The sequence below is a fragment of the Crocuta crocuta genome, unplaced genomic scaffold (genome assembly GCF_008692635.1).
Source record: "Crocuta crocuta isolate KB4526 unplaced genomic scaffold, BGI_CrCroc_1.0 scaffold67, whole genome shotgun sequence".
Classification (NCBI taxonomy): Eukaryota; Metazoa; Chordata; class Mammalia; order Carnivora; family Hyaenidae; genus Crocuta; species Crocuta crocuta.
This window is the reverse complement of record NW_027531896.1, coordinates 2,563,714-2,625,023: the sequence shown is the minus strand read 5'-3', so window position 1 is coordinate 2,625,023 and position 61,310 is coordinate 2,563,714. Positions and strand designations below refer to the sequence as shown.

Genomic DNA, 61,310 nt, shown 5'->3' with positions numbered 1-61,310 from the left:
ATTTTAGGGCCCGTCCCTACCCTTGGTTTTCACTGCCCGGGAAGACCAAGAACTACGTCTCCTGGCGCTTCGAAGAGGCTTGTTTCTGCTTCACCTTGTCCACTTTCAGGGATTTGGTTCTGAAATTTGGGCCGGAGACATGCAGAATTTGTTTCTGAGGACGAGGCCGGGCTGGAGGCAGAGTATGCACATTTTTGCGCCGGAAGAGGAGAGCCTATACAAACTGGGCACCCGGACAAAGTACCGACAAGTTTGAACGCACACCAGCCTTCCTGCCTTGGTACTGCTAGAAGGGCCCTGGTTGGAGACGTCGTAGGGATTCTCAACCTTGGCTGTATGTCGGAATTACCTGAAAAGCTTTGGACATAATGATACCTGGAATCCACTCAGGAGCGAGTTTACTAAGAACTTCAGGTGATTCTAATGTGCAGCTAAAAGCGAAGAACCATTGAGCCAGAAGACTGGAGATTACAAGAAGATGATAACATCCTACTTTGGGAACAAGTCTGCACTTTTATCAAAAAGCCTAAAATGCCAGCTTAGGCAAGGCATTGTTAAGACGCAGTACTGCCCCAAACGAACTCATGGTCCAAAGGAAGATCTAGAATGTAAAAGTATTACAATACAATGCAGTATTTTATACGTCACGTCTAAGACACTATGGCAGTACACCGAGGAAGCAATTAACAATGGCTAAGAAAGTTAGAAAAGGCTTCCTATAACTGGTACACTTGAAAAAGAATAATTAAGGAAAAAAAGTGCAATCTATGCAGAGAGAATAGCACCTGTAATAGATCTAGACTAGAGGCTAAAAGTTCGAAGAATTAGTAGCAAGATGAGTGGCCAGTGGGTGTTACGGGCTGATAACCATGATTTGGGGCCAGATTGGGGGTGGTTTTGTACAGTACTAAGGGTTTGGACCTTCAAAGATTAGGACTTGATTAAAGTCATGATGTCTAAGACATATTTTCTTGCTGTTCCTTCCTGTGTGGTGTTTGTTTTGACCTAGCCTTATGCTAAGAGTGGAAATTTTGGGGCGTTATGGCTACCTGCTGCTGTGTAACAAACAACTCCAAACTTAGTAGCTTAAATCATCTGTATCATGCTAATAGATTGTGTGGGTGAAGAATCTGGACAGGGCACTGTGGCAATGGCTTGCTTCTGCTTCATTACTTCATGATTTCTGGACCCTCAGATGAGAGGACTCAAACGGCTTCTCTACTCACTGGAGTCTGCTACCTAAACTGGCACCTGTGGCTGGGCTCCCCTGGGGCTGTGGGCCAGAATTTCTACTTGTAGCCTCTCTTTGTTCTTGGACTACTTCACAGTAGGTGGTTTCAGGGTAATCAGGCAGGGTATATGGCAGCTCAGGGCTCCAAGAGAGTGTCCCAGTGAGCAAAATAGAAACTGCATGGCCTTTTATGACCTACCTTTGAAAATCAATAGTGTCATTTCTATGTACACTATTGGTTGAAGCCATTATAAGCTTGCCCAGAGTCAAGAGGAGGCACCACCTCTCAAAGGGAGGTATATGAAAGAATCTGTGGCCATTAAAAACAAACCTGCTGGGGTGCCTGGGTGGCTCACTTGCTAAGTGTCCAACTCTTGATTTTGGCTCAGGTCACGATCTCATAGTTTGTGGGATTGAGCCCTGCATTGTTTCACGCTGGGGCTCACGGGGCTCACAGAGCCCACACTGACAGCATGGAGACTGCTTGGGATTCACACTCTTCCTCCCTTTATGGGTGTTTCTCTATGAGAAGTAGGGGTGTGGTTGGAATGTAGAATGAAGACATGGTTCAACTCATAATTAGGGACTCTGGCTAGTAGCTCTGTAGTGTCCCTATTTCAACCAACACTTTTGCTCTCCCCTGCAGTTCTGCTTGTTTGTGTTGCCTCCTAAAGTTGCTTCTACCAGCAATCTTTGCTCCTCCTAGGTCACTTCTTGCAGTTCCAACACCCCTCTTCTTGGACACTCTGTGGCTTTATTTTTCTGAGGATCTTTTCTTAGCTGCTGCTACCTAGTACTCTGTGTCCAGATCTACATCTTCCAATATCTATCTATTAATTAAACTATCTACCTCTCACAGAAGAAAGCACCATCTCTTAATATCATGGGGCCTTTTTAGAGGTGTTACCTTAGAGGAATAGCATAGGTCCTTAGTGGTATTTTCAGTTTTATCCCTCAGTCTATGGGGGAAGGAATGGTTGGTTGCCTAGCAAAGAGGTTTGACTACTTAGTGGTAATATTGTTTTCTTCTACCAACTTTCTTTCCTGGAGTGCATGTATATCAACAGAAGCTAGGTGATGGGGTGAAAGAGAAATATTCAGGCACAATTTCACACTGTACCTGAAAAAAACACTGCTACTTCTAATACCCAGCTCTGATGCCCAATTGGAATAGCTTTTTACTTCTATGTTTTTGTTTTTGTAATACCTTTTCTCAAAATGGCCACCATCGGGGCATCTTTAGTCCACCCTCAATGGCTGTAAATACCCAAGCCCTAATTGTGAACATGTTTCTGTTTTTACCTTGGGCTCCCAATCCAGGAAAGTTGGAGGTTGTGTGATGATGGATGTCTGACCACAAGAAGGACCTGTAGAAAATTCTGTGCTTTGGGGCACCTGGCTGGCTCAGTTGGTTAAGCATCCAACTCGTGGTTTCAGCTCAGGTCATGAGATCATGGTTCATGAGTTAGAGCCCCACATTGGGCTCTGTGCTCTCTGTCTCCCTCTCATTGTCCCTCCCCCACTCGAACCCTCCCTCTCTCAAAAATAAACAATTAAAAAAAATAAAATCTTTTTAAAAAAATTCTGTGCTTCAGTTCTGCCTTACAAAAGCCCCTTTCACATTTTTGTTTTTTATAATCAGATCTTAAAATAGGGTAAGCCACTTCCTTCAGGCTAATTTGATTTAGGGATGCTCTTGCTATCTGCTCTCCCTCTGATAAACTACAGTTTATCGATACTGTTCCTAAAATCTGATGTTACCCATTATTTTTTCTCTCCATCTTCCAATGTAATAGAATTTTAGCCAGGCACAGGTTTAAAGAATACATTTCTCACAGCTAGGTGTGGTCAAGCATCCTGGCAAATAGGATGTAGATGAATGTGCTGTGTAGCTCCTTAAGACAGCTTTCCTTATCAGACAGCTGGACCCAAGAGAACAAAGGAATGAATTACTGGTCTCCATGACAACACAGATGGATCTCAAGGGCTTAATGCTGAGTGATAGAAGCCACTCTTAAAAGGTTACATACTTTGTAATCCTGTTTAGGTGACACTCTGGAAAAGGCAAAACTAGAGCAGTGGTCACAATGGGCTGGAATGGGAGAAATGTTTAATTACAAAGAGGCAGTAAAAGGCAATGTTAGGGGTGATACACAAACTTACCAGGTTTCTAGGAAACAGAGCTACCCTAACATTATGTGACATCAAGTGGCACACCAGAGCACTCTGGAAGAGGGGACATCCTTGTTAAACTGTTAACTCTCCTGAGTAACAAATGTGCATTGTAATGTAGGTCTCTGGATCAAGCTCTGTCACAAATTTAAGAGGACTGAAATTTCAGACACTGTAGCAGGCCAATGCCAAAAGGCACATCAGGGACAAGCAGCATCCCTCAAGTTAATCTGAAGCAGTTGCATCTATCTAGTTGTGCATAGCTACCAATGAGATATTTTTTTCTAATTTGTCCATCCCTTCACCTTTTTTGGTTCCAGAGCACAGAAGAGAACAGAAGCTCCTGGGCCAGCCACGGTTCCTCCTCTTCTAGGAGGAAGAGGGCTTGCTTGTTGGGCACTTACTGTGCTATCCTGGCCATGGGTGGTGCCCCAAGGGTTAGCAAAAAGTGACACCGAGATTGAAAAAGCAAGATGGGAAAATGGCGGGTTTTACCCTGATTTAATAGGTTGTCCCTGAAACCCTAGATAGGGTCTATAAACCCACTCTCAGTTCTCACAAGTCCCCTCTATGGCTGAGGTCTGCCTCTTGAGAGCCGTCGTTTTTATTATTTTTTTAAAAATACATTTTCTCGTAAGATTTTTCTTTTGGTGTTTTAAAAAAAATTATTTTGTTGTAAAGACATATAGAAAGCCGGGGAGGGGAAGAGAGAGGTCTGCTCCGCACTGAGAGCCCAGAGCAGGAGGTGGGGCTCCAACTCTCAAACAGGGAGATCTTGACCTAAGCTGAAGTCTGAGGCTTAAGGGACTGAGCTCCCAGGTCTCAGCCTACTGTGGGAACTCGGGGATACCCTCTACTCACGTCAGTAACGCACAGAGAAGCTCCCACGAGACTCCAGTAACCCCAGCCCAAGTTCGCTCCGACCTCCAGGGCGCAGGCGCCGCCCTTCCCGCCCCGCGGACCCGCCCCCGACGCAGGATTGATTGATCCCGGCGCGGCGGCCCGTCTGCGCAGGCTCGGGACTGATCTTGGAGGAGGGGCCGGGGAAGGGGTGGGGTTTGCTCTTTGTGGGTTCGGAGACTTCAGGGGTGCTGACCTGTGCCGAGCACTGTCCCCCGAGCCCGTGACAGATTTGGGGGTGTTCCTCCGCCTGCCCCTCTGCGAGGGGCTGTGGGGGCCTGGAGCTAGGAGACCGAGTTGCAGGGCCAGTCCCGTGTCCCCGTGAGGCTCTTCGAATCCCTGCTCGCTCAGGGCCGCGGAGGCGCGGTATCTCCTGGTGGTGTGGTCGTCCCGGCGGGCGTGGGTCTGCGGTGGAACTGGGTTCCAGAGTCTGGTCCCGAGGAGCAAGGCGGCGGAGCGAAGCCAGTGGCCCAAGGCCCGGCTCGTGAGGGGTCTGAGAGCACGCCTGAACCCCGGGCGGCAGTGCTACACTCCCGGACAGGAGTCTGGGTTTGACTGCCCTGCTCTGGGCCTTGCGGGTCGCCTGGGCGTCACTGCGCGGAGTGGGAATGCCGGATGTCACCTAGCTCGCTCCCTCTTCCCTGAGCCGTAAGGGAGGACCGCAGGGCTGCAGCTGCAGGACAGACATTTGGACCTAGTGAAAGGACGTCGTCGCGTAGCCCCAGCTATGGACTGCACAGCATCAGGTTTGGCTCTTGACGGTGGAGAGGGCCAGAAGCCCTTCTGGGGAGTTAGCAGTGGGCCAAGGAGGAGGACGGCCCTAGGAAGAGGCCGAGCAAGCCACGCAAGGGGCAGAACCTGTAGCCGCCTTCCCTGTGGCATTTCCTAATTCTCCAGGCCCAGGAGTGTGAAGCCTCAGTATCCAGACATCGTGGTAGAGGTGGAGGGAATGGCCGCGGAAGACTTCCCAAAAGCCAGAGGAGAGCGGGGAGGGCTCTTCTGTGTGGGAGGGAGAGGGTAAACCATAAACAACCTGTGAAGGAGTGGCCTTGGCCAGGGATCAGAGGGCAGTGGGGCCGTTTAGAGCCTTGCCACCATTCCTTTATCGCTTAAGTAAGAAGATTCCTCCAGCCTTTCTAGCTCAACTGTGTATAAGATTAACAGTGTACATGGGCGATACTTCCTGTGGTCACCTCTTCACTAGTGTTGGGGACAAGGCAATCCAGGTGACCCGTGAGTTTTTAAGCCATTTCTTTCTCTATTTAGGATCTCCTGTCCTTAACTAAGAGGGCATTTTAACTTTTTATTCTTCAATGCACATGTTCAAGGTCACACTATTGGCCAATGGCAGAACTGGGCCAAATCTCTGGGACTACTACCCCCTCTGTATTCCTTTATGCCTTGTGTTCTGTAGTCTGTAGCACAGGAATCATCTGAAACTCTTTAGAAATGCAGACTGTCAGGCTCTACCCCACATCCACGGAATCAGAGTCAGTTTAACAAGATCCTTCGGAGTCCCTACACATATTAAAGTTTGAAATATGCTGAACTATGCTATACTATGCTGCCTGCCACTTCCATGCTTTTGTTGTTGTTAGCTATGATCACTTCGCTGGCATGGTTGTGGCTAGTTTTTTGTTGTTTTCAGGCTTTAAAAATAGTATGACATAAAACCCTGTTATAGTGGGATTTGAAAAGTATGCTTGCAGAAACCTATGCTTGGGAACTTCTCAGGAAGAACTGACCTTTGCGCTGGGTTCCCAAGGATGAGGGGAAAGGTGTAACTTCTTTCCCTTAAAGTGTATATCCCTCTAGGCCTTGCCCTGGACCTTGTTTTGTATTCTTAACCTTATTCCATAGGCTATAAAGTTCCTTGAAAGTCTTCTCCATGTTTATATTTTTAAAAGGCCTAGTAGAGGACCTATATATTAGATGCCCAGGAAGGAACTCTCTAATGCAGTGGCTGGAATTTGGTGAGACTTAAGTTACCTGAAGCCTGCTGTGGCCTTTGGACAAGAGAGACGGGTGAGGGCTTGTGCAATTCTGTCTCCTATAGGATAGCTGGAGGCTGCCCCTCAGCCCCCTTTGACCCAGCTCTGTCCCTGGAACCAGAGGTGACACAGTGATTCTTCAGGGATCTCCAGTTTGGGGAGTCTGGGAGCTGCAGAGGGTTAGCCTTCCTTATGGCTCCTTTTACCTTCCTAGTTCTCCCTTCTCAGGACCCTGCTCTTTCTCCAGAGAGATACCCAGGAGAAAAGGGAACAGCCAGTTTATTCCTGAAAGCCAGGCCCCAGGTGAGTTGGGGTTCTCTTCATTATTCCTCAAATGATTGAACTGTGATGTATTTGCCTCCTTTTCTCTGGAGCCTCTTTGTTTGCCGAAGGGAACTGACCCCAGTTCCTGCTCTGCAGGTGGCTGAACCCATCAAGGTGGATGCTGGCCTCCCTGTTCCTTTCTAGGGCCCTCTCCTCACTGTTCAGTATGTACTCACACAGATCCTTTGGTTTATTTCTGTCATGAGCACTGCAGTGAGACCAAGTGATGTGAGAGAGCCCTGGTCTTGAAGGGGTGTCACTACCACAGAAGGGGAGGGCTCTGGTGCCCAGGCTGCAGCCCCAGTCACAGTAGGGTTGTGCATGGTCTGAGGACAGATGGAGGTGGCACAGAGAGGCCTTTCCATCAAGGTTTAGTAAAAGGAGAATCAGCCTGTGCTGGCGAGGGTGGGGAGGGCTCGTGGAGAAAAGGGGACAAGGACGTTCTGAAGGTATGGACAGGTGGGGAGGCCGTTCGAGGCTATGTTCAGATGTTATCTTCCTGGAATAGTGAGAAGACAGACTTAACTTACCTCCTGGCTGGAACACTCACCTAACTTCTCTATGCATTGGGTTTGCCAGCTGTGAAATGAGGATGGTAATCCTGTCAATGATACTGGTGAAAATAGTAATAGCCGTTATGTGCTGAGAACCAAATATGTATCAGGAACTGTTCTATACAATTTACTTACACTCACTCATTTCATCTTTCAAACATTCTTATTTTGAAGAATGGCAACGGAGGCACAGAGAGGTAACTGAGAAAAGCAAGAGAGATAAAGTAACTTGTTCATGGTTATCTAGTGTGTAAGGAAGGCATCGTCGTTTCAGATCCAGGTTGCCTGGCTCTAAGATCTTCACCACTCAATAATGCAGCTACCTCCTATCATTGCTGGAGTCTTCTGGCAAATGGTAATTTCTAGTCAGCTTCAGTTGTGACAGGGGTAAACAGAGTAATGGTGACTGACTCTAGAATTGGGTTCAGGTTTGGCTGTAATAGCCGGATGTGGAGAGAGAATCAAGTGGAAGGCTGTGGATGCCAGGCTGCATCGTTTCCTAGCATCTAAGATGGTAGTTTGTGTATTGTAGCTTAATGATGGACATTTGTATTTAATTTTCTAGCTGGTGGGGGAAACCCCCACCAGTAGAGGATTCTCACAGATAACTAGTAGAATAATAAATAGAGTTTAAACCTCTTTGGCCTTAATGTACACCATTTAGAGGTATATCAGAGCTTAATCTAGGTATGTTGTAGCAACAATGGCCTGTAGATCTCAATGGCTCATAGTAACAAAGGTGCAATTCTTTATGTTATATATGACTAGTAGGCCAGGTCTGACTGCTCTACACCCTCTTTGCTCTGAGATTCATGTGGAAAGATCAACTCTGCTCTAGGCTATGTTGTTATCCTAGGGCAGGGAAAAGTGCAGTGTCAGAACCAGGGAATTGGTTCTTCTGGTTTCTGCCTACAACTCATTGGCTGAAGCAAGTCATGTCACCAAGCCTAATGTCAGTGAGGTTGGAAGTATTAATAAGCCTTCCATAGTGAGGGGCGCCAGGGGAAGGGCAGTGAATATTTTGAACAAATAATTAATCTGCCACTGTCTGTTTTCTTACTCACAAATATTCACTTCCTTCCTCCACACACAATCTTGCCCTAAGAGAGATAACCCAAAACCTCTATTTAGTTATCTAGTAGGAGCATCAAGATCAAAGTCCTGGATGGTGTGATGGCCTCAACATCAGGTCTGGATGTTCCTCCTCCAGATCTGGAGACCTTTGAACCTATGTAAAAGGACACATTGCCTGAATCCATATATCCAACATACAATGGAATAATGCAGAGAGGATAACCACAATTAAGAATCAGAAAGGGGAATCCTGGGAGGAGCCCAGCAGTCTCAGGTCTGCAGCAGCTCTGAAATTCCACTGGACAGACTCAGTGAGAAACACTGGCCTTGGGGCTGGGAAGTCTTTTGGTTTCGCCCTGGTTCTGCTTACCTGGGTGGAGCTCGTCAGGCCAGTGTTCTCCTTAGCACTTGACTCTGCCCCCAGGTTCCTTTTGCAGTATCCTCCTTGGTCATATATGAAATGATATTGGAGAATAAACTCGCTTGAGGGCTAAGCGACTTTTTCATCCTACCTGAGTAAGTTGATGGCCCAAGGATTTTTTCAAGTCATGAACATTCAGTATAACTCTTGAAAATGTAATCAGCTTTTTTTGTATTTGTTTTCTGTCACTTCCATGTGTCAGGAATTTTACCCACAGTTCTTTTTTTGTGGAACTTTTGGGGTTTTCTTGAGAAAGCCATTCTTTGAGTCACTAAGCACTTCAGCTGCCCTGAAAGGATTTACTGGGAGCCATCTGAAATTATGCGGAGATTTAAATAAAAGGTTTGACCACCACACTTGAGTTTTGGTCCTTCTATTAGGCTGAGTGTTAATCATTCCTTTGTCATGCAAAAGCCTTATCTATATTGTCTTTGACCAGCCAGGAACAAGAATTAGTTAAATCTCCAGCTCTGTAAGTCTAGAATGTCTGGATACTTTCTTTGGCCTTTCATTTTTATTTTACAAACTGGCCAATTCTTGAGCTCATTTCTTTTTCTCATTTGAAAATATCTTTTCAAAGATATTTTGTCATTCCAGGCTCTTCTCATAACACCACAAATTCATTTTTACATTGTTCATCTTTCTAGTTACTGCAGACAGTTCACCACCAACTTACATGGGTTGCCAAAGCATCAATGTTTCTTTACTTCCTGGCCCTGAGCCACAGTCACATATTTTAGGCTTTTTGTGATGGCAGAACCCTATCTTAAGTACTAGTTTTTTTTTATGAGTCAGTTTAGGCTAGTTAGGCTATAATAAGAACAGCAGAACCTCAAAGACTTCTACCATCAAAGGTTTGTTTTTTGCCTGCATTACATGTTTCACATTCTATTTGTGAAAGCAGATTATTGGACTCCACCTAGGTCAATGGGACAGGAAATTCAATCCTGTAGGGAGAGCTAGTGAATATTTTGAACAACTAATATAATCTATCACAAGGGATTATTAGAGGTGAGTTTTCCATATCTGATTATTTTGGACTGACTTCTATGTTAATGTAAAATTTTTACTTTGACTTATTCTATGGAATCAATATCTAAATGGGATTTGACTTCTAAACATATTTTGGGAAAAGTAACAGGAGTTTATACTGCATTTATCTGCATTTTAGTTCATGGTAAATGGATTATTGTACATAATAATAAGTAATAATAATAATTGTAAGTCATATGGGAGGTGATCTAATTGCTGTTATAGAGGGTGACAGGATGCTTCTGGTTGGGACCCACAGACTGTCCCTTGTGGGGACCTGGGATCCAGGGTCTCACTGTCAATTTTGCTCATTCAGGAATTGAATGAATAGGAATTGAAAAGTGATTAGGCTTTGGGGGAGAGTGGTAATCAAACTCATTAAAGACTTAATGATTCATTATAAGGCTACTTGGTACACTATCGCTGAACTGTGTGCTGGCCTGGGGTGGGCATAAGTTATTATAAATCCCAAATTATTTGATTTGGACTTAGTAAAAATTGTCATTAAAATCTTGAGTCACAAGTTTCAAAAATAGTTAGAAGACTGTTGATACTAGTGCATTTGAGAATGCAAAGCATATAGCCTGTTACTTCTAGTTGATTCTAATTAAGTGGCAACTAAATTGAGAGTAAAATCTATAGAAAATGAAGGAAATGGATTACATTTGTCTCCCTTCCTAAGCAGAATGTCTCTGTAGAGCTGATTCTCTTGGGACCCTGATTATATCTAAGCAGTGTGACAAAAGTATTGACAAAGTAGGCACTTAGTACTTCCAGGTAGTAAGGAAGATACATTTCCTGAAGCAGCTTGACATATTTTTGAGATGACAAAACCCCACACTGGGCATTGGGATAGCTAGGAACTCTTGGAATCCCTTCTGCATCCTAAGGCTCTACTCAGACACCCATCCATTCTTCTCCCTGGGGCTGAGAGTATGCTCCCTAAGGTTACAGGAGTGTCTTCTGTGTTTCAGAATCTGATGACATTCAAGGATGTGGCTGTGGAATTCACCCAGTGGGAATGGGGGCAGCTGGATCCTGCTCAGAAGGACCTGTACAGGGAAGTGATGCTGGAGAACTTCAAGAACTTGGCCTCTCTGGGTGAGCTCAGCTCCTCCAAAGCCTAAAGCCTGCTTGTCAGGCCTGCCATCCTTATTTCATTGTTGTTTAAAAGCTTCGGGTTTCTAGGCCTGTTGGCTGAGTTTTGCCCTGGGGTTCTGGAATCAGACATTTACATTTTCTTTGGGGTCTTCATTCTTCATTCCTAGGAAAAGTCTTACTCCCTATGAAACTGTAATAAGAAATTTCACGATTCTGCTCCTGATATTTTACAATGCCTATTCTTTGTAGGCTCTCCACACCTACAGTATTTCTCCTCCAGAAAGACCTAGGGCTAAAGCCTCGGCCTCCAACATACGCAATCATGATCCTTTTCTTTCTCTACCATCAGGGCTTCCAGTATCTAAACCATATGTGATCTGCCAGTTGGAGGAAGGGGAAGAGCCCTGTGTGGTAGAGGGAGTAATCTCAACAGGTGAGTTAGTGAGACCTAAGCAGCATCACACATAAGGACCAGCCCTAGGTAGGAAATTGCCCTGAAACCTTGGTTAGGGGGCTATCCTCTGAGAGGGGGAGGCTACTTGTCAGAAGCCCTGCACCCACTATAGCATTTTGAAAAAAATTTTTAATGTTTATTTGAGAGAGAGAGAGAGACAGAGTGCAAAAGGGGAGGGGCAGAGAGAGACGGAGACACAGAATCTGAGGCTCCAGGCTCTGAGCTGTCAGCACAGAGCCCGACGTGGGGCTTGAATTCATGAGCTATGAGATCATGACCTGAGCTGAAGTTGGACAGTTAACTGACTGAGCCACCCAGGCGCCCCATCAGTATTTTCAATACTACTGGGCTTTTGTAATGATCTTTGGTGTCAGAAAAAGAGATGTTCATTTTCTTCTCTAGCTTTTAAGCTTCCTTTGGTACCCATCTCTGCCTGCCCCTTCTGAATTCTTAGTGCTACTTGGCATCACTAGACGTCACATGATAAATGTTGGATGGACTCTAAGGGTCAGCAGTTGTAATGGCCAGACTATCTTATATCAGCAGGGTTAAGAGAGTTACTAAGAGATCAGACAGAACATTTGAGTGGCCTAGAAATTAAGGGGTTACAGGCAAGGGCAGATGGATGATGTCAAGAAGATCAAGGTGAAGACACTTCAAGCTTGATTAAACTAAGCTTCAACAGAGGTGGTTCCAGAAACAAAGACTACTCCTTGCCATCTGTTGATGTCACGTCTTTGAGACCATGTATTCCTAGGTGATTTAAGAGTACCTGACAGGCCTCACCTCTTGGAGCAGAATTCTGGACTCAGAGCTCTTCTCCTTGCCTGTATAGCCCAAGCACTCTGGAGGAAGGTGACAGTCTGCCAGTGTCCATCTCTGAGGCAGAATCATAGCCCTCGGTCAGAGTTAAAGCTCAGGAAAGAAGTGCTCAAATCCCAAGAGCACAGGCTGGGGCTCAGAGGAGCCTAGAATAGAGGACAGAGGGGGAAGTTGCTGATCTCTGCTATATTAGTCTTTTCTTCATCTTTTTTTAAAAGTTTGTTTATTTTGAGAGAGAGAGCAAGCGAGCGAGTATGGATGCATGCATGTGTGCAAGTTGGGGAGGGGCAGAGACAGAGAGAGAGAGAGGGGAGAGAGAATCCCAAGAAGGTTCCCTGCTATCATAGCACAGAGCCCGATGTGGGGCTTGATCTCATGAACCATGAGATCACAACCTGAGCCAAAATCAAGAGTTGTTTACTTACCCTACTGAGCCACCCAAGGAGCCCCTTTCTTGTTCTTTTCCAAATGAGAGCAAGGGTCTGACATCTGGATCTAGTCTCAGAATAAATATCTGTCGGTTTACAGTGCTCTACAAATATGGCTGTGTTTCAGAATCTCTCAGGGAGTTTGTTTAAACATCCAGATTTCCAGAGGTCACACAAGACCCACTGAGTCAGAATCTCGCCTCTGGGAGCACTGGCATCACTAGTCATTTACCTCTTCAGACACTTTATTATTATTTTACTAGTTTCCTATTGTTGCGGAAACAAATTACCACAAACTTAGAGACTTTAAACAACACAAGTTTATTAATTACTAGTTCACAGGTCAGAAGTCTGGCATGGGTTTTACACAAGATGTCAGCAGAGGTGTTCCTTTCTGGAGTGGCTAGGGTAGAATCTGTTTCCGTTATTTGAGTTGTTGGCATAACCAGCTTCTTGCAGTTGTGAAACTGAAGTCCTTGTTTTCTTGCTGGCTGTAAACTGAGGAATGTTTACAGCTTCTAGAGGCTGCTACATTCCTTGGCTCTTGGTCCCCTTTCTCCACCTTCAAAGCCAGAAATGGTGGGCTGAGTCCCTCTCACCACATCTCTCTGACCCAGCCAGGAGATGTTCTCTCATTTCAAGGATGTAGGTGATTAGATTGGGCCCATCTGAATAATTCAGGATAATCTCCCCATCTAAAGGTCTGGGCCCTTAATCACATCTGCAAAGTGCCTTTTGCTATGTAAGGCATTTTTTTTTTTTTTTTTACTTGTGCTGTGTAAGGCGCATATTTACAAGTTCTTGGGATTAGGGCATGGATGTCTTCAAGGGAGAATTATTCTGCCTATCACAATTATGTACAGTAATATAATACTGAGGTACTAAGGGGACCTTGCGAGGGCATCTTCCTACCCTCTTCTCATCTTTACAATCTTTGGACTACCTTGTATACTGGAATCCAAACACTATTTTTTCAGATTTTTCCTAATCTCCATTTACCTGCTTATCACTTATCCTTGATAACTACAAAACCTCAGACATACACCATTCTTGAAAGAAACTGTACACATCTCAGGTATTGTTGTTGTTGGTATTTTGAGGTGAAAGAATTCACCTGAGGCAGAACAAAGGAGATAGAAATTTATTGAATACACTGCAAGGAAACAATGGGCAGAACAGCAAAGGACAGGCTGTCGGCCTCAGATATTATTTTAAAGCTTCATTATCTTATATCCATTATAGGGCTTTACTTCCTCTTGGCCCATGGAACAGTTAATAAAAGAATGTCTTTTTTTTTCCCCATCCAGACTGGGAGAAAAGGCCTAAAGCCAAGGAATCAGTACAATATCAGGAAATTTCCAAAGAGGAATTATTCCAGATAGCATCAGTAGAAAAACATATCAGAGATGAACTCTGCTTCTGCAAAGTGAAAGGAACCTGTGGTTGTGATAACCAGTTAGAGATACCTCCAAAAAACCAGGAGAGACATCTGAAAGAAATATCAATCACTCACAAATCTACTACCACCCTTAGGATAGATCACGAATGGAGTGAATTTGGGAGAAGTTTAGACTTAAGATCTGTCCTTCTTGACCAACACAATGTTCCCATAGGAGAAGCATCCTATAAATCTGACACAGAATTCAGACAGACTTCAGGAAGAAATAACTCCCAGAGAAGCCATCCAGGGAAGAAACCTTGTAAATGTAATGAATGTGGGAAGTCTTTCCATTTCCAGTCAGAACTTAGGCGCCATCAGAGATGTCACACTGGAGAAAAGCCCTATGAATGCAGTGAATGTGGGAGAGCCTTTGGTCATATTTCATCCCTTATTAAACATCAGAGGACTCATACTGGAGAAAAGCCCTATGAATGCAGCGAGTGTGGGAGAGCCTTCAGCCAGAGTTCATCTCTTGTTCTACATTATAGATTTCATACTGGAGAGAAACCCTACAAATGTAATGAATGTGGAAGAGCCTTTGGTCACACTTCATCCCTTATTAAACATCAGAGAACTCATACTGGAGAAAAGCCCTATGAATGCAGGGAATGTGGGAGAACCTTCAGCCAGAGTTCATCTCTCATTGTGCATTATAGATTTCATACTGGAGAGAAACCCTACAAATGTAATAAATGTGGGAGAGCCTTCAGCCAGAGTTCATCTCTCACTCAACATTATAGATTTCATACTGGAGAGAAACCCTACAAATGTAATGAATGTGGGAGAGCCTTTGCTCATACTGCATCCCTTATTAAACATCAGAAAAGTCATGCTGGAAAAAAAGCTGTATGAATTCAGGGAACACAGGAAGGCTTTGAGCTGGAGTTCACACATGGCTCACATTACACACATCGGAGAGAGCTCCTATAAGTTTAACGTATGTGCGAAGACTTGGTTGGAAGACATCTTATTTAACATCAGACATGCTAAAGAGAAGCTCCATCAATGTCAAGAGAGAAGGCGGGCTTTGAGTCACACCTTGCCCCTTATCAAACAGCAGAGAATCCATACTAGTGAGAAACCAAGTACGTGTAATGGATTCGGAAAGGTTTATGTCAGAGGATACTCATTATTCAATATCAGACAGTTTCTACTGGCAAGAAACCTTATCAATGCAATGAATATGGCACAGCTTTCTGTCACATATTGTTCAACCAATCAATCAACCAGTAAGTAAATGATTATCAGATAACTCATACTGGAGAGCAACTACAAGTGTGGTAAAAGCCATCTGTAATACTTCTTCCTTTACTAAGCACCAAGAACACATATAAAAGGGAAGCCCCATGAAAGCAGTAAATGTGGAAAGGCCTATCAGAGCTCATTTCTTAAAGAGAATCAGAGATTTCATTCTTGAGAAAAACACTATGGAAATGGTGAATGTGGGAGTGCCTTTAGCCAAACCTCTTTCCTTTATAAACATCAGTGAACTCACCCTACTAGTTAGAAACCCTGGGAATATAATGGACTTGGAAAAACCTTTGACAGATTTTCCACTCATTTTGTACATCAGAGAATGTGGTGAAACTAGGAAAACCCACTAGTTCAGGCCTCAACATACATTAAAGCTTCACTCCATAGAGAAACCTGGGAAGTTAATGGACGTGGGGAAAGTTCCTTTCAGGCTTGAGATTCATAAACAAGCGCTGAAAGGAATCTGAGAAGTCACCTAGTCTAGTGATTTTCTACCTGGTAGGGGCTCTTTATAACTGCAGTGTGCTTTGCCTCCCCATTCCCTTGCTGATGCGGGAGGAGGTGTGACTGTGTGGGCGAGGAGAATGGAGGCTGAGCAAGGTGGAGAGCCACCAGTGATTTAGCCCCACCATATTTTAGAGCTAAGGAAACTGAGCTTCTGGAAGTGCCATGCCCTGGGCTGGGCCTCTTTCCTTCTGGGTCACAGCTGTGGTTTTTGAGATTGAGAGACGGAAGGTCTTCCTGTACAACGACCCCCCCCCCCCACCATGCACTCACTACATGTTACCTTTCTCCAAGAGGCAGTGGAGTGGCATTTTTAAAGTTTGAGCAAAAAGCAATTTTTGTTAGATCATTATGCTACTAGATTTGGAATTTTCAAAATTAAATAAAAAATTTTTAAACATTAAAATCATTAAAATATGGGTATTGTATAAAAAAAAAATCAAAACTTGAAAAACATTATTCCAAGGGAGAGTAGCCAGGTGCCAGAGCCCATGTGTTGTATAGTTCCTTTTATAGTAAATGTCCAGAAATGGGAAATCTTCAGAGGCAAAGCAGATTAGTGATTTCCTGGTGCTGGGAGAGGTAACTGGAAGTGAATGCACATGTTACAAGGAATCTTACTGGAATGATGCAAGTGTCCTAAAACTGGATTATGGTGATGGTTGAACAATTTGGTAAATTTACTAAAAATCATTGAATTGTGCACAGAAAATGGGTGAAATTTATGGTATATAAATTACACCTCAATAAACTTGTTTTTTAAAAAATATCAAATATACAAATATACCAACTGTTGCTGAACTACTTTTCCTATCTTGTCTCTTACTTCAAGCCATCCCTGTGTCCTGATTTTCTGTAATAGTTACCCCGAAGCGTATTGGGTCTCAAGTTCATATCACGTTACCTCTGAAATTTATATGGAGAAACCAGGAGCAGGAGCTGGCATAGCCCACAATAGTCTTGACTAAAAGATTAGCTTATACTAAAGACAGTCCTTCACCCATTTTAAGTTCAGATGAGGAAGCTGAGCCCAGACATCAGGGAATCAGTTCAAAGTGGGTCCATGCAAACAGGTAGGATCTAGGGGTCCAGCAGGTCGGCTAAGACAGAGGGGTGCAGGCAGACAGGATTAAACAAGAGGTGTCTGGACTGCTGAGTTCAGAATGCTAGTTTAGGAACCTAGAAATCATGGAAATTTCTTCCCAGAGAGCCAAGTTGCACAGGAGAGAAAGAGCAAATTTATTACATTAGTGATAGCTTAGTTTGCTCTCTGTTTTCTTCTAATGCCCTTCTCTAACACCAACCTAAGTCACGTTATATATCTGGACACTGTGACTTTACAGGTGGTCTTTGCTTAACGTCTGTCCTTGTGTATCTTTGCCATGTTAACCATTATCCGCGTGCACCCACTGCCCCATCTGAAAACCTTGCGAAGAGGGCATTTAGTGCCAGACTGACTAATTTGGCAGTAAATGCCCTCGTCACTCTGCCTTAACCTCCTGCTGCTCCTGACAGAACGGCTAGTACAGACAACCTAGTTTGCTTGCCACACCTCCGACCTGCCTCCACACTCCCCTGCCTGTTCCCCCAGGCTGGAATGCCCTCTTCATTTATCCAAAGCCTAATAATCAGTCATAACCCTGTTCAAACACCACCCTCCTCAGGGGAGAATTCTCTTGAACATGGATGTGAAGTCCTAGCTTACTGATTTGCAATTGTAAAAGCATCTGTGTTTGGTTAAGGTTTTAAAAAATGAAAGGTGTCTTGTCTTAGGATAGTTCTTATTACTGTTTTCAGCTATTTAAATCACTTGTTGTTTATCAGTTTGCCACTTTCTTGTCTCCTGAACCAGATTATCTATCAGTTGCTTCAGGTAATTTCTCATACTTCCTCTCAGGGATGAGCAGACGGTAGGTGCTTACTAACCATGTGTTAATTTGAAAAACTTGTATTACCCACGTTCTCTCGCTGCTTTGGACTTTAAAAAAATATTTTACTGTTCAGATATATGACATTAAAATTTTTGTTTATCTTAAATGATCTCTACACCCAATGTGGGGCTTGAACTCATGATCCTGAGATTAAGAGTTGCATGCTCTCCTGACTGAGTCAGCCGGATGCCCCTGACTTCACTTTTGTACTAGATGAAAAACTCCTTCTAGAAAACTACCAATTAAATATTTTCTTAGAAAAATACAATGTTGCTTCCTGTAATTATTTTTCAAATTCAAGTATAGAATGGCATTGTTCCATCTTTTGGAGGTGGGTTGGTATGTATGTACATAAAAACTCATTGCTATTTTATTTTGTAGCACTACAATGACTTAACACACCAACACCAACTACCCAGATTTAGGCCAGACTTCACAGATTAAACATACGGTACTCCACAAGACTGTTCTCACTTCAGCCATAAGTTTGGGGGTCCCTAGGCTACTGTCCCCCTTTTTTTTTTAATGTTTTATTTATTTCTGAGAGAGAGAAAGAGAGAGACAGTCAGTGTGAGCAGTGGAGGGTCAGAGAGAGAGGGAGACACAGAATCTAAAGCAGGCTCCAGGCTCTGAGCTAGCTGTCAGCATAGAGCCTGATGCAGGGCTCGAACCCATGAACCGTGAGATCATGACTTGAGCTGAAGTCGGACGCTTAACCGAGTGAGCCACCCAGGTGCCCCTAAATTTTTTATGTTGTATTTATTTTTGAGAGCAAGAGAGAATACGAGTGGGGGAGGGGCAGAGAGAAGGGGAGACACAATCTGAAGCAGGCTCCAGGCTCTGAGCTGTCAGCAGAAAGCCCAATGGAGGGCTCAAATTCAGACTGTGAGATCATGACCTGAGCTGAAGTTGGACACTTAACTGACTACTGACTGAGCCACCTAGGCACCCCTCTAGGCTACTCTTCTGACCAGCTGGCTACAAATTTGGGAGTTTCCACTACTTCTTTAGGTTTCATAATTCTCTAGAGCAAATCTCAGGACTCTGGAAAGGGCTATATTATAACTTTATTATAGCAAAAAGAAACAAGTCAAAATCAGTCCAAGGAAGAGGCACATTGATTGAGGTCCGGGAGCATCTCGAATGTGAGGCTTTCATCCTCCCCAAGAGCACATTACCTGCTGGCTTATGGATGTGTAACTATGCAGTGTACTGCCAGCCAGGGAAGCTCACCTGACGTTCACTGTCCGAAGTTTTCACTGGGCTTTCATTAGGTTGTCATGGTTGGGTGACCACACAGTTAGTTGATTTCAATCTCCAGTGCCCCTTCCCTCTGAGGTCAGGCTGTTACCACAAGGCTCAAAGTCCTAATCCTCTAACCACAAGGTTGATCTTTCTGACTAGGTCAGCCCTCATCCTGAATCATCTAATTAGCATAAACTAGGAGTAACCGGGTCACCTCATTAGCATAAACTATCAGAGGTGGTCTCAAGACCCACTATGAATAACAAAGACACGCATCAGGAAATTCCAAGGATTGAGGGGTTACCTCCCAGGAACCAAGGACAAAGACCAATCAAGTTCTTTATCACACAAGCACATGACACAAGCACACACATTCAAGTCAATGTGAAAATGCTTCTTCAATTTTTTTTCCCTTTCGTGGTAAGTGTACTCTTTAATCCCCATCACCTATTTCCCCCATCTCTCCCTCTAGGAAAATATGAGATCATGACCTGAGCCAAAATCAGTTGGACATTTAACTGACTGAGCCACCCAGGTGTCCCTGTTTTTAGTTTTTTAAAGGAACTTCAATACTGTTTTCCAGTGTCTGTGATGTTATTTGGGGTCTGGGAGCAAATGGTCAAGAAAGAATTCTTGAGATGTTTTCAGTGCAAAAAGATGGTTTTACAAAGCAAGGGGACAGGACCTCTGGGCAGAAAGAGCTGCACTGCGATTGTGAGGATTTTTAGTAATGAACCTTTTCTCTTCTTCAGTTCCCAAGGACTCTCCCTCGGAATGCCTTTTAACCCACTGGAAACAATTCAAACTGCAAAATTTAAGAAAGGACTCCTCCTACAGTGCCTGGGTGGTTCAGCTGGTTAAGCATCCCACTCTTGGTTTCAGCTCAAATGATGATTTCACAATTTGGGAGTTCAAGCCCACATCAGGCTCTGCACTGACAGTGTGGATCCTGCTTGAGATTCTCTCTCTTTCCCTCTCTCAATCTCTCTCTCTGGAAGAAGAAAAAGCAAGGACTCATCTCCTGTAATGCTGCATGGCCTCAGTATGACCTATCAGTTAGATCTCTACTGCAGGAAATAAGGCAAATGGATGGAGGTAACCTATGTCCAGACCTTCATGGCTCTAAATCAGGACCCGGGCCTAAAGACCTCTTGCAGAATGTGTCTGGCCACTTAGCCAGGCCAATAAACTCCCTCCTGATATATTGGCTAATCTTCTAAATAGGCCTTCTCCTAAACCCAGGTTGCTGGAGGAAACACAGGCCATTCCTAACTAAGGGGCTGGTAACTCTCTTACTGTTCCCTCCTCTTAATAGATGTGGGGGCTTCTTCTCATTCATTTCCTGGGTTAATGGTGATAATTAGAGCCAACTGAGGTATGTTGGGATGGGATCTTTAAGGAATATTCCTAGGCAGCTGCTGAAACTACTTTTGTTTTGGGAAAGTACCCTGTCTTCTCCAGCCCAACATGGACTGCATATTTCCACTTTGGTGGAAAAAAATCAATATTGTATCTGCTCATCTGTCTGAGCTGATGAAGTTTAGACCCAGGAACCCTCTTTCTCTAACTTCTGGTAGTACTTTGCTTCTTCTGTCTCCCACCACTCCTGTTTCTGCACCGCCTTAGGTGTGTGGCCCACATAACTGGTTCCTATACCATCTTCCGTGCCTCTGGCACCATTGGCTCCTCCTCCTCTCTTTGCTGTCAGGGAGCGAAGAGCACCCCCTCAGACTTAACACTGCCCCCTTTAGATATCCCCCCCTAGTACCCCAGGCAAAACAAACAAACCAAAAAACCCCAAAAGTGCTGACAATCGGTAACAAATTTTAAGTGAACCCAAGTGGAACATAATTCAATATTTAAACTAATTGAAACTTTTATTCTACCAAGGATTACTGAAGGCTGAATAAGCTCCTGTTTTCTCTGTTGCAATTTGTTAGCAAAAAGATGACTTAAAATGATGGCTGGGGCACCTGGGTGGTCAGTAAGTGTCTGAGTCTTGATTTTGGCTCAGGTCATGATCCCATAGTTATGGGATTGAGCCTTGCTTTGGGCTCTGTGCTGAGCATGAAACCTGCTTGGGATTTTCTACCCCTGCTCTTGTGCACATGCTCTTTTTCTCTCAAAAAATTGATGGTTAATTCTATGTCTAAGTTTTCATGGATAATTGCTAACTTTAAAGTTATGCTTGGATGATAAATTGGATTAAGTTCATTGGACATCTTTCCTTAGAAATTCCTTAGAGAGTTATGCTATGCCTAATGCTCCCCCAACTTGAAAGTATATAATCAGCCACTCCTCATGACCCTAATGCAGCTCTTTCTGCCCCTGGGTCCTGTCCCTGTGCTTTAGTATAACTACCTTTCTGCACCAAAGATGTCTCAATTCTTTCTTGACCTTTCACTCAGAACCTCAACATTCCCACATCATTTTGGTTCCCACTGTGGGGCCTGAGTCTTCTCACCTGGACTTCGAGCCATGGTGCAAACTTGGTGAGTACTTTCTCTTCTCTTTAATTTTAGGGGCTTCTCACGGAGTATGGTCTTATTGGAACACTTTCGGGTCAATTTCTCAGGCTGCAAACCTCTAGCCTATGGTTACTCTATGGGGAGGAGAAAGCCTGTCTTTTGACTGGAAATTAGTACTATGGTCAGAACGGTAATAAGACCCAGAAACTTGATGTCCTCTCTTTCATTGGACATCTAGATCTTTTCCAAATAGGAAGAAGTGCTAAAGCATTGATGACTGAACACAGGTTTGTGCTTTCGGCTTCTTACTGCATGCAGAAAAATTAAGGATATTTGAGTCTGTTAGTAAACATGCTTTGTGCTTAATTGATTCATAAATTTGCCATCTAAAGAATTCTAGTATAACAGTTCACAATTTGTTACTACTGAGTTTTCACTGGAGACTAAAGTTTCTAAGAGTTCAAAATTCTGCTAAATGTAATTAAGACTGATGAAAATAAGGGAAGCAACTCTGTACGTAGGAAAGTAGGAGATGTGTAAGAAAGATATAAGAAAAAGTACATTTTTGTTGAAGTTAAGGTAATTTTGTCCAAAATGAGACTGGTTGTCTGGAAAGAAATGGCTTGGGACAAAATCTGAATGCAAAGTAAAGTTGTAGAAGGTTTGTGAAGGGAAATCTTTGGAAAGGAATTTTATGTGTGGTCAGGACGGACTGAGGTTAAATGAATGGATTTTATTTTAATTTTTAGAGAGAGAGAGAGAGAGCGCAAGCGAGCATGCAAGTGGGAGAGGGAACAAAGGGGGGAAAAGAGAGAGAATCTTAAGAAGGCTCCATGTTGTGGAGGCCAACACTAGGCTTGATCTCCCGACCCTGGGATTATGACCTCAGGCAAAATTAAGAGTCAGATGCTCAATTAATCGACTAAGCCACCCAGGTGACCCTGAAATAAATAGATTTTAAAAATACACTAGAATAAGATTAAAATTCTACTTCAAAAATGCCTGGTAGGGCAGGTGTCAAAGCGACTAGAGCTGTCCCTCGAACGAAATCCCTGTTGATCACTGTCTTGCCATAAAGGCCCTGTAGGAGGGATGCTAGCTTCCCCCGCTTCCCTACTGTATCCTAGGCTACAAGTGGGTGCTGGTGAATGGACTGAAATACCCTGCCATGCTATGAAGGCTATGTTGTGCCATGCTGTGAAGAACCTGCCATTTTTAAAGCCATGGAAAACACTAGAAAAGATTTACACGGGGAATTTACCCAATTTGGGAATTTAAGTATTTAGTAGAGGGCACTGACGGTAAACAGTAAAGCTAGAAATCCATCATGGTCTAAGTGACATTCCAACACATTAAGTCTTAAATAGCCAACTTCCCTAGGAAACAGTCCCCAGATGGGTTTTAATTCAATTGGGTACTGGTTTCGGTGGGGTCCAAGCAGAGGTCTCACATCCAGAAGCGGCTAGACCAGAGAGGTGAGAGGGATCACATTAGACCAATGAGGAGGAAACCTCGCACAGGAGACTTAAGATTGGCAGCCATGCTAGTGACTTAAGTAGCTGTCCCATGCCCAAGACAGACAACTTTGTATAAGGACAGGAATAAGAAGAGGTCTGTTGGCTCCGACCCCCATCACTCTAAAACCTCCTCACACAGACTCAGAGATGTCCAGACAGCTTTAAGGAACTAAGGCTGACTTTATGAAACATGGAGCCATAGAGTCCCTTGGAAATGTTGGCCTGATATCTTGCTAACAGAGTTCCCAGCAGCCTCACCAGGTGAGTAAAGAAAGTCACTTCCTGGTAGGTGTAGGAACCTCAGGATATTCTGAGGTCTTCATGAAGAGGAATTTGCCCAAATCTATAGGTATTGCAGGCATATCTGATGGCAAGTACTTAGCTTGGCTTCTGGCCTAGAGAAGCTACTAAAACTAGATTCATTATGAAAAGTACTGGCAAAGCAGATTTTAAAAGATCTGGAGAGTCAATTGTTATTCTTACTGAATTTATGTAAATAATCCAGCTAAATTTGTTAAAATTGGGGGGGCACCTGAGTGGCTCAGATGGTTAAGCATCAGACTTCAGCTCCGGTCATGATCTTATGGCTCATGAGTTTGAGCCCCACGTTGGGCTCTGTGCTGACAGCTCAGAGCCTGGAACCTGCTTCAAATTCTTCCTCTCTCTCTCTCCCCTCCCCTACTTGTGCGCGTGCTCGCTCTCTCTCTCAAATATAAATAGACATTAAAAAACTTTAAAAAAATAAAATTGGTCTTGTTTTTCAAATGAATTAGTCTTGATTTGGCTATCTCTGGAAATAAGGGTGATTTTAGAGAGAAAAATTATGTTTCAATAACACATCTTTTTATGTTTTGTTTTTTTTTTAATTTATTTCTAGGAGAGAGAGAGAGAGAGAGAGAGAGAGAGAGAGAGAGAGTGAGCAGGGGAGAGTCAGAGAGAGAGGGAGTCACAGACTGAAACAGGCTCCAGGCTCCGAGCTGGCAGTCAGCACAGAGCCCGACACGGGGCTCGAACCCACGAACCGCGAGATCATGACCTAAGCAAAAGTCGGACGCTTAACCGAATAACCACCCAGGTGCCCCTCAATAACACATCTTTGTGGATGTTAAGTTCTAGTTGGTTTTTGAATGTTTGTTGTTTGCCTAAGCTAGACAGCTTAAGATAAACTTCAGAGAAACTGACATCATAGCTCATATGTCAACAATCTTCTTGCTTGTTATTCTGTGGGGATAATAACAGGACCCCATGGGCATATGATTATTTAAACAGCTGGAAAATGGGCTGGATTCCTCAACAACTGTATAACTCAACTATCACCTTTACTAATTCCGTGTGGCTGGGATGACAAAATTGTTCCTTAAAAGTCAGAGTGTACCCCATTCCTTGGCATTAAGTATGGACTTGTAGAGATAATGGGTAACCCCAATTTCCGTATGGTATTAAATTGGATGATGCACTTGGGGCCCTACTTGTTTATTCTAAATCTTTTCTGATGTCTATTTCTAGACAAGTCTTGCCCCCTTGTAAATGATTCCTTGTAATTAAGATATTGTTAAGGCTAGGCCTCAAAGGGGGCTTCTTGATGGTTTCATCCCTTAGCCATATTTGTCCTAGGAAGTACCTTTATTGATGTAAAATTGCAAACAGAGGCTTTAGCCAAGCATACAGCAGCCCTCCTGGTGGAAGGAGCCTCAAAACTTACTACTGGACAGTCCCTGATAGTAATGACTTCACATTAGGTCTAAAGCGTTTTAGAAACTAAAGGCCACCAATGGATGATGGGGGTGGGGGTTGGGGGTGATTTACTAAATACCAGGCTATGCTTTTAGACACACCAGAAGTGGTCCTTAAGACCCATCAGACCCCGTAACCCCAGCTACCCTTATGCCTGGACCTGGCCATAGTTCTATAGAGCACAGCTGTTCAGAGGTTATTGATCTTGTTTATTCCAGCTGACCAGACTTGAAAGATTCTCCTACTGATAATGCAGATGAAGGTTTACTAGTGGCAGTAGTTTCATGAAAAGGGGAATATAAAAAGCTGGGTACACTATAGTCAGTCTGACTCAGACTGTTGAGGCCAAAGCACTCCCACCAAATCCATCTGCCCAGAAAGCAGTTAATAGTGCTCACTTTCAAACGCATGGGGCAATCTGGAGAGAGATTGCCCCTATTTCAAACGCAATAGGCAATCTGGCTGTTATCAAGTCATAACTCTCCTATTAAATATGGACCTGAAATAATAGCTGTCTTAGAGGCTGTGCATGAACCTAAAGGGGTGGCTGTAATTGACCTCGGGGTCCTAATTCACCTCGGGGTCATCAAAAGGAAGGGTCTATATAATCTAAAGGAAATAACGGACCATGCAGCCAAGCAAGTTGCACAAAGCGTACAAATACTGAGTCTCTCTCACACCACTCCTAACACCAATAGAAGATATATCCCCCATATATTCAGATCAAGAAATTCACATAGCCCAGGAACGAAGATATTTTAAAAAAATGCACAGGACTTGATTGTTAACAATGAGGGATAAAGAATAGATGAAGCAACTGTGTCAGTCTTAATGTTTGGAACCTAACTGGTCACAATTTTTGTTTTTTTGTGTTTGAAGTAATTTTATACTAAATTTGAAAATCAGAGGTCGGCCTGAGCAGGAATACTAGGTTCTTACAAGAAGTCCGCGTCTTTTCTCCGTCTACATACTTGGATAATGCGGGCAGACCCAGATGGTATGGAGCCACAAGTGGGGCTGGTGAAAAACCGTAGCATAGGTCTACCGTTTACCAAACGTTAGACTCAGAAGAATACATAAATGCCTGTGAAATCCAAGGCAACTGACGTGCTTAAATAAATCCAATAAACTTCAAAGTTTTACTGAAGGTGGGTATGAACAACTTTATACTCTGTCTTATTCACCTATTAGTTCTAAATCTCCTCCAGACATCAGCCCTTGGATCTTCACTTAGACCCTTTTCGTGCTCATCTGTACCTCGAACTTCTTGTTGTGAAGGTTCCGCAGTTCCTGTTCACTGCACCCCGGGGACCACTGCCTCCTCGGTCCACACACTGCGAGCCAGTTGCCACACACCAGCGGCCAGCCCAAGCCCCGCCCCCGGGTCCTAACGCGAGGACCCCAGCGGGGCTGTCCGTGGCTGCGCCGGACTCATTCTATCCTGTTGTCGGTGTAGACGATTTCCCCACCCCGGTGTGAGCTGCGGTGCGGTCCTCTGGCCTCGGGAATTCAGCCGCAGGCCGTGGCCAGCCGTTTGGCGAGAAACAGTCGCGTCAGGCGGTGGGGAAAACAGCCTGCACAGGGGCTCGCTCAGGGCTCCACCATGGCGGCGGCAGTACGCGCTGCAGGCTGCCTCTCTGCGCTGTGTGGCGTGCCGGCGGGTGAGAGCCGGGACGCCGGAGAGGGGCTCTGAGAGGGGGGCTGGTGCGGGGGCTCGCCTGCGGCCCGCAGGTGCACGACAGAAAGAAGCCGTGTAGATACGGCCCCTGAATCCATCGTGCCGGGTTCCGATCCTGCCCTGAGCCGCTGTGTGACCTTGCACGCTTCCGCGCGCCTTCTCTGGGTCGCAGGGCTTCTGTCTGTAAAGTGAGGGTAGCCTGGACGCTGTCCAAGGCTCCTTCCAGGTCACCAGACTCCTCGTGCGTCCTTGGCGAAGAGGCGCGGGGAGCTGGGGAGCAAGCATCGCCTTCCCGGCGGGCATGACCCACAGGTTCATTTGGTGAAGTCGATGTGGGGTTCGAAGCAGATGGAGGCAGCCCTCCAGATTGGGTCGGATAGGATTAGTGTCAGTCATTTTAGATTCCGGGCTGATCAGTGTCATTATTGAAAAGAAGGATGTTTTGAATGTCCGTAGTTTTGCTGTTAATTGTCCTCTCCCACCCTTGTTGATTTCCAACCTGAGGAGGGGCGGTCTGCTGAATCCTTTCGCATAAGGTGGACCACTGGTGCTTCATGATCGACTTGGCCTTTTTTCCCCATCCTTCTATTTTATTGTAAATCCACAACCCAGCGTTCGTAATTCCAAAATCTAAAGACCTCTGAAAACCGAAAACCTGAAATGATTTGGCAGAAAATCTGACCTGAACATTCTTTACCTTTGTTCATGTTGTGACCACCTCTTTTTTCAAGGCTTCATTCAAATAGCACCTTTAGCGTTTGTAGGTTTCCTTCATGAGTTCTTACCGTGTTCCAGGGACTATCTTAAACTATTATGCTTTTCCTCACTTCATCTATACATTGCCTTTGTGAGGTAGATGCTTTTATTATTCCCATTTTACAAAGAATTAAGACATAAAGGTTGAGAAACGTGTTCAAGGTTACCAGGTTTTGGCACCCACACCATCTGGCTCCAGAGCCTGTTGTTTTGTTTTGTTTTGTTTTTCTGGTGCATCATAAACTTTTCTTTTGGTAGCAGCTTTATAGAGATGTAATTTACACACCATACAATTCATCCTCTTAAGGTGTACAATCCCATGGTTTTTAGTATATCCACAAATCTATATATAACCATCACCATAATAAATTTTTAGAAACTTTTCAGCACCCCAAAAANATCACTCCTTATCTCCTCTCCCCCCCCCAGCTCTAGGCAACCACTAATCTTTCTATATAGTTCTCATGTTCTGGATAGTTCATATAGATGGAATCATATACTATGTGGTTTTTTGTGATTGGCTTGTTTCACGTAGCATAGGTTTTCAAGATTCATGTTACAGCATGTAGCAGTACTTTATTCCTTTTTATGGCTGAATTTCTGTTGCATATATATACTACATTTTGTTTATCCGTTTATCAGCTGGTGAATATTTGTGTTGTTTCCACCTTTTGGCTCTTATGCCTGATGTTGCTATAAATATTTGTGTGCAATATTTTCATTTCTGTTGTGTATAGACTTGCAAGTGGAATTGCTGGATCAAATGGTAACTCCATGTTTAACTTTGAGGAATGGCTAGACTGTTTTCTAATGGAGCTGCACAATTTTACATTCCCGCCAGCAGTGCACGAGGGTCCTTTCTTCTCTACAGTCTTGTCAACATTTGTTATTATTTGTCCTTTTGATAATAGTTACTCTAGTGGGTGTAAAGTGGTATCAGTTTGTGGTTTTGATTTGCATTTCCCTGATGGCTTATAAACATCTTTTTTGTGTGTGTGTTTATTTGGCCATTTACAAATGTTCTTTGGAGAAATGTCTATTCAGATCTTTACCCATTTCTAAATTGGGTTGTCTTTTTTACTAATGAATTCTAAGAGTTCTTTGTCTACTCTGGATACAAGTTCCTTGTCAGATATATGATTTGCAAAAATTTTCTCCCCATTTGTGTGTTGTCCTTTAACTCTCTGAATATAGTGTCCCTTGAAACACATGCTTAAATTTTGGTGAAGTCTGATTTATCTATTTACTTTTTGTTGCTTATGCTTTTAGTGTATCTAAGAAACCGTTGCCAAGTTCAAAGTTGTGATGATTTACCCTTTTGGTTTTTTTCTAAGAGCTTTATAGTTTTTCTCTTACTTTTAGGTCTTTGATCCATTTTGAGCCGACTTTTATATATGGTATGAAGTAACACTCTGACTTCATTCTTTTGCATGAGGATATTCATTTGTCCTAGCACTATTTCTTGAAAAGATTATTCTTTCCTTACTGATTTGTCTTGGTACCCTTTTCAAAACTCAGTTACAAGTAAATGCTGTCAGAACCTATTTGGAAGCACTGTACTACATGAAGTGGCACATAATATGGTCACAGCCTGATGCTGCGGGGGTTTCACAGTTTCGAGAGAGGGGAGCAGAGTGCTGGGGGTCCACTGTGGGAACAAGGAGTGGTGTTTCAGGAGAACGTGTCAGAAATAGGGGGTTGAAGAGCACAGTGTGTTCAAGAATGACTACTATTTGGGGGTGTCTGGGTGACTCGGTTGACTGTTCAACTCTTGATTTCAGNGCAAGTCTGGTGTTGTCAGAGAGGGTGGAGGGGAGAGATTGGTGGCAGGCGAGGCTGATATGGAAGGCTGGGGCCTCGTTGCCTTCATGTAGGCTATGTTGAGGAGTTTTGAATTTGTTGTACAGGCAGTAGGGAGCTAAAGTATGATAAATCAGAGCTGGGAGGTGACCAGACTTGTTATTTTAGAAAGGCCTGCCTGGCAGCAGATGGGGAATTAGAGGGGTAGTAGCAGGACCTACTATGGAATTGTTGTTACCTTGTGGCTGAGGGATGGCAGCTGAATGAAGAGGGGGCAGTGAGACCGTGGGGGAGGGTGCAGCTGATAGATTTTTGCATAGAATTAATAGGGCTTGGTAACTGGTTAAATGTGAGCATGAAGAGAAGGTGATGTTACCTACTTCACATGGTCATGTGGGACCTGGAAATCACTCATTTACTTTTCTCTTGGTTCTTTTATTCTATAGATGTTCATATTCTTTGGGTGTTAAAAATGTTCCCTTTTAGTGCAGAAAGTATCTTAAAATAATTTTTTTTTTTTTTTCAAATTTACAGGTCACATATGGTCCAGGCAGCTTTACCTAAACACCCTTCCAACTGCTTCCATTTTGGCATTGAAGACGGTTCTCAGCAATGGTGAGATTCATTTATCCAACTACCGTCTCTTACAAGATCTAATGCTAGAGAGAACTTTACGTAAATATAAATAAACAGAGCACATCCTTTATAAGGGAAATACATAAGGTCTAGAGTGTTTTTCAAATTTTTTATGATTACAGTTGTTATAGTTCAAGGCTTTAGAAAATAACAGCTACAAGCTTTTGAGTAATTCCTATGTGTCAGGCTTGTAACGTGTTATTTTGGTTAATCCTCACCAGTTTTTATGAGGGGGTTGTCCTTTCCATTTTGCGGATGATGGAGTGAGTCTGTGAGAGGCTAAGGGACTTGCTCAAGATTGCATAGGCAGGACTGGGTCCTAAGCTGTCTGGGTACTATGATGCTTCTTAGTAATGCAGGCCTTTGCAGAGGCCTTTGCTCCTACACTGACATAGCACAGGGCTCTCTCTTTAGTCACCCTCCAGAAGGAAAGGAAACCTTGCTCAGTCCATGTTGTACTTACAGTCAGTGAAACCCTGCCTTTTCCTATGGTTAGGGCAGACTTGAAATCTCATCATGTCCTTGACCTTTTGGAACTCTGTGCTGAGCTTTACTTTTAGTCTTCCTCCCTTTCATATTGTTAACCCCACTTTTCAAGATGCCTTCACATCTTGCTTGAGGGGTTCAGAAGAGTGTGATGACCTGAGCCCTTCCCTTTATTTGTTTACTGACTAGTTGGGTGACTCATTCATTGGTAAACTACTGACTGTGCCCTCTCTTGTAAGCCAGGTAGTGTCGCCAACCTGAGCTGATGTGGGGCCTGCGGAAAGCTTCTGTGAGGAAGGCCAGAGACTGGGCTGCCTTCTCAGAGACTTGAAAATAGCTGCTGTCACTCTTTGGCTTTCTGTTCAAGCCTGTTGCCCTTGAATAAACTTTATTCTCTTGAGGGCTGTTTTAATCCGCCTCCTCACTTTTCTCATAGTGACTAAATAAATTCTCCATTGAAATGCAAAGTTGGAGTGTGTACACTTTTTGTAATCAATATTCCCATTTCCTTGAGTCCACTAGTTCCTCTCACCCCTGCCATTTCCCTCACTGGACACCACCATCCGCGGGATTGGTCAAATGGCTGCCTCTAGGACATGGCTGTTTATAAAAACTTTATGTGATACGTGCATATAGTTAGAAAAATTGCAGGAAATGCAAAAAAGCAAATCTCTCAGACGAACTCCAGGTGCATCAGTTTTCTTCCTCAGAGGCAACCGCTGTTCCCAGTTTCCTTTATGCTTCTGAAATTAATCTATAAAGTATATTCATATCCCTTCCTGGTTTTTGCAACACGAAGGGCAGGATGCTGTACTGTTCTGCACCTTGCTCTTCTCACCAGATCATTTATAGGACTTTCCGCACGGGTTCATTGCCCTGCTCATACACCAGAGGTCGCAATTTGCCAAGAGTAGACTGTTGATCGTGGGCTCCTAAGGGCAATGAAACAATCCTGAGAAGGACAGATCTGCTTTTTTCTTTAGATGGCTACATCCATTGTGTGGATGGACTGTAACTTCTGTAACTAGGATGGCATTTAGGTTAGTAGAATAAAGTTTTGATTTATGTTTTAAAGAAAGACTGTCCTCAAAATATGATTCTTAAAAGTTTGGGATTTTAGTGACTTATTTTCATTAGTAATGGTTAATTCTTTGGTGCTGGCAGTATTTTTCCACAGGCATTAAACATTTAACTCAGAGTTTTATTCCATATACCTACAGGCCCTGTGTTATCTCCAGGAACCAGAGGCAGCCATCATTTCACCAGCCTGACCCGTGTACTACAGACACAATGCTGTATTTCCTCTCCCAGTAACTTGATGGGTCAACAGTATAGATCCTACAGTTTCTTCACTAAATGTATGTAGACTTCCCATTTCATAAAACAGGAAAATAAAAGTTGCTTTTGTGTCTTAATTTTTCTTCTTTTTCTTCTTCCTTTAGTGAATGAACACTTTAAAGATTAGTATATGATGTGTTATTAAAATAAAAATATTCCTTAGTTAGATAATAGGATTATCTCACGTATTACCAGCTGTATTTGTACTGTTCTTTGAGACGTACTCGTTTACTCTCCCCTTGGTTGGGTACTTGAGACCTAAGGAGTATTGAATTCTGGCCCAGATCCCTGCTGATGTAGATTCACATCAAGAATATAATCAAAATCTGTTTTTAGTTGCACTTCAGTTGAGGAGAGAGTAAAAATCAGGAAAAGTTAATTTTAAGTAGACATTGTTTTGCTAACACTGCTCCTAGTTGCATAGAATTTGAAATAGTCCAATCTGAACTGAAATTATCTTTATTAGTAATAATGGAGATTGATTTCAGAAGTCACATTGGACAACTTAAAAGAAATTAGAATTGGGGCGCTTGGCTGACTTATTCAGGAGAGCATGTAACTCTCAGTCTTGGGGTTGTGAGTTCATGCTACATGTTGGGTGTAGAGATTACTTTAAAAAAGTTTCTGTTTAAAAAAAAGAAATTAGGATTATAAAGCCAATTCATTTTAGATTATTTGGTAAATACAGAAAATCAAAAAGAAGAAAATCTCCTATAATTCCACTACCCTGAAATACTGGTTGGCTACTTTTTTCAGGCAGCAGAGTATTAGACGGTTTTCCATGTCAGTACATAGACTTCTTCAGTGCAGTGTTATGACTGTAGAGTATTTAGTTGTCACTTGTATTGAAGATCACTTCAATTTGGAAGTCTCATAGTAGGTAGGTCATTTGTGTAGCAGTGCAGAAACGGGGACCAGGCCGTAGGGGGATTGCAAGTAACACAGGCTCAGTTGTATCTATGGATTTTGGTGCAAAGAGAAAAGAGGAAAAGATCAAAACTCAAAATTCGAAGTACGGTTTCTACGGCATATATATCGCTTTTGCACCATCATAAAGTTGAAAAATTATAAGTCAAACCATCATGACCCAGGGACTGTCCGTAGTCTTTTCCTCGAAGTCCTTTTCTCTAACTCTTCTTGTTCTAGAGGTGCCCCTCGCCCATTGACACCCCTGTCCCTGCACTGTTGTTTGACACCTGCCTCTGACTCTCCATTAGCCTATGCTCTTCCCCAGTTACAGGACTCTGAACCCTTATGAGTTTATTGCTCCCAAGTCATACTAAGATTAACTTTAAGAGGATGAATTCAGTTGAAACTACCATGTCTAGTTCAAAAGCTAGTTAGCTTTTGCTGTTTCAGTAGGAAATAGTCTTTGATTTTGTAACTCTTAAAAAAAAAAAAAACACACCAAAAATAACAAAAACTAAAATTTATCAAAACTCAATAAGATTTTCAAAGAGTATTTAACATTGTACTTGTAAATCTGCCATGGAGGGGATCTACCATAAGAATCCCTTTGATCCAGATTAGCAGACAAGCAAGTTTACTTAGCATAATTAAGACCAAAATACTCCACGTACCAAATTGGATGTAATAGTGGATTTTACATATGTGTGTGTGTGTGTGTAAAACAGAAAATTTATTTTACCTATGGTAGTTAACATGTAAATATGTTAATCTACCTAAGCCCTTCCAGAAATGACAGAAAGAGTTGAAATAACAGTAAATCTATTCTAAATAACATTTCAGGTTAATTAGAATCTTAGACCAGTATGTTCTGAAGTTAAAATAGTAAAATCTCTGTCATACAACTTAATTCAGCTTGGGGCCATTAAAAAAATTATATTTGTGAGTAATAGTAAGAATATGAGATAAGGCTCACAATGTAATATGTAAAAAAAAACAGGATGAAAGATTGTACATACAGTATAATTTCAGTTTTGTGTAAAACAAATGAAGCATATGTATATATATATGTGTGTATATATATATATGCATGAAGAAAAAAACAGATGTTCTGATTTAACAGTGGGATTATGATTAATTTTCGTATCCTCATCATACTGTTTATATTTTCCATTCATTTTTTATTTCATTTTATTATTTTTTAATGTTTGTTTATTTATATTTAAAATGTTTTATTTGTTTCTGAGAGAGAGAGACAGCGTTAACAGGGGAGGGTCAGAGAGAGAGGGAGACACAGAATCCGAAACAGGCTCCAGGCTCTGAGCTGACTGTCAGCACAGAGTCCAATGTGGGGCTGGGACCCATGAGCTGTGATATCATGACCTGAGCCAAAGACACTTAACCGACTGAACCACCCAGGCACCCCAGTGTTTATTTATTTTTGAGAGAGAAAGGGACCGAGTGTGAGCAGGAGAGGGGCAGAGAGAGAGAGAGAAAGCTGTCAGCACACAGCCTGAGGTGGGGCTCGAATGCATGGACCATGAGAAAGGACATGAACCGAAGTCGGATGCTTAACCAACTGAACCACCCAGGGACCCCTATATTTTCCAAATAAAAAAAAAAATAACTGTTCCTGTTATAATCTGAAAAAAGACTAAAACCATTTTTAATAGCATAAAGGCATTCAAATTCAAAAGTTGATATATGACTTACTGTCTTTTCCAGATGTAGTTTGAAATTTTATTTTCTTCTTAGAATATGTAAAAAAAATGAACTAAACTCTTTAGTCTTTTACATCTTTGTCTCAATATTAAGTTTTTAAAAATCAGACCCTTTTTAGTATTAATGAGTGATTTGCTTCTTCTAAGTGAAGAAAAACTCTAATTGATTGACTTCTTAATATGCCTGCATTCAAAGTGCTTTCATTGTAGACTTGTGAGTTTTTGAGGGCATCTATAGGTAGCCTCCTTTTTAAGCAGTTAGGAAACAAAATCAAATGGTTAGTGGGAATTTAGTTTGGGTTTGGTAATTTTATTTCAAACTTGTGATTCTTTTAAGTGAATTGGTGTCAAAGTTTGAGCTCAATTTAAAGCCTTTGCTCAGATCAGGGATATGCAAAGCAGCATGTGATGTGAAATCTGTTACTTTTCTGAGCTTCAGTTATGAAGATCAGCTGTAATAGTATGTATGTGTTTAGATAAATGAGATACTGAACAGCTACAAAGCATTTAAAAATATAAATCCAAAACATGTTTCTCTTTCCATGTTTTCTACCCAGAAGATCAAGGGAAGACCTTTCAGGAAGCAAGCAGTTAGAACTTTTAAGCCCTAAGGGTGAGAGAATGAAGATGCTCATTTGTTTTCCAGAACATGTTTAGTATTTCAGGCACGTAGATACAGGTATCTTAGAGTTTTGATTAATACAACATTTGTGTGGCTGTGATTCTTTATTAAAGAAATTGGTAATGGGACAGAATCTATGACTAAAATCACTTGGTGATACTGTGAAAGGCTGGAAGTCTTTGGGAAGATAGAACTTAAGTTAGCTGCATCAATAGAATACAGTAGTGACAAAAGTCTGAATGTTCTGCAAGTACAAAGGGGAAAATACTGATTGAAATGTATGGTAGAAAAAGATTTGGGGATTCTAGAAATTCACAAATGGAAATAAATCAGTGTAGGGGTCTATACATAAAGTGAAAGGCAAGCAGGATTTAAGAATACACACATTGCAATCAAGTATTAACCATCAGAGCCCTACATCCTCATTCCTTCCTGTGTATTGATTAGATTTTAATTAGAGTTGAAGGTGAATGTGGGCATCTTATTTTGAAGGATTCACAGAGGTATTTAGGGCATTCATAGAAGAATAGAACACACAGTCCACAGTATTAAGATTTATGGGTTCAGATTGCAATGTTGGTTATTGTTTGGATTAAGATACCTGTATGTAAGAAGGCTCCGTGTAATCTCAGTGGTTATAGTGGTGGCAAGGGGGCAGGGAAGAGACCTGAAACATAGTTGCTAAGATGCCAGGGAAATGGACTACTGGGCACATGGGATTTAAATGTTGGCCGTCTTTTGCGGAGGGAGGCCAGTGCTTTGAAAATAGTAGAATCATCTCCTGGGTTGTCCAGATGTAACCATGTGTTTGATATGTACAAAGAATGATTTAATTTTACTTTCATCACCACAGAGATACAAGTGAGCTGGTCTCTTCAAGCCTTTTCTATTCAGCAGGGGACCATAGATCATTGCTTGATAATTAAAAAACCAGAAAACCTGTGTCGTTACAGTGACAGCAGATGAGCTATGGAAAGGCGCTCTAGCAGAGACTGGCGCAGGAGCCAGAAAAGGAAGAGGCAAAAGAACTAAGAAAAAGAGAAGAAAGGATTTGAACAGGGGTCAGATCATTGGTGAAGGTAAGCTTATTTATAAAAAGTCTAATTTGCTTTTTAAGGTTTCCCTCCCAGTTCCATAGAGATTTTTGTGCATTTCTCATGAAGGTCATTAGGTCTGCAGTTTAGAGTTAAACCAAATGGCTCACTTAATGCCCCGTGATTCTGGGGGAAGGAAATCCCATAGAAAGGAATTCATTTGGTTATTTATTCAACAAGCCTAAGGACCCTTGTGCCACAGCTTCTGTGACCGTCAGTGCCCTCACAGATCTAAGGATTCAGTGAAAGTTGGCAAACCTCTGTAGGGGGCCAGATAGTCAATATTTTCAGCTTTGTGAGCCACATGGACTCTGTTACAACTCTTCAGCTCTGCTAAGGGGCGCAACAGCAGTCCTGGACAAAACAATGTAACCAGGAGAGCTGTGTTCCAGTAAAACTTTACAAAAACAAGTGGTGGGCACGATTGGGCCCCTGGGTCTGGGTCTGCCAACCCCTAGAACACATGATTGTTTATACTTGTGTTTTTTGAAGAGTAAAACTTGTATCGTGTCCTTTGATTGACAGTTTGTGCTGTGATTGTTGACAAATTATCCTTGGTATTAATAGCCTTCAGACATAAAGAAACCACCTTTCACTGTACTTACATGTCTACTTGAATCCTTTTCTCTGATGACTCACCTTGTATCTTATTTAATTTTTTAACTTTTTTAAAAGGTTATATGTGTACTTTCTCAGTAAAAAATTTAATGATTGTAGAGAAGCCTAAAGTCCCCTTGATGCCCTATCTCCCCCGACCCCATCCCAGTTGCTGCCCCTAAGGAAGGCATTGATCTCATTTTGGTGTGTTTTCGTCTGACCTTTTTAAAGTTTTATTTGAAAAAAATTTAAGAAAATTTTTTTAGCGTTTATTTTTGAGAGAGAGATAGAGTGTGAGCTGGGGAAGGGGCAGAGAGAGGGAGACACAGAATCTGAAGTAGGCTCCAGGCTCTGAGCTGTCAACAGAGTCTGACGCGGAGCTCGAACTCACAAGCTGTGAGATCATAAACTGAGTCGAAGTTGGACGCTAACCGACTGAGCCACTCAGGTGCCACCCCTAAAATTTTTTTTAATATTTATTTTTGAGGCACAGAGTACGAGAAGGGGAAGGGCAAAGAGAGAAGGAGACACAGAATCCGAAGCAGGCTCCATACTCTGAGCTGTCAGCACAGAGCCCAGTGTGGGGCTTGAATCCATGAACCATGAGATCGTGACCTGAGCCGAAGTCAGATGCTTATTAACTAACTGAGCCACCCAAGCGCCCCTTCTTCTGACCCTTTTAAATATTATTATATACATAAATACCCTAAAAAATACATATTTTCTTTTTAAAAAAGTAAATTCTATCATATGGCACATACTTTCAAAAATTTCTTTTTTTCACTCAATACTAAGTTTTAGAAATTGTTCCACATTAAAATCTGTATAGCAATCTCATTCTTTAAATTTAGTGTAGAATATTTTATGGGTTGAAGGTGCCATAGTCATTTAACCAGTCCTGTATCGCTGTACATTTAGATTGTTTCCACTCTTTGCCTTTACAAGTAACACTTCCATGGGCTTCCTTGTCCAAGCACACATGCCTCGTAATGGTGTGGGAGTGTTTCTGTAGGTAACATGAAGTGGGATTACTAGTTCTTACGGAAGGTACACTTAAAGTTTTAATTGATAGTGCCAAGTGGCCTGCCAAGTGGTTGTTAGTTTAAGCTCCCTCCAGCAGTATCGTTATCTGTATACCCATTGCCTGCCATTTTACCACTTTAGAAATGAAATTGATTTAAAACAATTTTTTTTAACATTTTTAATTTTATTTTTGAGAGAGACAGAGACAGAATGTGAGCTGGGGAAGAGCAGAGAAACAGGGAGACACAGAATCTGAAGCAGGTTCCAGGTTCTGAGCTTTCAACACAGAGCCCTACGCGGTGCTCGAACCCATGAACTGTGAGATCATGACCTGTGGTGAAGTCAGATGCTTAACTGACTGAGGCACCCCAAGAAATGAACGATTTTTAAAAATTCTGATTAATGTGGGATGTCTGGGTGTCTCAGTCGGTTGAGCGTCCGACTTTGGCTCAGGTCATGATCTCGTGGTTCATGCGTTTGAGCCCCACATCAGGCTCTGTGCTGAATGCTTGCCCAGAGCCTGGAGCCTGCAGCCTGCTTCAGATTCTGTGTCTCCTTCTCTCTCTGCTCCTTCCCTACTCATGCGCTGTCTCACTCTGTCTCTCAAAAATAAGTAAGTGTAAAAAAAAATTTCTTATTAATGTATGTTTTCAAACCTTCAGGGCGTCATGGCTTCCTATGGCCTGGTCTGAATGTCCCTCTCATGAAAGATGGAGCTGTGCAGGCCATTGCCCAAAGAAGCAAGGAAGAGCAGGAGAAGATGGAGGCTGATATGGTCCAGCAGAGGGAAGAGTGGGAACGGAAGAGGAAGATGAAGGTTAAACGGGAGCGAGGATGGAGTGGAAACACGTGGGGAGGCGTCAGTCTTGGCCCCCCGGACCCTGGTCCCAATGGAGGTAACTGAGTCCTGGTGTTGCTTACCTTTGTGACAGAGAGAGTACTTGTAGTTCTAGAATTCTTAAGAGGATTTTATTTGTCTGTTTAGATTGCCTTTTTCCAAAAAAAGGAATTTGAGCATAATTGAAATAGCTTCACATTATTATTCGGTTGTATTTTATGGAATGCTATAGGCCTATACCCAAGAAGTAGTCTGCACACAGGATGCAAAGCACTGGCTTCTAGCATCCTTATTGGGTGGCTTAGAGCCTTGAATGTGGTAGTATGAAAGCCACTTGTCGGGTGCAGTTCCCCAAACACAGGTGCTCAGGGGGTACCTATGGAGCAGCATGGCGTGGGAGTTCTGTTTTGGTAACAGAAGATAAACCAGATAGTCGTCACTCACCCTCATAAAAGCATACATGAAATAAAAATTGGTAATACTTACTAGACCAACTTAGAAAACAAAGTCCTCCGCTTACCACCCCATCCTGAATATGTAAAGAAGTAAAACTCATCTGAAAAATTCACTATTGTCAATGAGTAGAAGATGAAGAAATAGACAAGAGTTTGGTTACTTTGTTAAGTTTGGCTTAAAGAAGAGAGAAGTTGAGATGGAGAGATTCAGGTAAACATGCTTAGAATGGAGCAAAAATGCTTCAGTTGAGAGGAAGAAGGTATAGAAGGGAGAGAAAGAAACCCATAAACTAAAACCCTAATGAGGGCCGAACCCAGAGTGGATAAGTGGATTAACTCATGACTATGTATTCAGGTGGAGCCTGTGTTATTGGTAGTGAAAATGTGAGTGTGCATGGTTGTGGGTGGTAGCTATCTGGTGGCTTCAGTTAGTCTGTGAGGAAGAGGTGGGGTCATCTGCTGAAAGTAGGATGGGGGCATTGATGAGCATGGGCACCAGAATATTTTGATGAGGGAGCAAGGTATCTAGAACAGGCTTCAAAATTACCCAGTGGCAGCAAAACTAAAAGGTAGCTGACAGAATGGGAGAAGATATTTGCAAAGGACATATCAGATAAAGGGTAAGTATCCAAAATCTATAAAGAACTTATAAAACTCAACACCCCCCAAAAATGAGTAATCCAGTGGAGAAATGGGCAAAAGACGTGAATAGACACTTCTCTAAAGAAGACATCCAGATGGCTACAGACACATGAAAAAATGCTCAACATCATGCATCATCAGGGAAGTACAAATCAAAACCACAATGAGATACCACCTCACTCCTGTCAGAATGACTAACATTAACAACTTAGGCAACAATAGATGTTGGCAAGGATGCAGAGATAGAGGATCTCTTTTGCACTGCTGTTGGGAATGCAGACTAGTGCAGCTACTCTGGAAAACAGTATAGAGATTCTTCAAAAAATTAAAAATACAACTATGCTATGACCCAACAATTGCACTACTAGGGATACAGGTATGTTGTTTTGAAGGGGCACATGACCCCAATGTTTATAGCAGTGCTGTCAACAATAGCCAAAGTATGGAAAGAGCCCAAATGTCCATCAACAGATAAATGGATAAAGAAGATGTGGTATAAATATGTAATGGAGCATTACTCAGCAATCAAAAAGAATGAAGTCTTGCCATTTGCAACTATGTGGATGGAACTGGAGGGTATTATGCTAAGCGAAATTAGTAAGAGAAAGATAAATATCATATGGCTTTACTCATATGAGGAATTTAAGATACAAAACAGATGAACATAAGGGAAGCAAAATAATACAAAAACAGGGAATGAGACAAAACATAAGAGACTTTTAAATACAGAGAACAAACAGAGGGTTGCTGGAGGGGTTGTGGGAGGGGGGATGGGCTAAATGGGTAAGGGGCATTAAGGAATCTCCTGAAATCATTGTTGCACTATATGCTAACTAACTGGGATGTAAATTAACCAATTAATTAGTTAATTAATTTAAAAAATTACCCAATGGAGTAGGAAGGACAAATATATGACTTCACTCATATGAGGAATTTAAGATACTAAATTGGACAGAGCTTAGTGGAAAGAAGATTGGCTAGGAGTTGATAATTGTTGAAGCTGACTAATGGGTATGTATGATTTCATTTTTCTGTTCTCTCATTTTTTATATGATTGAAATTTTCTATAGGAAAAAGTTAATAAAAATCAAAGAACACAGAGTGTTTGGAATGGCTGCTGTGGTGAGTGGAAAGAGACCTAAACGGACATAAAAGGCCAGCAGGCAGCAGGGAGGACTTGACTGAATTGAATTTTTAGTGGCCCACTTGTGTACTATGCTTTGACTTCTGTCCAGCAGCACCCAGCAGGCCGGGTGGCCAGGCAGTTGCATTGATTCTGGCCTTGATAGTATGGTAGGGAGAGAAGGGTGAGGAAGTTGAGGATATTTGCTAGATCTGGTGGAAGTGATGGCTTGCGGTGTCTTGGCTGAGTGGCAGAGGCTGTGAAGACCAGAGGGGGTCAGAGGGAAGAGGAAGAAGTGGTCAAGAGTCTGGTGGTGCTGAGGAGCTCTAGGAACAACCTGGAGAGTTGTTGAGTGAGAGAGCTGGAGGGGTCGGAGGATGCAGTCAGGGAGATGGTGGCTGAGTTTTATGGATTTAGTGGTGGAGCAGTCTGGTGGTCATGGAGGACCAGAGCGTGGCCTTGGGAGTGGCACAAAAGATCTGAGATTCTTTCTCAGTTAAAAATCGGTGATGGTGCCTGTGTGGAAAAATGCTTTCATGCACCGATTGTATAGACCCATTTATCTACATGCCTTCTTCTTTTCTCTCTACAGAAACATACGATGATTTTGATACCAGAGTACTTGAGGTAGGCATGCTGAATCAAATACCCAGATGAGCCTTTGGAGAAGTTGGGGTGGATACAGCGGGAATAGCGCAAGAGGAGCCGTGAGGAAAAGCCTTTGGTGCATGATTTTTTTCTGAGACACGGCTGATTTGGATAAAGGAATACTGAAACTTTAATTTCACTTGATCTTGACTGTCCTGACTGCTGCCCTTTTTGGGGGCTACCAGTTGCAGTCTCAGGACAAGACAATTCCATGTATGGTCAAGAACAGAATTTGGAGATTACTATTGAAACACTCCTTTCTAAAGCTAAAGTAGCATCAGCAGTCTGTTCTGGCACTCCGTTCAGGAGGCAGAGGGGAGGGTCCATGGGGTAGGGGAAGACAGCTTGGAGTTGCTGTGAATGCCCAGCTCTTGACGGGGAAACAATCCTTTGGGCTGTTTGCGGGTCCTTGAAACTGAAGCCTGTGTCGGGGAAATTTCAGTCACTCTTTCCAGGGTGGTTGAACATCACCAAAACAGTCCACTTCCCTTTGAGCTAGTGCTGCATACTTGGCCGCGGTTAACGATCATTTGGAATAACCATTTATTGATTTTGTGATTGAATATGTATATCATTTCATCAATTTCAGTACTTTATGTTTACAAGCATCTTATGTCTTTGGGTCCTAGTTTATATCTTTCGGAAGGTAACCCCTTTGAAGAATTCCTATATGTGTGGATGACTACCTGTGAGATTATCCATGGGCGTGGACTTGAGCTCTCTTTTCCTTTAACCTTATTTTTGGGAAAGGTAACAGTTTCATAGATCCTGGCCTTTTAAATATGCCAAAACAAAACAACACAAACCAACAAAACACAGATTTTCCTGTAGTTCATTATAAGCAGGTATTTCCAAATTTTGTATTATCCGGTGAGCCTTTGAGCCCAATCCTTAGCATAGAGATCCAACCCTATGCTCATTCTCTCTGTATACTGCATTTTCATTTCTAAGATACACGTCTTCCGTATTTTAACATCTCTGATTACCAGGAATATGTCTTACAATTAGTCAGTTACAAATTCTTTCAAAGTATGGTTAGCAACTTTCTTCCTTTGTGAAGTTCACTAAATAGTGTATATTAAGTTGTATGGTTTCTAATCCCTTCAAAAGTTATCTCAGTTCAGCCTTCTAACAACCTTAGGAAATAGAAAGGGAAAGTTCCATTTTACCACTGGAGAAACTGCAGAGAGCGGTTTCCTTTGGAGAAAGTTTGCTGTTGCTGCTCATGACTTTGAGGATGCTGCAGCTACACACTATGGGGCTGTGTGTGTGTAAGGAGCTCAGTCCATTTCCCTACTTCAGAACTTTCTTCAGGTGTAATATATAGGAAACATTTTGTCTTTTAGGTAAGAAATGTTTTCAATATGACAGCAAAAGAGGGAAGAAAGAGATCAGTCCGTGTCCTGGTCGCTGTGGGGAACGGCAGAGGAGCTGCAGGTGAACGGGGTGTGATGTGTGTGGTGCTCGTGGTGGGGGCACAGGACAGGTGTGGCCTGGGTGTGGCTCTGGAGTCCGAGGGTTCTTGCTGGTGCCCAGACTCCTTGTACACATTAAGCCTTTTAAGTGGTCTGGGTCATAAACCTTGTGGTAAACCCATAAAATCCCTTGGAGGGAAAAGGAACAGAACTTCCTCTATCTGCCTTTTTCTATGAGAAAAATGGCTATTTTAAAAGATGTAAGACATTGTTGTATTATGTATAACGGGAAAATTAGGGAGGGAAAGTCACCAAATGTTCAACAATAGGGGCATAGTTACAATAAGAGTATATCCAGAGCACCTGGGTGACTCAGTTGCTTAAGCATCTTACTCTTGATTTCAATTCAGGTCATAATCTCACAGTCCTGAGATTGAGCCCCATAGGCTCTGTGCTGGCCATAGAACCTGCTTAAAATGCTCGCGCGCGCTCTCTCTCTCTCTCTCTCTCCCTCTCTCCCTCTCTCCCTCCCTCTCTCCCTCTCTCCCTCTCCTCCTCCCTCTCCCCCTTCCCCCTCCCTCTCCCTCTTTTTCTGCTATCCCTCTCTTGTGTGCATGTGTGTGTGAGCACTCTTTAAAAAAAAAAAAGTATAGCCACACACTGTAATATGCTGTAGCCATTATAATATAATCTCAATTTTTTGTTTTTTTATATAAAGTACGTTTACATGGAAAGACTAGAAGGATATACACTCAGATGGTTAATAATGTTTAATCGGTAGGTTTGCCAGTCATTTAAATTTTCTTCTTTATACTTCTCTGTAAAATCTCCCCAGTGAACATCTGATTTTCAATGTATACGTGAACATGCACAGGAAAGAAAATTGGAAAGCTGTCTACTGACACTTTCTTTTAAAAGTTTATTTATATATTTTGAGAGAGAGAGAGTACAAGAGGAAAAGGAGCAGAGAGAGGGAGAGAGAATCCCAAGCAAACTCCGTGCTGTTAGCATAGAGCCCCATGCAAGGCTTGAACTCACAAACTGTGAGATAATGATCTGAGCCGAAATCAAGAGTCAGACACTCAACCAACTGAGCCACCCAGATGCCCTGCTTTACGTTACTTTCTTACATATAATTTAAAAATAAAATAACATTCTTCAAAATAATGGTGATAGCAAATAATGACAGCATTTTCCATTAATTTGTGATAAATTTCATTTTATAGGGTTAAGCATTCACAAACTAAAGAATTGATTTTATTTCCTGGTTAATTGAAATCAATTGTATTTTTAAGTTCCAGTGAAGTCATGGTTTTTCTCTATAGGAATGTATATTTTTTCCCTAACTTTCTAGTTATTTTAATCAGTTTAAAAAATGTTCAAAACCATTTATCTCATTAGTTGAGAGCATGATTAGTTTTTGTTTAAGTATATTTAGTTTTATCTACAGATTTATAAAAGGTAGTGTTACACACCTAACCCTGGATTTCATAGATGCTTTCAAATGTAATCTTTCCAAAATGCCCCAAAACAGGCCTCATGTTTTATGTTTTGTTTTGGATAGCAGGTTTTCTGTGGGCAGAAGACAAGTGAAATGCTATCAAATATTGTAGGAACCGAAATCTAAAATGTAGTGAAAGACAGTATGTGCCAAATTTATGCCCCTTTTTAGATTTTTACTTTTTTTTTTTTAAGGTTTTGCCATTGGGAAAGCCACTGAACGAGTGGATGCTTTCAGAAAAGTATGTACATTTTTCTTTTGTGATAGTAAAAGATCGATGTGCTAGGTACCATTAGAATCACACACACACAAAATAATAAAAATAAGAACCCTCCCCTAAGGGAGGGTCAGAGCAGTACCTCTTTTCTTTTGCATCTTTTTTAGCAGACTTGTGATTGCTGACCAAAAGTGTGAGACAGCTGGGAAGGCTTGAACTCTGACAGGATGTTCAAAGATGCTAAGGAATTATTGTTAATATTTTTAGATATGATAGTGATACTGTGGTTATAAATTTTTAAAGTTGAATCCTTAGCTTTTAGAAGTGTATCATGAAGTGTTTATGTAAGTTTGAAATTTTCCGTAATATTTTCTGCAAGCTATTTTTTAACATCTCCAAGAAAATGGAAATTCCAACAGTAGTTTTAAGAAAAATGTTTTCCTTTCTTTCAGGCAAAGAACAGAGCAATACACTATTTACACTATATAGAACGATACGAAGACCATACAAGTGAGTGTCAATCATTTGCAGGATTACACTTGTTTCATTAAGTGTGACAGTATATTTCTAAGGCATCTTTGTGTTTCTCTGCTTGTTACCATGTTCTGGAACAAATAATTATATAAAATGCAGAAACATTTTCTTCCCTAAGAAGGTTAGTAACTTCTAACTCTGAAATCAGAGTGTTGTCACTTATCCTTGGCCAATGTGTGCTGGCTGCTTAGGTAGTATTTGTTGTATTGTAGTATTTACAAGGGCATTAAAGCTACATACCTAATTCTTTTTATGCTTATGTTTATATCCTCCAGTATTCCACGATATTTCTTTAAGATTTAAAAGGACGCATATCAAGATGAAGAAAAAACCCAGAGGTAACCAAAAATACTCTTGTAATTTGTTAAAGCAGAGTAATTATCACAATTCCAGCCTGTCCTGTATTTTTGATCATTTGTATTGAACTCATTTTGAAAATACCGAAATAAAAAGGCCTAAGTTAGATTTAAGAAGACCAAGGCTCTCAGGGAAATAAAATGTAATCTGCGTACTTGGGCTCCCTTGAACACAGGCATGTACCAGGGGTAATTCTAGGTGGGAAGAGCATACTCTGAATAGGAAATCGTAATGGAAGCAGAGGTGCACCTTCTTTCTATTGCAAGCAGGGAGGCAGAGTTCAGGGTCACAGACCTGTGGCCGTCATGCCCATGGGACTCTGGGTATAGAATTCTTGAGCACTTTGATTTGTGTTTAGCTGTGGTTCCATAGTAAAAATAATACTCTAGGTATATCTTTATTTATTTTTTATTCAAAAAAATTTTTTGAGAGAGAGAGTGAGCAGGGGAGGAGCAGAGAGAGCGGGAGACACAGAATCTGAAGCAGGCTCCAGGCTCTGAGCTGTCAGCATAGATCCCGACTCGGGGCTTGAACTCCGAAACTGTGAAATCATGACCTGAGCCAAAGTTGAACGCTTATCCAACTGAGCCACCCAGGCACCTCTATCTTTATTTATTTTTTTTTACAGTTTATGTATCTATTTTGAGAGAGTCTGAGAGAGAGAGAACAGGTGGGGGAGGAGCAGAGAGAGGGAGAGACAGAATCCCAAACAGGCTCTGTGCCATCAGCCCAGACCTCGAGTCGGGGCTGGAACTCAGAAACTGTGAGATCATGACCTCAGCTGAGATCAAGAGGCAGACACTTAACTGAGTGAACCACCCAGGTGGCCCCTCTAGGTGTATCTTTAAAAGTTTGGATCAGAAAAAGACAAAACACCTAAATTTTTCATGCCGAAGCTGAGATATGGAAATAAATAAGGAGGAAAAAGCATCGATTCAGTACTAAACGTGTAACAAGAGGACTTGCCTATTTTTAAAGGAACTTGCCTTCTACTTTAAAATCACAATTATTCAGGGGCGCCTGGGTGGCTTAGTCGGTTAAGCGTCCGACTTTCGCTTAGGTCATGATCTCGCGGTTCGTGGGTTCGAGCCCCGCGTCGGGCTCTGTGCTGACTGCCAGCTCGGAGCCTGGAGCCTGTTTCAGTCTGTGACTCCCTCTCTCTCTGACCCTCCCCTGCTCACGCTGTCTCTCTCTCTCTCCTAGAAATAAATAAAACATTAAAAAAAAAAAAATTTTTTTTTTAAAAAATAAAAAAATAAATAAAAAAAATAAAATCACAATTATTCAGAGCACCTGGGTAGCTCAGTCGGTTAAGCGTCCGACTTCAGCTCAGTCATGATCTCGCGTTTTGTGGGTTCAAGCCCATGTCAGGCTCTGTGCTGACAGCTCAGAGCCTGGAGCCTGTTTCAGATTCTGTGTCTCCCTTTCTCTCTGACCCTCCCCTGCTCATGCTGTGTCTCTTTCTCTCTCAGAAATAAATAAAACATAAAAAAAATTTTTTTTAAATCACAGTTATTCAGGGGCGCCTGGGTGGCTCAGTCAGTTAAGTGTCTGACTTCATCTCAGGTCATGATCTCACGATTGGTGGGTTCAAGCCCCACATCGGGCTCTGTGCTGACAGCATGGAGCCTGTAGCCTCCTTCAGATTCTGTGTCTTCCTCTCTCTGCCCCTCCCCTTCTCCCACTCTGTATCTCTCTCAAAAATAAACATTAAAAAAAATGAAAAAATAAAATAAAATTACAATCATTCATATGCCTAATAAAACCCTTTTATTATTAGAAAAAGTATTAAATTGAGCACTTAGACGTCAAGGTGATACTTACACTATTCCTACGACAGCTGCTATCCTGAGTGGCTACTGAGCACTTGAAATGTGGCTACTGAGATCTGCTGTCAAATATCAAGTACACACCAGACTTCAGAGGCTTAGTATGAAAAAGAATGTATCTCAAGATTATTACTATATTGATTACATGTTGAAGTGATAGTGTTTTGGATATATTAGGTTAATAAAATAGATTACTAAAATTATTTTACCTCTCATGAAATTTATCAATGATGAGAAAAATTGAAATTCCATATATGGCTTGCATATATGGCTTATGTCATATTTCTGTGAAACAGTGTTGGTTTAGATACATTTATATCTGAATGATTTTTGAAAGATTGCCCACGTGTTTAAGAAATTTATATGTATGTAGTTTTTAGTCTTTGTAACATCTCATTTAAATCAGTGTCATTATGGAAATTAAAGAAGTTGTCCAGGGAAGTGATGAAGCCAGAATGTGAACCAAGGCCTCGTAAGCCCAGAGCCCAGAGCCCAGAGCTGTGTGAAGGCCAGCAGGGTGACTGACTGCATTTTTCCTTTTCTAGGCTACGGCCTCCGCTGCCACCGGGCCATCATCACCATCTGCCGGCTCATCGGCATCAAAGACATGTATGCCAAGGTCTCTGGGTCCGTCAACATGCTCAACCTCACACGAGGTCTCTTCCGTGGGCTCTCCTGCCAGGTAACCCTTCCCTAGGTTCTGACCCAGAAGTTCTAGTCTGTATTTCAGTTGTGTGCCATTAGACCATGATGGCCGGGGCCACCAAGGGGATTTGGGCATTCTTTGTTGCCTGTGGCTGCATCAGTTTAGAGTTAATCCAACTGGAAAGAGTTAGTTCTTAAAAATTACCCTTAAAAAATACTTCAGGGTTATTTTGAAGTTTCAAAATAAAGTATTTTTCAAAGCCAATACTTAAAACCTGTGTAGAATTTATACTCATTCTGCAGCTCTAACAATATAGAAATGTAAAGTAAAAAGAGACAGGGCTCTTTCCTAATTCAGTTCTTTCAGTTGGGACTAGACTGAGGCCTCCAGGGTCCCCCCTCCACTCAAGAGTGCTGGCGTCAGTAGACGCACAGGCGGTTTTCACGTTATCTGCACAGGTCATTTCGACAAGATACCTGCGTTAGCAGGAACCATGAATGTTAATATGCCAGGTTATTTCTGTGCAGAGATGAGAGCCCTGGGCTTGGCCTGGGTGAGGCTTACAATCATCCTGCTCCACAGTGAAGAGGCCCCTCCTAGGCTGCCCTCCTACCTGCTCTGAGAGATGGGCTGTTTCCTTGAAAGGGTGGACCTTCACAGAGGGTGAGGGTCGTTAGCTAAGGGTAGACCTTGGTAGAGCTGAATGAGCAGAAAAGACAGCCAGGTTCAAGAGACTCCGCTTGTTGACCTATTAAGGACTTTGACAGGCTTCCTGACACTTAGAAAGTGTAATGGGCAGGGGTGCCTGGGTGGCTCATTAAATGTCTGATGTCGGCTCACGTCACGATCTCATGGCTTGTGAGTTTGAGCCCCGCGTCGCGCTCTATGCTGAAAGCTCAGAGCCTGAAGCCTGCTTCAGATTCTCCGTCTCCCTCTCTCTCTGCCCCTCCCCTGCTCACTTTCTGTCTGTCTCTCTCTCTCTCTCACAAATAAACATTTAAAAAAATTAAAAAATAAAAAGTGCTTCTAAATTAAAACTGTTAGAGGTTTAATTTTTTGATGTAGCTATGGTATTGGTTTTAGATAGGTCATATTTATGATCAAGTAGACTTGTCCTTTTATGTAATATTTTTGTTTTGTGTTAGTACTTTGAATTTCCTGATACAGTTACCATGTATCGTCTCTTCTAAGATGCCATCAACTGTAAAATGTCACATTATTTAATGTGCTATTCAAAACGAAAAAGAATGTCACCCATTTAAGCAACATACCATTGATTATAAGACTCACCAATTTAAATTATTTTGTGTTTATGAAACAGCTTTTCTTTTTTCTAATTTCAAACTTCTGTAGAATTAAAGAGAATAGTACAAGGTGGCCATAAAATCTGGAAACAGGAAATTGGCATATCAGGTATTTCATTGTACCACCAATAAACCATCTACTAACCATATTTGCCTTTTTCCAGACTTCTGTGGCTGCTGTCCATGATGAGTCCCCACGGCCCTCTTACCTGGTGTCAGCAGTGAACAGCTCATGGCCAATCTTTGTGTCTCAGTACCTCCCCCATGCAGCCCAGCCATTTTGAACCCAAGCCTCATACATCACTTTATGTCATTTGTAAATATTTCAGTATGTATTTCTAAAAGATAAGGATTAAAAAGTACACCTTGGTACTATTATACCTAAAAGGTAACGGTACCAGAGTATAATCAGTTACCTAGGTAGTGTTCATAGAAATGTAGCTGCTTGTTAGATTAAAAAGAAGTTTTTTATAGGATTTATTTTGCAGAAAAGGTTTGTACATTGTCAGTTCTTGCCATGTCTTTTAAATCACTTCTAATCTGTAGGTTTCCCTCTTCTTTTTTCCCTTGAGTATTTTTTTTTTTCTCTTAAGAAACTGGGTTGTTGTCCTGTGGCTTCCCAGTCCGGTGCTGTGGTCCTCAGTGCGGGTCTTACCCTGCACAGGATGTAAAACAGCAGCTAGAGCTAGGGGCTTGATGAGATTCAAGTTCAGTTTGGGGCACAACATGGCACATAGTTGGGAGGGGTTGGAAGGCAAGAGACCAGAGACCATTCCATTTGGGAGCAGGGTGATGATGCCGCCCACCCCAAGTCACTGTGGTTTAGCCACAAAATACATTACCCAGAATCCGCTTTGAATGTTAAGTCCCCCAAGTGATACGTGTAAGTTCTCATCCTTTATGCTACAGATGTGTCTCATAGAGCTGACCTGGCATTCTCCATTTGGTCTTGCCCAGGAAACCCACCAACAGCTGGCTAATAAGAAGAGTCTCCATGTCGTAGAATTCCGGGAGGAATGTGGCCCTCTACCCATCGTGGTGGCCTCCCCCCAGGGGGCCTTGAGAAAGGATCCAGAGCCGGAAGATGACGTTCCAGACATCAGACTGGACTGGGAAGAAGTGAAGGCCGCACAGGGAATGAAGCGCTCCGTGTGGTCAAATTTAAAGAGAGGTGCTACATGAGCTTCCCTCTGCCTTGTACAGTTGCGTGTCTGGTCCTGCCTGGCACCTAGAAGAGACACTGCCCTTCACATTTTGCAATGTCACTTCCTTTTTAAAGGAAAGGGCAACCTTCTATTTACAAATAATAAAAAGCTATAACTTTAATTTATTGAGCATGTATATACCAGTCACTGTGAGAGGAACCACACATACATATTTTAGTTCAAGACTACTTTAAATATTCATTTAAACTAGCAAAAGCAGGGGCGCCTCGGTGGCTCAGTTGGTTAAGCGTTCGACTTCGGCTCAGGTCATGATCTCACGGTTGTGAGTTCCAGCCCCTCATGGGGCTCTGTGCTGACAGCTCAGAGCCTGGAATCTGCTTCAGATTCTATGTCTTCCTCTCTCTCTGCTCCTCTCTGCTCGCGCACGCTCTCTCTCTCAAAAATAATAAACATTAAAAATAAAATAAACTAGCAAAAGCAAATGGATTAGGAAGACAGGGCTTATAGCCTGATCTAATCAAAATAATATGCCAAATAATAATTGCTATAATAATTAAAGCTAATATATATCAACTTTGATGTATCCAAAATGAATGTTATTAACTTCATTTTACAGAGCAGGTAAGTACTTGACTAGAGTCACACAGCTAGAAAATAGAGGAAAATGGACAAACCCTGTTCTTTTTGACTCTAGAAATTCTCTTTTTAAACCTTTTTGTTTTTGCTGTTTTAGTAGTTGCTGTAAAGGTTTTACATGTGCATGTGCCACTCCTCACCAGTCTGCTGGGGTTGACGTTTTACCACTTGGAAGTGTAGAAACTTTAAATCCCTTTACCTGCCCTTTAAATCCCTTACCTTCCCCTAATTCTGTAATTGTGTTTAAATTTCCTCTCTCTACATTTAGAACCATATTATTATATTTTTTGTGTTAACCATCAAACATAGTATGGAAAACTCAAGAAGAAAAAAAAAGCCTATTGTATACCCATATTAAAATTTTGTTATTTTTTAAAGTGAACTCTGTCCCCAGCACGGGGCTCAAACTCATGAACCCAAGATCAAGAATTACATGCTTTACTGACTGAGCCAACCAGGAGCCCCTTCTCAAATTTTTATTCTTTCAGTTGTTTCTTTTTCTTCTTTTTTTTTTAGTTTAATTTTTTATTTTAGAGAGAGAGAAAACATGAATGGGGGAAGGGGCAGGGGAGAGAGAGAGGGAGAATCTCAAGCAGGCTCCATGCTCAACACTCAACATGGGGGTGGGGGGTGTGGGGACTCTACCCGAGGACCCTGGGATCATGAGAGCAATATGTTTGTTTTTTCTATTTTCTACTATATATCTGTTTTCTACAATAAATAAGTAAGTAAATCGATTATCTCACACATTTCTCTTGAGCTGAAATCAAGAGTTGGGCGCTCAACCAATTGAGCCACACCCTGGCACCCCTCGATTGTTTTTTCTTCTTTCCTGAAATTCCAGGAGTCTTTCTGTTACCACTCTGAGTAGGGAAAACACCCAGTTGTCCTGTGTATCTCCTCTACTGCCATACAGCAGTTCTGACACCAGACTTGTGGGGGTTTTCCTTCCCCAGACATTTCAGGTGTCCTACAATTTAACCCAATCCTGATATGCTTTACTAGAGGATGGGGTCAGAGCCCACAGGTTAGGAGCTCAGGCCCACAAAGCTGCCCTCACCCTCCTTTACATGCCAGTTGCAAGTCAGGTTGTCACCAGTGTTTCTGAGTGATCAGCTGTGAATCAATTTCCCACAATGCCATCACTGAGTGAGATTAATTTGCTAGAGCAGCTCACAGAATGCAGAAAAACAGCTTACTTACTGTTGACCAGTTAGTTTATTATAAAAGGGTATACTGGTGCAGCCACTCTGGAAAACAGTATGGAGGTTCTGCAAAAAATTAAAAATAGAACTACCCTATGACCCAGCAATTGCACTACTAGGTATTTATCCAAGGGATGCAGGTGTGCTGTTTTGAAGGGGCACATGTACCCCAATGTTTATAGCAGTGCTATCAACAATAGCCAAAATATGGAAAGAGCCTAAATATCCATCAACAGATGAATGGATAAAGATGTATATATATACACAATGGAGGATTACTTGGCCTTCAAAAAGAATGAAATCTTGGGACGCCTGGGTGGCTCAATCAGTTAAATGTCTGACTTGAGCTCAGGTCATGATCTCACCTTGGGAGTTTGAGCCCCACATTGGCTCTGCGCTGACATCTCAAGAGTCTGGAGCCTGCTTCGGATTCTGTGTCTGTCTCTCTGCCCCTCCCCAGCTCATGCTCTGTCTTTGTCTGTTTCTGTCTCTCTCTCAAAAATAAACAAACATTAAAAAATTTTTTAAAAAATGAAATCTTGCCATTTGCAACAACGTAGATGGAACTAGAGTGTATTATGCTAAACGAAATTAGAGAAAGACAAATATCATAGGACTTAACTCCTATGTGGAATTTAAGATGCAAACCACATAAACATAGGGTCAGAGAAGCAAAAATAATATAAAAACAGGAACAAAACATAAGAGGCTCTTAAATATAGAGAACAACAGGGTTGGTGGAGGGGTTGTGGGTGGGGGGATGGGCTGATGGGCAAGGGGCATTAGGGAGGACACTCGATGGGATGAGCTCTGGGTGTTATGTGTAGGGAATGAATCACTGGAATCTACTCCTGAAATCCTTGCTGCACTATATGCTAACCAACTTGGATGTAAATTAAAAAAAAAAAAGATATGATAAAAGATCCATATGAACGTGCAGATGGAAGAACTGCCTGGGGCAAGGTATGTGGGAAGGGGTGTGCCGTTCTTAGCACCTCCATGTGTTCACCAACCCACAAGCTCCCAGAAACCTGTACCTTTGGGATTTATGGCAGCTTCATCACGTAGGAATGATGGATCATTAACTCCATTTCCAGCCCCTCTCCCCTCTTCGGAGAATGAGAGGTGGGACTGAGATTTCCAAGCTTCTAATCATGACTTGGTCTTTCTGGTGGCCAGGCCCCATCCAGGAGCCCACCAAGAGTCACCTCATTAGAATAAAAGACACTGCCATCACCTAGGAAATTCCCAGGGATTTAGGAACTCTGTCTGTCAAGGACGGGGGTCACAGACCAGCTATTAGAACAAAAGATACTGCTTATCAGTTAAGAAATTACAATGGTTTTAGGATCTCTGTGCCTGGAACAGGGAGCAGAGAGCAATATGTTTGTTTTTTCTATTTTCTACTATATACCTGTTTTCTACAATAAATGAGTAAATAAATCTATTATCTGACACATTTCCTTCCTGCTTCAAAAACTTCCTTTAGCTAACAAATGCTCTTCGTTTTCCTTCAGTGAGAATGTCTTTATTTTTATTTCATTCCTAAAGAGTAATTTCACCAAATAGAGAATTCCAGGTTTGTGAACCACACTCAAACTTGTCGGTGCCCGCCAAGGCACAGTAAGCCAATGTCTGAGACGCTGGTTTTGAAGCAAGGAAAGCTTTATTATCCGAAGGGCAGCCCAAAAAGAAGGCAGGAGATCATTCCCAAAGCTGCCTTGCCCTGTCGAGCCCTGGGGCAGCTTGCATACAGGAGAGGAGGGTTAGGGGACCTGAAACAATGTGGAGGCGAGCTTACCTCCAGACAATGAGGCGCTATTTGGGACCTGGTATGATCAGATACATCAAGACAATGTTACCACCTCGTCCCCATTAGGTTTCTACAATCAGTGGGTAAACAAGGAGTAGGAGTGAAAAGGGCAAAGCCAATTAAGTAGAGAACAAGACAGAATGTGGAGCTAAGTTAATAATGCAATGAATACAAATGGTCGTAGGGCTCAGGCTGATAGTTACTCTTTCAGCATTTGACAAACGCCACTTCCTTCTGGCCTCAGTGGTTTCTGATAACAATTTGCTTTGATTTGAATTGTTTCCCCTTATAGACAAGTTATTGTTTTTCTGTGCTTTCAAGAACTTTTCTTTGTCTTTCATTTTCTGAAGTCTGATTATGATGTGCCTTGGTATAAATTTCTTTCAGTTTATTTTATTCGGGGTCGACTCACCTTGAGTCTAGGTTTATCTGTCTTTTTGCCAAGCTTGGAAAATTTTCTCCCATAATTTGTTTTTTAAATTTTCTTTACAACCCAGCAATTTCACGACTAGGTATTTACCCAAAGGATACAAAAACACTGATTCCAAGGGGTACATGCATCCCGATGTTCATAGCAGCATTATCAACAATAGCCAAATCATGGAAGGAGCCCAAATGTCCATTGTCTGATGAATCGATAAAGAGGATGTGGTATATATATTCAGTGGAATATTATTTGGTTGTCAAAAGAATGAAATCTTGGCATTTGCAATGAATGGATGGAACTAGAGAGTATTATGCTAAGTGAAGTTAGTCAGAGAAAGACAAATACCATATGATATCACTCATATGTGGAATTTAAGGAAGAAAACAGATCAACATATGCGATGGGGGAAAAAGAGAGAGGGAAACAAACCATAAGAGACTCTCAATGACAGGGAACAAACCGAGGGTTGATAGAGGGAGGTGGGTGTGGGATGGGCTAAACGACTGGTGGGCATTAAGGAGGGCACTTGTGATGAACACTGGGTATCATATGTAAGCGATGAATCACTCAATTCTACTCTTGGAATCAATATTATACTATATGTTAACTAATCAGAATTTAAATAAAAAATTGAAAAAAAATTTCTACTAACAATTTAGTAGATTTTAGTTTACTCACACAGTTGTGGAACTATTACCACAATCAGTTTAAGAACTGTTTATCACCCTAACAAGATACTAGATACCCATTAGGAGTACCTTCCCGTTACCCCCTCTTTCAGGCCTGTGTTAGCCAACAATCAACTGTCTGTGGATTTGCCAATCCTGGACATTTCTCATGGGTGGAGTCACACAATATGGTCTTTTGTGACTGGGGTTTCAGAATTAGTATAATGCTTTCAAGTTTCATGTAGTAGGTATATACATCAGTATTTCATTTTTGTTTTATTGCCCCAAAATACTTCATTGTATAGATATACCACATTTTAATTTATCCATTCATCAGTTAATAGACATTTGAGTTGTTTCTACTTTTATTTTTTATTTATTTATTTTTTATAATATTTTTTATTTATTTCTAGGAGAGAGAGAGACAGCGTGAGCAGGGGAGGGTCAGAGAGAGAGGGAGACACAGACTCTGAAACAGGCTCCAGGCTCTGAGCTGGCAGTCAGCACAGAGCCCGATGTGGGGCTTGAACCCACGAACCGTGAGATCATGACCTAAGCGAAAGTCGGACGCTTAACCGACTAAGCCACCCAGGCGCCCCTCTACTTTTATTTTTACTGTTTATTTTTGAGAGAGACAGAGCGCAAGTTGGGGAGGGGAGAGAGAGAGGGAGACACGGGATCGAAGCAGGCTCCAGGCTCTGAGCTGTCCGCACAGAGCCTGACGTGGGGCTCGAACTCACGAACTGTGAGATCATGACCTGAGCCGAAGTCGGACACTCAACCAGCTGAGCCACCCAGGTGCCCCAAAGTTGTTCCTACTTTTTAGCTATTATAAATAGTGCTGCTCTGCACATTTTAAAAAAAGATTTTATTCTTAAGTAATCTCTGCACCCAATGTGGGGCTCAAACCTATAACCCAGAAATCAAGAGTCACTTGCTCTTCCAACTGAGACCAGCCAGGCATCCCTGCAATGACCAATTTTGTACAAGTTTTTGTGTAGACCAATATTTTATTTTCTTGAGGTATATACCTAGGAGTGGAATTGCTGGGTCATGCCATAATTCTATGCCTAACTCTTTGTGAAACTGCTAAACTGTTTTCCACAGTAGCTGTACCATTTACATTCCCACCAATGGTATATGAGGGTTTTTCTACATCTTCGTCAGAATTTTTTCTGTCTTTTGATGATAGTTAGCTTAGTAGGTATCAAGTGGTATCTCACTGTGGTTTTGATTTGCATTTTCCTAATGGCTAATGTTGTTGAACATCTTTTCATGAGCTTATTGGCCATTTGTTTATATTCTTTGGAGAAATGTCTATTCATTTCTTTTGTGCATTTATAAAATTGGGTCGGGGGCGCTTGGATGGCTCAGTTGGTTGAGTGTCCGACTTCGGCTCAGGTCATGATCTCATGGTTGTGAGACTGAGTCTTGTGTAAGGCTCTGAGCTGGAGTGGAGCCTGCTTAAGATTCTCTCTCTCTTCCTCTCCATCTGCCCCTCCCCTAGTCATTCTGTTTTTATCGAGTGTAGTAGTTCTGTATAGATTCTAGCCCCCTATCAGATATATGACTTGCAAAAACTGTCTACTGTTCTGTGGGTTCCATTATTATTTTCTTATTTCTTTGACTATTTTTTCAACTCACCCACATTCTCCTGGGACACTGATGACACAAATATTAGATCTTTGGTTGTAGTCCCACATATCTCTGAGGCTCTGTTTATTTTTTTCTAGTCTGCTTCCTCTCTGTTGTTCAGTTTGGGTAATTTCTATTGTTTAAGTGCAAACCAACAATAATAGGAGAGGGTGGGGAGGGGTGGGAGGGAAGAATGACATGACAAAGGGCATAAGGAAAGCTTTGGGGGTAATAGATATGCCCATTATGGTTGTAGTGATGATTTCATAGTGGTTTCATATACAGATGTCCAAACTTACCATAGTTTGGGTAAGGTTAAGCGTGAGCAGTTATGTTATTTAAACTTCATTGAAACTATTAAAAAGTTATACTTAAAACCACTAGGGGGCAGAGAGAACACCTCCAAATAGTCCGTGTTTTGTTTATCTAATGAGTGTCTACAACAATGTAGAAATGGATGATTCTAGTAGAAACCCATCTCTGTACTCTCAAAGAAATATTTTGTTGTTAGAAATGCTTGCTTACTACGTACATAAATCATTCCAATTTGCATTGCTAGAGGCAGAATCCCTAGGGGAATGAGGGTATAAACACCTACTAGCAACAAGATTGAAGTTAAGCTTTCAGCTTTATGCTATAAATACTCTCCTGAAAGAATCACATTTGCTCCTCTACCTCTCATGAGGATATTCATTCTTTCCGCTGGTGATCACTGCATTCACACTAAGGTTCACAAACCCAAAGTGTAAGTCAGGGCTGGGGGGCAGCTGTCGGAAGCACAAGGGATCTGGGGACTATAGCCCTTAACCTAAGGTTCATCTTTGGCAATGGTGATTCCTTGGAAAGAAAGCTGCCCCCTTCCTCTTGGGGGTCCATGGAAGGCCAGGAGGCCTCTTTTGTCTCATCATATCCCTGGAGATCAGCTCAATTCATGTCTAGTAAACATAAACTGTCAGATTCTCTCTCTCTCTCTCTCTTTCTTTAAATGTTTATTTATTTTTGAGAAAGAGAGAACACAAGCAGAAGAGAGGCAGAGAGAGAGAGGGACAGAGGATCTGAAGCGGGCTCCCCACACTGACAGCAGACAGCCTGAGGCAGAGCTCGAACTTGTGAACTATGAGATCATGACCTGAGCCGAAGTGGCACGCTTAACGGACTGAGCCGCCCAGGCACCCTGGGAGATTCTCTTTTTAAGAACATTGCAGCTGTAACTTTAAAAATCAGCAAAAAAAATGTTCATCTTACATCAGAATTGTGGACCCTAGTTCCATGGGGATTCAACTCACCCAAGCTGATATTAAACTCTCTTAAAAGTATGTCATCCAGAGCGCCTGGGTGGCTCAGTCAGTTAAGGGTCAGACTCTTGATTTTGGCTCAGATAACAATCTCACAGTTTCGTAGATTTGAGCCCAGTGTAGGGCTCTGTGCTGACAGTGTGGGGCCTGCTTAGGATTCTCCCTCTCTCTCTGTGCCCCTCCCCTGCTGGTGCTCTCTTGGTCTCTCTCAAAATAAATAAGTAAACAAAAAAGAAAAGAAAAGAAGCGTGTCATCCTTGGGGCCCAGGACAGAGGCCCAGCAAATTTTCTCTGTTTTCTCTGCCTCCTGAGGCCAGGCCTGGGAGAAGTCTCTTGGGGCAGATGCCAGGGGATACATCAAGGGTAGGGGGGATTGCCATCAGCATGGCCAAGGGCATTCTTGGAAGGCAAACTTACAAACCCATGATTCTCTGTGGCTCTCAGGAGCCCCCTTGGGAGGCCTCTGTCTTTTAAAAGGGGAGTTTAACCTCTCTCAGGCCCTTTGCTGATGCTGGGATCACAGCAGTCTTCAGAGGATACCCCATAGCTGCATCCCTTCCTCATGTCCCCTTGGTGAACAGCAATCTAGCCGCCTGCAGTCTCTTGCTGCCTGATGCCTCCCTGCGCTTTCCAGAGGCCCCACAGAGATGGTGGGGACATATACCCTCTTGGGTTCTAGCCTTCTCCAGGGCAGCAAGTCTCCCCCCCCCCCCCAACCTCCAGATGTCCTTCCCTGCTGCCCTGGGGGCTTTATTTCTGCTTACCCTAAGCCTTCAGGCTGTGATCAGGCCTCCAGTAGCCCTTGGCCTCTGCCCCCTGGCTCGGTAGGGCTTCTCTCCTCCTCAGAGTCATTCTGGAAGCCCTCAGAGTGGCCATCCCTACCCCAAAGTTGGTAGCCTTCAACAGCAAGAATCTGCTCCCACCACCGGCCCATCCAGCCCGTTCTTCCACCTCTGTTGAAATAAAACCTGTTGGGGCGCCTGGGTGCCTCAGTTGGTTAAGCATCTGACTTCAACTCAGGTCACAATCTCATAGTTTGTGGGTTCAAGCCCTGCACTGGTCTCTCTGCAGTCAGCACAGAGCCTGCTTTAGATCCNCTCCCCCCCTCCCCCAGCCCTGGCACTTTCTGTCTCTATCAAAATAAATAAATAAACATAGAAAAAAAAATAAAAGAAATACAACCTGAAGGCATTCCTTGGTATTATGTTGTGCAGGAAGAAGACCGCTTGCAAAGAAACGGCTTCAAAGCACCAGAGTTGGAAAGGATTTTACAGGGTGTGGGAACAGAGGCACCAGGAACAAATGGCAACACTTCTAAGGATGAAAAACAAGAACAAGGTTCTAAGCATTCTGTACTGAAAGTTTTAGCAAAAATAAGTTTACAGGTTTCCCGCTAACGCAAAGCAGAGCACTTCTATGAAAACTTGCGTAAGCCAAAATGGCATCGTTTGAAGAAGTGATTACCATTACTTTATATGGAAAAAATTCTGAGCAGTCCCATACGCCCAAAATAACTTCTCCTCGGCTATTCTGACAGATCTTGCTAATGTATGCGCAAAATAAGTCGAGATAAAGTACTGATCCAAAGCTCTGGCGGCTGGATGTGGAGGTGCTGAGTGTAGATCCGGGGAAAGGCGCTTGGTGGCGCCACTCTCGCTCCCGGCACACACTGCCTCGGTGAGGGCTCTCTAAAAACAAACACTGAACGCTATTTGTGCCTTTTGCCTTTTTCATAAAAGCAAAATCCTCTTCGGATTTCTTACAGTTGACGGAAATAGGTACTGATGTAGGTCTTTCGTAAAAGCAAAGGGGCCTAATGCAAACTTTCAAAAAGTGGGTATACCTGTCTTGGTTGGCAAGGGCATGAGAAAAAGGATCCCTAAAGTTTCCTTGAGAAGGTAGAGGGGCTTATTTCTCAGAAACTGCATTTACTCAGGACCAAATAGAATTCCCCAGCTGGGGTGAATGGGGGGTTTGGGGAAAATGCTGTAAGGACAAGAGGTTTTAAGATAGTTCAGGGAAATGAAGTCTTTTAGCATCCTCCCCTGATGCCCCTCAGATGTCTTGTGTGTTCTCAAGATGGTGGCATTGTCAGGGCTTTTGTGCCCTTGAGAGTCACAGGAATAAAGTCTGATGTCCTCTCAGTAGGAAGCCAGGTAGGAGTTTCAGTGACCATCTGATTTAAGCCTGTGAGTGAATCAGACACTCACCAGGTCACCCCAGATTTATAGCTTTTCCTACCCTGGGAAGGGCCAGTAGGTTCCTACCTTGGTTAGGTAATGAGAGCTTATTCACGGTGCCTTGTAGGTCTTACAGAAGCTTTTGAGGCCTTTAATACATAGATTCTTCCACTCAAAGTTGGAAGGGCTGAGATACTCCCTACGAATCTAAGAGTTAGTCTGAAGTGGGGGAGGGAAGGGGAAAGGAGTCCACTTGGATGGCAGCCATAGTGCCCTCCCCCTTCCCCCTACTACTGTTCTAGAGTCAAATAAACCATTCCATCCCTGGGTCCTGAATCTCCTTTCTAACAGAGCCCTCACTGGGTTGGGATGACTGTCACAGACTGGGATGACTCAAGTCCTGGAGAGCACCCCAGCCAGCTGGTCACCCAAGTGGAGTGGGGGTGGGTGGTGACTGCCTGCCCAGTGGACAGAGCGGCAACCTCCCAGCTGCTGTTAACTCAAAGGATACTGCTGGCTCCAGGAGACCTCTTCCCAGGACTTCCCAGCCTTTCCATGGCTGAAAATCCCTACCTAAAATTTAAATAAAAAATAAAGGGTTCCTGGGTGGCTCAGTCGGTTGAACATCTGACTCTTGATTTTGGCTCAGGTCATGATCTCATGGTTTGTGGGTTTGAGCCCTCTTGGGATTCTCTCTCTCTGCCCTTCACGGTTCATGAGTTTGAGCCCTGAGTTGGGCTCTCCACTCTCAGCACAGAGCCTGTTTCCATCCTGGGGCAACTGGATCAGAATCTCCAGCACTTGGGCTCTGGGTTGTGTCTTATTTAAACTCCCCAAGTCTATGCAGTACATGAAAAGAAAACTGTGTCAGTCCCACATATGTATCCCCAATAAATTATGGTATATATAAAGAACATTATATCATTACTATGTTGGGCCCTGCTGAAATGAAGAATTATTCCTTTTTCTGGGTGAATCTTTACTTTGATTCCTTTGATCTCAAGAAGATGAATGAACTTTCAAGACACCAAGAGATGGAGACCAGCTAAAGTGTGCTTATCCCAGCCATTTTTCTATCAAGAGTACAATTTTTCCTGAGCCTGCATGTCCTAGACTCTGGAGCTGGTCACTCACTTGATCCTACAGGTGGACACAGCCAGTCACTGAGGGCATGAGCAGGTGGGTGCGGGGATGTTCTAAATGGCTGCTTATATCCCTTAAAACAGAGACCACAGGTCCGGTTCATAGCCTGGCATGGCTCCATCCTCCTTCAGGACCTGAAGTGTGCAACTCTTCACTGAACAATAAGCAAGCCCATCTCCAAAGACTGGTCAGACAAGAAAAGTATAGATCTACACGATGTTGCTACCTGAGGCTATCTTCCAGTAAGGGGCCTAACAGGTACTGGTGAAACCTGCCTGAGAACGTTGACCCTGGTTTGTTCTCTCTGTCTACTCCCTTGAGAAGGAGAAATGATCACATGGTAGGGTTAAGGTGTCCAGAAGGCTTCCAGAACAATGG

At 42.5% G+C, this 61,310-nt stretch overlaps 2 protein-coding genes across 2 annotated transcripts; both read left to right on the top strand.

Moving 5' to 3' along the window:
* Positions 1 to 4,462: 4,462 nt before the first annotated feature.
* ZNF514 (zinc finger protein 514) lies at positions 4,463 to 17,867 on the top strand. The gene is made up of 5 exons (XM_077773490.1): positions 4,463 to 5,049; positions 6,509 to 6,597; positions 10,674 to 10,800; positions 11,150 to 11,233; positions 13,812 to 17,867. Exons 1-5 carry the CDS (start codon positions 5,031 to 5,033, stop codon positions 14,795 to 14,797), a joined length of 1,305 nt encoding a protein of 434 aa, XP_077629616.1. The 5' UTR covers positions 4,463 to 5,030; the 3' UTR covers positions 14,798 to 17,867.
* Positions 17,868 to 26,167: 8,300 nt separating this feature from the next.
* On the top strand, positions 26,168 to 50,090 carry MRPS5 (mitochondrial ribosomal protein S5). The gene is made up of 12 exons (XM_077773480.1): positions 26,168 to 26,259; positions 29,367 to 29,447; positions 31,175 to 31,312; positions 35,495 to 35,620; positions 37,918 to 38,151; positions 40,906 to 40,940; positions 42,308 to 42,398; positions 44,072 to 44,118; positions 44,547 to 44,604; positions 44,904 to 44,966; positions 47,360 to 47,496; positions 49,722 to 50,090. The coding sequence occupies exons 1-12, from the start codon at positions 26,202 to 26,204 to the stop codon at positions 49,944 to 49,946; spliced, it is 1,293 nt and encodes a 430-aa protein (XP_077629606.1). The 5' UTR covers positions 26,168 to 26,201; the 3' UTR covers positions 49,947 to 50,090.
* Positions 50,091 to 61,310: the final 11,220 nt, after the last annotated feature.

Coding starts and splice junctions, on each gene's coding strand:
- ZNF514 (XM_077773490.1), top strand. Junction 6,598..10,673: donor TCCTGAAAGCCAGGCCCCAG/GTGAGTTGGGGT, acceptor TCTGTGTTTCAG/AATCTGATGACATTCAAGGA. Junction 10,801..11,149: donor CAAGAACTTGGCCTCTCTGG/GTGAGCTCAGCT, acceptor CTCTACCATCAG/GGCTTCCAGTATCTAAACCA.
- MRPS5 (XM_077773480.1), top strand. CDS start 26,202: ATGGCGGCGGCAGTACGCGCTGCAGGCTGCCTCTCTGCGCTGTGTGGC. Junction 29,448..31,174: donor GAAGACGGTTCTCAGCAATG/GTGAGATTCATT, acceptor ATATACCTACAG/GCCCTGTGTTATCTCCAGGA. Junction 42,399..44,071: donor GAACGGCAGAGGAGCTGCAG/GTGAACGGGGTG, acceptor TTTTTTTTTAAG/GTTTTGCCATTGGGAAAGCC.